The sequence below is a fragment of the Ceratosolen solmsi genome, unplaced genomic scaffold, assembly GCF_000503995.2.
Source record: "Ceratosolen solmsi marchali unplaced genomic scaffold, CerSol_1.0 scaffold35, whole genome shotgun sequence".
Lineage (NCBI taxonomy): Eukaryota > Metazoa > Arthropoda > Insecta > Hymenoptera > Agaonidae > Ceratosolen > Ceratosolen solmsi.
In genome coordinates this window covers 484,038-545,052 of record NW_011948423.1, presented here as the reverse complement: position 1 = coordinate 545,052, position 61,015 = coordinate 484,038, and the positions used below count along the sequence as shown (strand labels likewise).

General features: G+C 31.3%; 2 protein-coding genes across 10 annotated transcripts; one reads left to right on the top strand and one right to left on the bottom strand.

Moving 5' to 3' along the window:
- The first annotated feature begins 310 nt into the window (after positions 1–310).
- Positions 311–11,505, top strand: Gapvd1 (GTPase activating protein and VPS9 domains 1). Of its 8 annotated transcripts, none has more exons than XM_011499442.1 (18): positions 311–755; positions 1,550–1,692; positions 2,312–2,977; positions 3,390–3,710; positions 4,019–4,403; positions 4,899–5,080; positions 5,296–5,449; positions 5,546–5,719; positions 5,801–5,962; positions 6,265–6,526; positions 6,654–6,784; positions 7,179–7,588; positions 7,738–8,302; positions 8,472–8,701; positions 8,779–9,053; positions 9,331–9,542; positions 10,247–10,626; positions 11,243–11,505. In XM_011499442.1, exons 2-18 carry the CDS (start codon positions 1,561–1,563, stop codon positions 11,372–11,374), a joined length of 4,773 nt encoding a protein of 1,590 aa, XP_011497744.1. In that variant the 5' UTR covers positions 311–755; positions 1,550–1,560; the 3' UTR covers positions 11,375–11,505. The 8 variants fall into 8 exon arrangements, with proteins under 8 accessions (XP_011497744.1, XP_011497750.1, XP_011497746.1 ...); XM_011499448.1 differs by having other exon boundaries at positions 311–1,096; positions 4,902–5,080; positions 8,797–9,053; XM_011499444.1 differs by having other exon boundaries at positions 311–1,096; positions 4,902–5,080.
- Positions 11,506–17,173: 5,668 nt separating this feature from the next.
- Positions 17,174–36,130, bottom strand: LOC105362097 (calmodulin). 2 transcript variants are annotated; one of them, XM_011499438.1, is made up of 4 exons: positions 35,489–36,130; positions 20,008–20,182; positions 17,798–18,040; positions 17,174–17,702 (listed from the first exon to the last, which is right to left on the bottom strand). In XM_011499438.1, exons 1-4 carry the CDS (start codon positions 35,489–35,491, stop codon positions 17,674–17,676), a joined length of 450 nt encoding a protein of 149 aa, XP_011497740.1. In that variant the 5' UTR covers positions 35,492–36,130; the 3' UTR covers positions 17,174–17,673. The 2 variants fall into 2 exon arrangements, with proteins under 2 accessions (XP_011497740.1, XP_011497741.1); XM_011499439.1 differs by lacking the exon at positions 35,489–36,130 and adding an exon at positions 31,648–32,033.
- Between the last annotated feature and the right edge of the window lie 24,885 nt (positions 36,131–61,015).

Genomic DNA, 61,015 nt, shown 5'->3' with positions numbered 1-61,015 from the left:
GTGTGAAAATAATATAGAGTGTTATCTCTCTCTCTCTCTCTCTCTCTCTCTCTCTCTCTCTCTCTCTCTCTCTCTCTCTCCCTTTCTGTTTTTGCCCAAGAGAAATGTGGTTAGGAAGGAAATCTGCTTTATCTACGATTGAGAAGACTTACCGATCGACCAATGTTATCGTACGGATTCATAGATAATAATATAATTCTTGAAATAGTTTCAACGATTCGTGGTAATTGGAAGAAATTGGCAATGGGATTAGCCAGAGTACGATCGGTTTATCGAGATATATAAATCCAATGGATTTTCATGTAATAATGAAGTGAGGCAAGGATGAAAGTGGCGAACAGTCGTTTAATGCATTATTGGATCTTCATATTTATTAATTGAATTATTAATCGAAGTAAGAAAAATCTCGGACATCTGACGACGATTGACGGAGGAGTGATAAAGATACAGTGTATGACTCGGTACTTTGATCATCTCCCGTCTAGTTAGCGCTCGAATCCAGCGTCTATTGTTGCGTGCTCCACGATCTTTCAATTCATCTTCTTTCGAGGGGTGTTGCTGTAGTTTTTTTCCACTAATGGTGATCAGCAAGATTAAAGCAGCAACATGTTGTAATAGAATGGCAATTAGATCAGGCCAGCCAGAGGCATTATTCGTCATTTCGTCCACAACGTGTCATCGTAAATGGTGATTAATCCGTTAAGTTGAGGGAGTGCTGCTTAAACCTGCAGGAGCGCGCTATTGCGCAAATCCTGGTAATATCATAGACGATCGGTTAACCAGCTGACTAAACTCTCCCTTTTATCACCTTGCGAAAATCTTGAATTCCTCGCAAATTCCTCGAAATTCGCGGCCGTGTACGATGAGATACGAGAGGGTCGAGCGCCCGCAATTGTTCACCGACTGCAACGAAGGACTCGCTAATGTGTTGTGAATGTATAGTCATTGAGGGGATTGATAGATTGGTCCAGAGTTTGAGACAAGGATAAAAGTTAAGTCAGTCAATGGTATTATTGGTAGTTCATGGGCAGTAGTCATGAGTAGCATTTCAGTTAAAGAACTTTGATCAAGGTATAGAGCATGGAATTGCATTTTGGTGAGTTTCTGTTGGTTTGTATCGTCGCTATCGAATAGAATCTTCAATTTTGGTGAAAGAATATTTGAAGAAGGTACTTAATTAAGAAGTAGATTGGCAAATTCAAGGCTTTGAATTTTGTATAAATGAGAATATTTTAATTACCGGTGAACCATAAATACATTGTCTATGATTAACGAGTGAGTTTCATTTGATTATTCGCTTTTAAAGTAAGAAGTAAAGAATTTGATGTTCGTAGCACTTATGATGGAGCTTAAGTTTGGTAGTAATTTTTGCTTGAATACTTAAGGACAATTATATTATTACTTATAATTATTTCATTATAGCATATTATTATATTAAGAATTGTCTTATTCAAATTATAATGATATTGCATAATTAAACGTGAGAGCGCTTATTTATGTTGTAAACATATTTTATTATCGATAAACATTTGCTTTTCTATACTTTCAGATATATAAACAATGTCTTCGATAAACAGTGTTGAGTCATTAGGAACCCTTCAATGGGATATGATAGAGTTAGCTGGACACTTGCGTCAAGAGCGACTGTTTGTTAATTCCGAGCAACAGAATTTACAAACCTTAAATGAAAAAGTAAGTAAAAATAGAAAATTTCTTTGAAAATTCACATTGTAAATGGCAAAAAGAAGAATACATCTTGTATTCACAATAAAAATTTCTTTTTTTTTAACACATGAGAATTCTTGGAGAGCCAAGAAAAAACTGATAATATATATTTTTTCTTAATATTTGCTATTAGTTTTCTCAGTGAGCGAATAAACGTTTTTGCTGCATTAAGCAAACATAATTATAAGCAATAGTATAAAAAATAATAAACTAAAAAGTGAGGTTAGATTAGTAGATTACATTATAAATAATACTTGCGAGACAAATTTTAAAAGAGTCTTTGAACTAACCTTTATTATATAAAACCATTTAAATTTTAGAATGGACGAGTTTCGATTTTAATACAATTTAAACATCTAATTCAAATAATGTGTATTCAAATGATATGTAATTAAGGATATATCCTTGAGCTAAAGACCTAATTTTTTATCAGTTCATTATGCAACAATCGCATGTAGCTTTACACTTATAATAATAATTATGTACAATAGTAGACCATTACACTTACAATAATAATAATTCTAAAATGTTTATTAGATTATAATTTTGCCGAAATGGGAGCTAAACTTATATGGAAATGTTGCAGGTATTATGTTTATCGGCAAATTTAGCTCAGCAAGCATGGATAACAGCCCAACAAAGAGTAAATTTAAATCGATTGATCGTATCCAGACCCGATTGTACACCAGCGTCCTGCTGCCAAAGAGCAAATATTTTAGAAAACTCTCGCTTCATCGATGCATTTAAGCAACTACATCACCAACCATGCATCGCGTACGGAGAATTTCTTTCATCGTTGCGCACATCGGTTAAGCTTCTCGCTTCCTGTTTAGTCGAAGGGGACAAAATTGTGCCAGAGATGATGCAAGGCATCATTCAGTCTCTCGCCAGTGGACTTTACGGTAGCTGCTTATTGCCAGAAGACAAAATCTTGGTATTAAAACTATTGAGACATCTAATGCTTCTGCAAATTGTCCCATCCGACAATCCAAGAAGACTACTACGACACGGAACTTGTGCATTTTCAAGATTTTATTCCGTTTTTCACGAAAGCCTCTTTTCCGCCAAGTTATTTTTAACCGCTGCTTTGAACGGACCAATTATGCAACTCTTAATGGAAGACGAAATGTTTCTTGATATCGATCCGGATAAAGCAACGGTACGATTTCACCCCAATGAAAAGTTGAAAAAATTTGGCAAGGAAGGCACCGTTGAGTATCAAACGAAATTACAACGCTATAGACACTGGACGGTAGGTTATCGTTTACGAGCAAGAATCCCAAGTTTTTGTAAATTCTTTCGACTTTCGCTCCCTACTACGTCTCGATTTCAAAATAATATTCACAATTGTTATTATTACCTGGAAATAAAGTTTCACGTACTCGCGTATGTAACACGCGTAGGTATGCATAATCACAATGATGACAATACAACGGCACTAAAAGCATACTCCCGTGTAAAATGCCAAAAGTTGTATTCTATACGGGGCAACTTAAATCTGCCGATAAAAATTGATAAAATACGGCTTTGAAAAGTAATCGCCATTATAATAGAATCAAACATAAAATACCATTGTTAAGAAAGCCGTCGTGTTATAAATGCGTAAATGCACCGATGCTTTTGTTGGGCAGAAAATTGAATAATAATATTTGCCTTCATCGCAGGTCAACTCCTTGGTGCGCATAACTCAAAGATTTATTGTCAGTATAAAGGAGAACATGCACTGCTTCCCGACGTGCGTGTACTGGTTAGTACGGCAGATGGCTGGCTTATTAAATAAAACGGGCAATGTCGATCCGAAGGAGATCCACGCAATGTGTACCGACCTTGTATTTACGTACTTTATCTGCCCTGCGATCGTCAATCCCGAGCCTTACGGCATCACCGACGCACCCATAAGCTACGTCGCACGATTCAATCTCATGCAAGTCGGACAGATACTGCAAATGCTCTCGCTCATTAAGTATCAGAGTATCGACTCCAAGGTAATCGATCGATCGCTTTTTAATCCGATAAGAACAGCTTCCATCTAACTAAGAGATCTTAAAGCCAATGATAAATCATATAACGTATGTCACTAACGCACATTTACATACAGTGGATACTAGCTAACCTATTTTGCATTATTTATGCGCATTACGATCGTTTCACAAGACATTTCCATGTGAAAGTTATGAAATAATAATAATCCATAATAATGAAAATTAAAAAATAATTGACACTTTGGAGTCCACTCCAAACGCCCGGCCCTCTTATAATGAATAATCATTAAGCCACGAGTTTGACCTTCCAGGTAATGGATCTTTATCGGAGATTCGAGAAGGACTCGGTGTCGTCGATATTGGACGCGATGCTGGACGGGGCGATGGAGGAATTAGAGGAGGAGCCGAGCATCATCGACGCTAATAAATTGCAGGGGCTGGCAAGATCCGCTGCCTTGTTTACGGAAAGCGAGTTGAACAATTTGGTCGCGTTCTTGCAGTCGATTAACGATGCCGCGACGGCTAATCGAGACGACGCAGACAGCGTATTCGTCCCTCCTGTGGCCAATGGCTTTGATTATAAGCAACTTAACGACATGCTGTCGCAACTGCCTTCGTCCGTTGTCAGTGCCACCAAGACAACCAATAATACGTCCCCGGATTCGCCCAATAAGAAAAGTAGCATTTTAGGCAAAGGTGATGATTTTGTATTAATAAACACTTTGGCGATTAAAATGGCAGCCGACGAAATGACGCGCGAATTGCTCGATCAATTTTTCCAAATAAATCAATAACAATTTGTCTCATTTGTAATTACCATTGTATTTAAATAGCACTCCTCTTAATTATTAAAATGTCCCTTAATTAATAAAATGAGCAATTTTCAATTTTTTTTGCCTGTCGTGTGCTGTTGTACTTTATTTACTTATCAAATATCAAATTAATGAGCGAGCCATATTGCCATTTATTGGGAATTTTGATTTTAAATTCCAAATGAAATGTTTGTTTAACAATTGACGTTAATTTCATCCCGAAGAATCGCCCGCCACGACGAGCACGAGAGCAAATAGCCTTTCCTCAATTGAAATACAATGGAAATTTGCAATAAACCCAATGTCACCATTTTACAGTCACATTTTCATATTAATTATCTCACCTAAAGTATCATTTTTAATGAATTGCATGTTCTAGCAGTAGGTAGAAGTCGAGGATCGCGCGTTACCGGCAACAATGCATTATCAGACATCGGAGATGATACGAATAGTGCATCAGGTCCAGAGGACGATTCCTCCGATAAAACTCCATTGGGAGTTTTGATAATACCTTTCGGACTGACTGTGGGAGAATCCGTAGGGCTTTTGAGCGAGCAAAAGGTAAGCTCCTCGAATGCTATCTCAACGCCACTACACTTCCCATTAAATATCTCTAGATCGCCATCGAGATTCGCACGTTTATGCGAATTATTAATTGCAAATTTTTTACTAAAAAGACTCCCCACCCCCACCCCTCAAAATAAACATAATAAACGTAATAAAAATCGTTCGAAAAATTTTTATGAATAATTGCGATGCTTCGTTTATGCATTCAGGTTTTGTGTATGCAAAGAAACATGGATTCGGAAGCAATGACAATAAATCTGTCGGAGGAGCTTACCAATGGACATAATTGTAATCGAGAAACAAACGGCGACAGAATCGAAACTCAAGAGAAACGTACTCGCTTCTCATTATCTCACGATGAAGGTAAATCCCGTATTATCGACGACTAATTAATAAACACTCGCCGGCCTTTACGTATGCCGATAAATTAATTATTAATATCAATTCTATTGTTATTAGTTCTATTCGAAGGTTCTATCGGCAATACTTCGGATAATTTGGAGGCCGTATCCGAAGCAGCCTCGAATCACAGCGTCGCCTCATCCTTGGAACTCGAAACCGAGGATCAAAACGATAATTTATCAGACATGATATCCGCCAATGTGTCGGGAAGAGGGACGCCCAATATTTCTGGTAAATTTGACAATTTTGGCTATATAATTTGAATACGCGTCAAGGCTCGCATGCGATTGTAACGATCGTGTGAATGTTCAGGTCGGGACACGCCGTCGTCTCAGATTACCGAGGGTGACGATGGTCGAGGTACGGGTGATAATCGTCGACTCGACCTGGCCCCGCCAACTATATCCACCAAACAAAGCCGATCGGAGATTGACGATAAATTTTGCAAGTTTGAGATTAAGAAATTGATGGAGGGTATGTTAATTCAATTAATCTTAACATTACAGTGTTTTACCTTACTTTACATTATCTTACCTTAGTTTACCTTACGTTACATTATATTTATCAACATTCCAATATAATGTGCGCTTTCCAACGGATTGGCACAGGGATTCACTTTATCGGATTAATGTTCTTTCGATTAGAGATACCTTATCACGCGTAATGGTAAATTAACTGCAGCGTTGTTCGATTAATGCCTAGTCGTAATCGAATACGTAACGAGAAGCCAGAATTCATGAAGGTGTGTGTACAAATGTTATGCACTTTATTGCCAGGAGACGAAACAATTTCCTTGATTTCCGACACATGGTCGACCGATGTCCTGGCGTCCGACAGCGAATTAGTGGAGCAGCAGGATCGCTTTCATTTCCTGCCACCAACGGAGCAACCACCGCCACCTCCACTCACTTCGGAACCCATAACGGTGAATCTCGATATAAGCGAAACGGCCTCCGAGGCTTGGAGTACCGATGTATTAGCAAGCGACTCGGAGCGGATGACGGAAATCGATACCGATGATACCGCTAGTGTCGCAAGGTACTTCTCGTTCGCTTTAAGCCTCCAATCAAGCTCCTAATAATTAGAGAGCCATAGCTCGTATTAACTAATGGATAAATTTAACAAAGACAACATATAAACATAATGGCTTTTGTGTCGTTCTTAGATCGGACGATACAGCGAGATCGGAGATCGAAAGTCGCGGCGAGCCAGAAGGCGGAGAAGATACACCACCACCGGTAAATCAATGTAAGAGTCTCCTCGTATCGAACCTCAATGTTATCCGTACTGTTATTAGTAAGTGAAAATATGTAGCACCACTTTACGCGCCACCGGGCATCTTAAATCCCATCTCCGAGCACACATCGTCCATACGTTGTTTTGCATTATGTGATTTGTCGATTAGACGTTGAGCTCTATTGCTGCAAGTTCGTTTTGTTCGCGCGTAAATGCCAAATTTAAGAAATCGCTCGTTTGGCCGATTGAACAGTCCTCGACATTGCTCAAACATTGTTCAAGCATTGAGTACTCAATGAATAAAGTAAACAATGGACGTAACTATGAAATGTACTTGTGACTCGCAAAAGCAAGCCACGACGTCCACGTATTAGCCACATATCGCCCACGTATCGTCGTCGCCTCCCCCCCCCCTCAACGCCACCAAAAACAAAAACGTACATTAAATCCGTAGTGATGGAGAACGCCGGCACGTTCTTCCGACCCATCCGTGACGACGCGCACTCGACAATAAGGATGCCGTCGTCGCCGCCGACGCCTCTCTCGCCCTCGTCCTCGAACGCCCCTGTCCGGGCGAGCATCAAAGTCGAGCCCAGAACCAACAACGTCGCCTACATCGACAACAACGCCAACAGTATTAACGGCGCGTTATACGGCAAGTCGAACGCCGAGGACAGGCTCGCTCACCTCATCGACAAGCTTCAGATCGACGGACCAAAGGTCGCCGGTGAGACGGCCCAGGAGTCCACCGCGGGCAATCACATTGGGGCAGCAGCCGTAGCACCCGCTCTCCTCCTCGCCAATCACCTCAATGCCCCGACGATGGCTCTGAATCGGAAGCTACCCAACGGCGATGCCAAAACGGTAAAAGCACCGGCTTACCTACGACTCTCCAAAGAGATGATGTATTGTTGATGGAGGGTGGGTGGGGGCCACATATAGAATAATTGCAGCGACAGACTCGACTGACCGTCTCGTTAGTTCCTAATACGATGATTGTCGCGTGAGCGCAGGGTCACGGCGAGCTTATGTCGGCCAATGGCGACGTCGTGGTGAGACTGAGCACGGCGAGCCTCACCTCGAGTAGCAGCTCCGGATCGGACTCGCGGCTCCCAAAGGTCAGCGGACAGCTGGGCGAGGGCCCGAGTCAGGGGTCTGTTAATGCTATGGTGTTGGCGTCGGCCTCGACAGCGGCGAGCAGTGTCGGCGCAGGTGGCAGCAGCTGCAGCAGCAGCAACGACGTGACCGATGGCGCGCGAGAGCCAAACTGCGCGAAGACATCGAACGCGACGGGCGCCATACCCAAGAGCATCAGCTTCGACATGACGGCCGAGCGCGGCGACAAGGAGCTGCTCGACGACGAGCAGAAGGCCAAGCGCGGCTTCTTCGGCAAGCTGAAGATGTCGCTGAGGAACCGAAGGGGCAAATCCCTAAGGGGCCCGGACGAGCTCAGCAGGTGCTACGAGCGCGGACTCTCCGAGTCGGGTAACGACGGCGGTCTGGTGAGCGGCGACGCCAGGCACAGGCTACGCAGGATCATGTCCGACGACGCCACGTCCACCTGCAGTGTAAATAGCGGTAAGCGATTAATGGTACCTGGAGATATTTCGAGGTCGGTCTCTATGGCCGAATCTATTGGCCATTCGCTTAATCGGTGCTCGAGCCGCGGCTGACGTAACACATAACCCTAAGAATAATAATAATCGTACATACATAATAATCGTGAAAATGAAAATTAACATTACAGATACAACGGACGATATATTAGCAAAGTATAGGAGAAAGCCGAGTGCCAATAGCGACACGGCGTCGGTCGAGAGTACGCAATCGAGGACGAAGGAGGTGGAAGACGAGAGGCTTTTCATCGATCCCAACAACGTCGAATTGTCGTTCGCCTTCGCCGACGCCAAACGAAAGCTGAGAATGGTTCTCAGCACCGCGGACCTGCAGCACGTCCCGTGGACCAACGTCTCAGAAGTAAGAATCACGATCGATCGAGCCTTACCCATTTACGAATTTGATATATTAAGAGGCTTTCATAATCCTTAAGTTAGATAATATATTTGAAACAGAGACACTCGTGGATACAAAAGGAGAACGAATTGGTTGCTTTCCTCCAGCTTCAATTGGCCGAAGCCATAAATTTGCAGGATCGAGCGTTGATCGCTCATCTACACGAGACTCTACGATGCGTAAGATTATTCAACGAGGATGGTTGTAGGAAATTGTTCAAGTCTCTTGGTGACGATTATCAAAAGCGATCGCCTTACATTGCTTATTTAATTAGATGCCGGCAGGGTTTGTTATCGACGATGGCGCATTTAGATCGGTAAGTATTTATAAAGGTGATGCCTTTTAAGGATTGAGCGTTGAAGAGTTGAAATTGAAAGCAAGCGTTACGACAACTTCAATCAATGACAATTTGTTATTTCGGGAATGTCGACAATATAGACGATTTTGACGACGATGACGATTCGTATCAATCATTAACAAGTGCTTCTATTTATTTCATTGCCCCGAGGCAAATCGCAGCCTCTCGATGCGATAAAATACGATAATATACGATTGAACTAGCACTCGTTCCTCATTATATTTTCAAATTCTAGATTGGGAGAACGTGTAAAGTGTGATCGCGATGCTGTAAATAGTCACTTAGTGTCGGTGTGCGTAAGAGTATTCTTAGAAAAGCGGGACTTGCACCTTCAGAGGTTCTGCGAGGAATTCAAGAAGTTGACGGTGGCCGACGAGAAGCAAGATCTAGTGGACAGCTTCTTAAACAGATTGCACACCGAAATGGAAAACGATCCGATATGGCAAGGTACGGCATATTCACCCAAGCGGCACGATTTGTTTAATTAACATAGAGCGGTTGATCGATTCATGCTTTCACATAATTTACGTACTCTTAAAATTTAAGTAATTTGCCTTTTAATTGATAAATGGATTGGTTCTCTAAACGAAACGTTTCGCGACGATGTAGTGTGTCGACGGGTAAGTGAACACATGAGCTCGGTGTTGCCACAGAGGCCTTCAAGTACATTTTCCCCGATGTTTCTTTGACATTAAAAGAAAGGCCTTCGGCAATCCGTTTCGCGCGCACTCCATTCAACCGAGGTGAAAAGATTTTCATCTCAAAGTCACTCAGCGTTCAAAGTCGATTAAACATCCGCGATTTTCTTTATGGATGTCGTGCAGAGTTCTAAACTTCCATCTACGGGCGACTGCTTTTTATTATTGTAAAAAAAAAAAAAAAAAAAAAAAAAATTGGAAAATTTAGCCACATTCGATTGCACGGTTTCCATCCATATAATAAACATCGGCTAATTACTATTTAATTAAAACAAATAGCTCGACTTGGTTAAATTCGAGCGTTAAAAGCACCATCTCCAATATCCATATAACCTTGAATTTCGATATTAAAATTAAAATTTCGATATTCGATAATAAATTCGACGTTAAAAGCTCAGCCTGTATCAGCGAATTAACTACCCCGTCTATAATTTAATTTGAAATCCCGTTCAGCCGCCAGCTGCAGTCAACTGGAGCTCGCGAGAACGGTGGTGGAGCGGACGCTCATGGCCACTGTTTATCAGAATGCCCTCTACCCGAATGGGGATGGGGACGTGCACCGCGACCACGTCTTTCACGATCACATCAAGAAGATCGCCAAACTCGTGACGCCGAACCACAAGGACCTGCGCATTCCCAAGATCTACCATTATGAGTGCCCCTGGCCCTGGGCCCAGGCCGAGCTCGCCGTCATATCGGCTTACAAAACGCCCTGCGATAAGATGCAATGCGTCTTCCGCGATACCATCATGAAGTGGTGGTCGATGCCTGCGGAGCGCGGGATGCCTGCGGCGGACGATCTCATTCCAGTCCTCGTCTATGTTATTATAAAGGTGATTTTATAAAGCCGAGGCGGCTGAAACTCTCGCTCTTAACGAGCAAATTTTATTTCAACTTTTATTCGAATTTGTTAATCGGGATTAATCGGGATTAATCGGGATTAATCGGGAGTTTTTGTAAGAATCGCATTCATTGCCATCGAGAAGTGGTCTGCCTTCATTCGTGTTAACTTCTTGTTCGCTGCAAATTAAGTGCTACATTACGAGTTGAAGATGAATACATCAAGAATATATAAAACGACATTGAAATCAAAATGAACAATGATAAAGTAGATATTAATTTAGACAGATCGTTAAATTATGTTACTGATTAAATCTGAATCTGATTAAAAACGTCTATTACGAATGATTATAGAGCGCCAAGCAAACGAATTTTTATCTATAGTTAACTATTTAACTATTCTGAGACATTTTACTACATTTTTTCTCTCATTATTTTCACCTTCTTTCTCTCTCTCTCTCTCTCTCTCTCTCTCTCTCTCTCTCAAAAAAAAAAATATATATATATATATATAATTTAAAGTTTCAATGAAAGATGCGTGAAATAAGCAATATGAAAATCAGAAATGTCTAATCGTTGTTTCTCAAAAGCTACTTGTTTCTCTTTCAGACAAATCCACCGTCATTACTTTCAACGATACAGTACGTCAATAGCTTTTTTGGAAATCGAATGGAAGGCGAAGAACAATATTGGTGGACACAGTTTTGCTCGGCTGTAGAATTCATAAAAACCATGGATTAATATTTTTTAATATAATTGCAGTTACAATTAAAATGAATATTATTAATAATAGTTATTCGTATTATGTAAAGAGATCTAAATATTAGTGTTTTGAGCAGAACGAACGAGTACGTTTTTTTTCTCTTTTTTTTTCTTCTTCATTTTAAACAATTGAAACAATGTTTTATAAAAATGCATTTAGAGCATACTTTATATTTTTTTGAAAATCATGAGATTAATTTAGACAATGGCTTGAATGGAAAATATTTTAATTTTTATTTCATTATACATTAAGTATACGGTTAAAATATTTATTGAGATTTATTATCTATTAAGGGTAACACACAACACTTAATAATTTTATGTATCGGAAATCCATGCAGAAGTGCTGTAAATTTTCTAATTATATAGGAAAATAAACAAATAACAAAAACGTAAATTTAAGAGACAATGATAGATAAAAAGAACAATGGGCTACGACGAATTTATGTAATTAAACAATAGTATAGAAACAATTAAACTAATTTAATATTATTAACATGCAATAAATAAAGCTCGTTCAATAATCAACTGATAAAAAAACTGATTAAAAAAAAAATAATAAATAAAAAAATTAATTTACAACAAAAAAAAAAAGATTTTATTATAGAATTGTTATAACACTAATGTTTCTCCGCAACTAACGACGTAAATTGACATTACTAATTACTTGTACATTGTTTTGTAAGCACATTCTATCACATTAGTAACAGTAAAACGTTAAATATCATCTTTTCAACACGTAAATAAATTACTTCAATATTTTCAAGTTATTTATTTTTATATTCTAGATTAATTTAGGTAAATATTATTGGAGAATCTCTAAATATTTTACTAGTGGAGTTCTGATTTATGCACTTGCAAAATAGTCGAATAAATCCAAGTAATTATATATCCGTCATCCATTGTTTATTTATTTGAAAAATCTCAAAATTTGATTAAGAAATTATATAATGTTGTTTTCTTTCTTTTCATTTAATATTATATTGAAAATTAATTGATAACTTCAAAAGCTCGAGACCATTAGAATTATGTAATAATTATTTTTTTGATAATTTGAAAAGTTTATAAAAGCATGAAGCATTATTATAAGTGTGTTTAATTAATTGTGTTTAGCCAAGGTTAAGTTCGGCAAAGATGTAATATAATCTTGTGCCAAACGTGACGAATGTTTACCAATATTTCAAAGCAGCGCATTATTCGGTAAACAAAGCTTAACATTTAATAATCTATATGAAATAATGGCTATAATTATAATTTAATATTTGTAGATCGGTTAAAATTATATTTTTAATGACGAAATAAACCCAAACTATTTATGCAATTAAAAAATTACCAATAATAAATCAATTTTGTATAATTTCATAATTTATTTATTATTGTGGTTTTAGGATTATTTACCCAACCTATCATTCTTCAAAGTTAATCAAAATTCTCCGAGCTCGATATATACAATTACATGTATATCACTTGTGGCGATAAAAGTTATATCTATTCAAATGAAACACGAATATGATTTGATTATATATATATATATATATATATATATATATATATATATATATATATATATATATATATATGATTTAACACAAATTGATATTACGATATTTAAGAAATATGGTGGGTCAATTAATTATAAAAACAACTTTTGTTTTCTCAAAATGATGAAAAACTAATAATATTTAGAAGTCACATAATGCGTAATAGATATGTGATAAGATTTTCAAACAGCTCTTCTTTAAAATACAATTTCATTAAAAAAAAATCAAAATTTCAATTTAGTATTCACAAAATTGCAAGTCTAAACTACAAGAGAAAAGTGTTACTAAAACATTTATTTATAATCGATCACTTAATTAAGATTCGACATTTTGTACACTTTACAACATATCACAATCGATAATTAATTCCAGCGTCCGACTTTATACTTCGTAAATTTTAAATAAAAGTAATCTCACACTTGAACATTTAACACATCGTCTTGCCCTAAAATTATATATACTCTCTACCTGTGCAAAACGATTAATAACTTCTTTTTCTTTTTTTTTTTTAAACAAAATGGTATTTATACAATTATCCTTGACTTAAATCAAGGATGCAAGGTAAATTATTTATCATACTTCATGCGACCCTCGCTTAAAAATAAATATAAATATAAAATAAAACAATTAATTATCTCGGCGTACGTACAAGACAAGAAAGTAAAAGTTTCATCCGTTTAAAACTACATTAACTTTTATCGCCTTCGTATGACATTCCCAATGTTAAAAGCGTACAAAATTAAATAATATCATTTATTTAGATTAGATTATAGTCTTGAAAACCAGTAGCTGTGGAAACGATGCCATTTTCCAAATAAACAAAATTTTGGTGTACGAATTATAAAATCACACGCGCAAAATGTCGAATTTTCTTTATATTTTTCAATTGTCTTGCCATCCTTCGATAACAATGAAAATATACTTATTTTAAAAACACTTTCTTTTAACCCTTATCGTGTCTTAACGGATTTTAACTAACGTAACTGCAATAATATCTATTTATTTTAGCAGCAGAGAATTGCAAAGAAAGGTAATCGCCTTCTCTTAATTTCTGCAAATGACGTAACAGCAACAGCAACAGCAGCAGCAGATCCGTAGTTCATCTTATTTATTCTCTTTCTCCAATTAGAAAAACAAACATAACAACTCTTTCAATAAATTAAAAGTATTTTTCACACATAGTATATAATAAGACATGATTCAATTATCGTTTTTTGCGTATTTACCAAGAATAATTAAATGAACGAGACAACAAAAATATCTTGTCTATATTATATTTGAAATAAATATTGCGTGTGAAAAATATCGAGAGAGAAAAGAATAGTAAAATGCTAATAGAGGCTTCACCTCCTATTATACAAGTATAAACAATAAAATAACAAACATACATTTTTTGTTTTTGTTTTTTTTCTTTTTTTTCTTTTCTTATAATTAGAAACTTAAAATGGATTATTATCGTACAGAGGTACAGAAATTGGTAAGATTATCGTATATTTTTTGCCTTTCATAGCATGAAACGCATGATTAATTTAATTTCCTTATCTACAACAAATTTTAAGTTCAAATATTGTAGATGTATTTGAGGGTGTAAGAAATGCACAACTTAATGTTGACTGTACGTAACATTTCTGTCAGCTCTTCATGTTAATATTTTATATCTAGTGTGTCATGTGCTTTATTGAAAGATTCATCATTCGCCATACATAATAATTATTGATAGTCGTCGAAATAGATTAATATTAGTGTATAAAGGAGCATTCACCAAGGAAAGAAACAACATATCTTGTGACCTAAAAATGACGATACATTTATTTTGTTCTCTTCTTTTTTAATGATCAATGCAATCTAGGTCACCAGAAATACAATTATGTTTTCATCATTTTTTATTGTTTTTAGCATCATCATCATTATCACCTTATCATGATCACCGTCAGCATATCATCTCATAATCATCACCATTAACTTTTCACGTTTTAAATAATAATCGTAATAATTACTAAATTAATAATAATAATAATAATAATAATAATAATAATAATAATTAATGATAATGATTAATAATAATTAATAATAATTAATAATAATAATAATTAATAATTAATAATTCATAATAATAATAATAATAATAAAGGACTATGGAGGAATTCCTGTTCATTTCATTAAATTTAATTATATATAATATATATTACATATATATTATGACTGAATCACCGACACATGTAATTTTTTTATTATTATTCGGTACTTTACTTTGCATTCATTGAAACGTTCTCTCCCCCTCCCGCACCTCCCCCTTTTTTGTTTTTAAGTAAACGACGCGTTTCAGCCCTCCTGCCCTCCCGGCTTAAAAGGGGTGGGGAGCGTTAAATCGCACGCATGTCTGGCATCCCTAGGAAGTGCACCAACCAATTTTAATTATTTCTTTTTCTCTTAAATCTCCTACTCACTCACACTTCATTATTTTCACACTACCTCACACTTTCATACTCTTACACGCAGTCTTTCCATTTCACTTTAACAATCCGTTCCGTGATTTTACGAAAAGTGGTGTCGACGTTATTACTTATCCATTATTTTCTGCTGTTACTCCGTTTTTCCATTTATTTATTATTTTTTTTAATACACACGATCTTGTTTTAAATATTCTTATACACTCTCTCTCTTTCTCTCTCTCTCTCGCTCTCTTCCTCTCTCTCTCATCTCGAAGAAAAAACAACGACGCGAAGGAAGCGAACATGCGCGATAGTCGCATGTCCCTCATTACTTATTTATTTGTTTATTTAGAATATTCGAGAAAAACCTTCAATATAGGAATGACGAGGGTTCGATCTAGATATCATTTTTTCCCGTTAACTTTATATACGAAATTACCGCTATCTAAGTTTCGATCGAAGAAGTGAAAGAAACGATTTTTATAACAGATACGTAAAGGCAACCGACAGACAAGATTTGTGAGCCGAGTGCTTTTGCCTTTCTTTTATTTTTCTTTCTTTCATTGTTTTAATTCGAATGAATTCGATGGAACTTTGACGAGAAAACACTTTTTTTTACAAAGTCGAAATCTAAAATGAAAAGGTAAATGAACTTCGACTTTTAGATGTTTTCAAGCTTGTCTTTAATTTATATGTTTGAAAATGCATTGCTTTTTAGCACAAAAGTTCACATATAAATTGCAGCTCTATCAAACTTTTCAGGCTTTGCACTGCTCCTCTTCACCTTAGAACTTTGCAATAGTTCGTCGATACGATATTTTATTTATATATATATATATACATATATATATATATATATATATACACATATACATACATATTTTTTTTACATTTCTCAGCGTGTTTTACTTATATAAATTAAATTACCAGACACTACACACTTTAGTTTAGGATATCGTTATGAAATATCGAGCGAATCCGTTTTGCGAAAGGTTATTTTATTTTAATATTCACCTTTAAAAATTATCCAAGTCCTGCCTAATGATCATTACATTGTGGTATATATATACACACACATCTATATATAAATATATTCAAACAAGTAAATTGAATGAGAAAAAAGACATTTATAAAAACTTAAAAATTTATTCTAATTGACTGCGGAACCAATGGATAACAAGTTTAACTAAAAATTGTGTACGTGCGTTCCACGTTAATCAATAATTTCGTTAACTGGTTAAATATTGTTGTCGCAAATACATTTTTTGTTTTTTTTTTGTTTTTGTGTTTTTTTTAATGTTTGTTTACAAGCGTGAAGTGTAAAAGAGAAAATAGGTTTCGGAAAGCTCGATATGTATAGCAATAATAACAGTAAAGGGAGGACTTAATCCTAATTTACTTCAATATGCATTATATTTATTTAAAAAATTACACTGCCTTTGAACAAAATTTGATGAATTATCGCAAATAAGATTTCGTTTTTCCGTTTATACGCAATTCGTGTATTATACTTTTCAATTAATTTTTATCTAAGATTGTTTCACTTTCTTCTTATACATGAATGACTCATGGGTCGACCTTCGACTGAGAAAACGCATCAAACTTTATTCAAAGAAACGTGAAGGAAAAATCTACTATACTATATTCACTTTTTTGTTTGTTTAATTTACGATTTCACTTGACGCGCCCAAAATTCTTTTTGCCATTTCTTTTCCATTAAATACGATATTTCGTTAAAAAGGAGAAATTGAGGAAAGAAAGAGGCTTAGAAATCGGGTGTGTAAATTCGGAAAGGAAAGCGGAAATGCAAAGTTTTCGTTTTAATTGTTGTAGTTGTAGTTGTTGCGTGCCCTCGTGCGATACACATAGACTCGAATTTTTTTGTTCTTTTATCATTTTAAAAGTTTGTTTTTTGTTTTTTATCGTTTGCAAATAAAAGCATATTGACGACACATTTGTTAACAGGTGTGTGCTTATTGTGTACGCGCACATACTTGTTAAGAAAAATGACCGATTGATAATTACTTTTTTTTTTTTCATTTTTGCTGGTAGACTCTGAATTAAATAATATTAATTTCCCTTATTACTTATCGTAAACGACGACGATTAATACATGTCGAACGGGACATTAACATCTTGTGTTCAAGACTCCTTTGCATCCTGATACAAGACTTTATCCACTTTTTTGGTTGAGACGTTTTTTCATTTATGGTTTTTTGTTTTTATCGCTTGATTCTTCATTTTTTTTTCTTTAGTACGTCAACACCACTCTAAATCGCGAGTTTTCCCAAGCACATTAGTTAATTCACTTTGATGTCATCATTGTGACGAATTCTGCAACAAAACATAAAGTCACATATGAGGGATTATTATTTGTCGCGCGCACTCGTGCTTAACGAGGGAGTTCGCTAGGAATTGGCTCTTCTCACCTTCATAATTAACTTGTCCGTCGCCATCGATGTCCGCTTCCCGAATCATTTCGTCGACCTCTTCGTCGGTGAGCTTCTCGCCGAGATTTGTCATGACGTGTCTCAACTCGGCTGCCGATATGAAGCCATTGCCATCCTTATCGAACACCCTAAAGGCCTCCCTGATTTCTTCCTCGCTGTCCGTGTCCTTCATCTTGCGCGCCATCATTGTTAAGAACTCAGGGAAGTCGATTGTACCATTGCCTGAAAGTAGATACGTAAATTTACATCTCATGGCACTATTATATAATGCAAATATGCAATAATATTCGATTAAAGTTGATTATTATTTAATTATTCAATTATTATTCAATTATTGCAATGAGTAATGAATGTTTTTCTATCTCTATGTTTTGTTTTATTTTGTTTTATTTCGTTTTCTTTCTTCGTTTTCTTCCCGCGAACGAACAAATGATTTCTTTGCATTGGCGAAGCTTGCAAATCATAGACTTATTGTTCCATTGGGTCGTGCGAATGAAAAACTCATCGGTCTATTTACATGATTTTAAATATAACGCTGCAGAAAATGAATCGTTAAAGATTAAATAAACTGCCAAAACTTTAATTACAAAAGGATAGTTAACGCGATTTCAAAACAAACTGCCAACAATTTTCATAATTAAATTTTATCTTCATCGAGTCAACGCAAACACAACGTATTAAATATAATATTATATTAATATGAACAAATTTTAATCTAATCAATATTTCTTTCTCAACGTTATTTTCAGCTTTTGCACCGTATGTAATATTTAAATTAAAAAATATTTTCACACTTATATTATCATGATAATAGAGGCAATTGCCTGAAAATTATTATCTATAATAAATTATTATATAAATCAGATATAAAAAAAAAAAAAAAAAAAAAAAAAAAAAAAAAAAAAAAAAAAAAAAAAAAAATTATAAAAATTGTTATTTTTTTAATTAAAAAAATCGACGTAGTAATAATACATGATAAGCGTCACTTTATTTTTATCAACAAATATAATATTCAATGGAACACATTTCATTAGACAATATTTGCAAGGATACATAATTGATTGTATTCATTACACTGACTCGATTAATTAAAGTTTTCATATTAGAGTTCATTATCTATTGACGCAAAGCTTTTAATTTACGTAACAAGCATTTTCATTAATTACACATTATCATTAGCAGCATTCAATGTTTCTACTAATAGTACAATTTTAATTTTAAATGTGTCAATTATATCTATGTTGAAATCATATAAAATTTGAAGAAGAAAAAAAAGAATTACAAAAAACAAACAAATTGTCAATTCACAAAATTAATAAATAAGAGTATTATTTAATTTTAAACAATCGTAATTTACCGTTTGATCTTTAAAAAATATAAATTTCCTTACCTTAACACAATATTCGTCTATTAACTTTTTTATTTTTTTTTAAACAATGACATCATTCTTCTTTCAACCGTTACGTTATTTATAAATTCTGATAATTTTATAGAAAGTTCGTTCTACTTACTTACAATAGTAAACAAAAACAAAAAACAAAAAAAAATTCGCGCAACCTTCGTATGAATAACTATTTTTTACATTAATCTTTGCCACCTTTGTCAAATAATACAAAAACTATTCTTAAGAATATTACTCAATTTATAGTGCACATATTTAAATACTTAGAACATCGTTCCAAAACAAACCAACTTTATTAATATTATTTTAATTGTCTCATAAAGCAAACCTACGTTTTTATCTACATTTCGAACCTATTCAAACATATTCACATAATCTATTATTACATACGACAAAAGCCATTTTATTACTGACACTGGATTGTATTTTTATAAATTTTATGAATTACATCGATTTGTGAATTAACTGTATAAGCTCGATAATAAATTTTTTTTTTTTAAGTAATGTCAAGAGTATTAATTTTCGGAACCCCAAAATATATGATAGTGGAAGAGGAAATGTCATTTTTCAGAAATAGAAAGTGAGTTAATCGCTAGATTTGAAACAAAGCTCTAGCGCTATTATTTTCTTCATTTTTTACCAATACAACACGAGCATTCCTTCTTCGTTAAGACATTATGATTTCGTAGATAAATTATCGTGGCCTGCTAGTGCAATAAAATCGATCGAGCAAAAATCAGGATAAAAGAAGGATCGAAGGAGTGCCACGAAAGCCACTGCATCTCACCGTCAGCGTCAACCTCGTTGATCATGTCCTGCAATTCGGCCTCTGTGGGATTCTGTCCAAGGGAGCGCATCACAGTGCCCAATTCCTTGGTGGTGATGGTGCCGTCGCCGTCTTTGTCGAACAGCGAGAACGCCTCCTTGAACTCGGCGATTTGCTCCTCTGTAAGTTGGTCAGCCTGCAATTTGCAACAAACCAAGCAATTGCCGTTAATGAAAATGGTGCGCACGGGGTGATAAAAGTTAAGGAGATAAAAAAAAAAGAAGGCGCTAATAAATATTGGCGGCGCTCCCCGCGGGCAATTAGCGTCCGTAGCTATGCAATTCGCAGTGTGGACGAGGACGACGGCGACGACGGCGACGACGCTGTCTACGGTCGATCTGATCGAAGCTCCTTACACGCTGATCTTACGCATAGACTTACGAGCAATTGGCCAACCACGAAAATTACGCGACGCTGAATGACTTTATATGCATTTCCGGGAGCGGCGGCGGGGTTGGAGAGGGGAGGGGAGGAGGTACATCAGCAGCATCCGTCTGTTTCCTTTTTACTTTTTATTTGGCTTCCTGGCACCTTCCTGCGAAGTGCTTTCCTCGACTTTTTTTCTCACAAAAAGGGCAAATTAACTTTGTGCACTGTTAGATGTTCGGGGTACCAAACGAGTACCAAATGAGTACCAAACTAGATCACACTTTAACGTCTTAATTATGAATATTACGATACAATTAATACAATATTTTATTCTGATTGGTGAAGTTCTTAAACAGTCTTCACCACGCAGACTTTTTACAAGTCAGTCTTAAACATCTTTATAGTTAATAAATCTAAATTTAAATCAATCAATTTACTTGCAATAATAATATCGTAATTTTATTTAGTAGATCGTTAAAATACTATGGTAAATATTATTCTTCGACGTTTTTACAAGGCTTTTCTCTCTCTCTTTTTTTCTTCTTTTTATTACATTAGCCATACCAATATAATACAATCAACGTCAAATTAATAAAATATATAAATCTTCGTGAGCGATGATGAAATTATTATTACCTACTGTACTATGTTACGAAGATCCCAATGCACTAAATAAGAATATGTGATACGGTAATTTGATAACTTTATATTGACGGATTTTTATTGATGACGAGCGCATGATAGATACATGCGCATTATAATTAATTGAATGTGAAAATCAATCAGCTCAATTTGAAATGCTATTATCAATTTTAAAGAAGATATTTATGCTGGAAAATAAAATTAAAAAAAAATGTGAAACCAACGTTACTTAGTTGGAGCTACGCCAATAAACCACGGAATAAAGCTAATATCATGAAAATATTAATTTTTTGAGCGCGAGCCGAGTCACTAACATTGCATTTATAATACTACAATAGTACACTACAGAATACACTAAGTTCAAATTATAAATTAAATTTATAGTTTATAAAATAAACTATTACAGTTATATCGAACATTTATACGCAAATACTTTTTAACCAATATACATTTTCACAATCGCTGTCTTATTAATTTTATAAATCATAATTCTTATGACTTTTCACGTTATTCCTCGTAAACATTTAATAAAAATTAAAAATTAAAAATTAACAGAAATTTAACATTTTTCATCTTATTTCTCTATTTCTGAAAATTGTAAAGGAAAATTAACGCGTAAGATAAAACTATTCCATTTAATATTATATTTAACGAACGAAATTTATTTCACAAAGTGCATAAACATGTAATTGCAAACACGCTTTAAGTGCATAACTTAAGTCAAATTATTTTTTATATTACAATGTAAACGTTTTATCTCCGTGGAATTAAATTATATTCGCCTTTAATTATGTTTCCAGCGCATAAAAAGAAAATTTCTCTAAAAATTTTACGTTGCTTTGATCAATCTTACGTAAACTACAAGTAATTTACTTGAAAATAATTATATCTCACATGGGTAAAGAAAAAAAAAAATTACGGGAGATCATATTTTGCAAACAAATACTGAACGAAATTAATTTAAAATGCAGTTTACGTGTAATTTTACAGCGACAATCTATGAAATATAAGTCGCCATTTATCGAAGGAAATGTATTTAGTGTTAATAGCATCGTTCAACTGATTCAATAGACGATGAATACAACAATGCCGTTAAAATCTTGTACAATAGTCGTCATAACCTTTTAAATTGATGGAATTGTTTTCTCCTTTATTATACTTCTAACGAATCTACCGATTTTGATTTTGATTTTGTTACCCTGTGGACCACAATGACGCATGCACTTCACGGTATGCATTATGAATAGCCATCGAGATTCTGCTCGATTAAATATTTGAAGAAAATAAGATGAATGGGCCGAAAGTAGTAACTATGCTCTTATCTCTTTCCTATTTATTTAATTGTCAATATAAAGCTCTTTACGCAAAACGAATACTTTTTAATACGAACATATCTTTCAATTTAGTAGAGACATTTCGGTTAATTGAAAGTCCTTAAAAAATTTCAGCATTTTCAACAAAACTATATATTTTCCAATAATTATTAAGAACGTTTTTCGGTCATTTCATTGTAGATTAGATATTTAATAAATGTGACAACACTTTGATTATTGTCAAATACAGTATCATTCGATTAATATTAATACTTCTTTTTTTTTATTTGTTTATGTTCGTTGTTTTGTTTTATTTTGTTTTTGTTTTCATTTTTATTTTCATGAACGAAAATAATGAAGAATATTGCAATAGTTAAATCTTGACTCTAATCAATGCACAATTAATTAAAAAATGAATGTTTTACATATATGCAATCCGCATTGTTTGAGTCATTAAACAATCTTATGGGCATCGAACTTTATGACCATAAACATATTTATATACAACTCCGATGTCTTCCATTGTCCACATATCGATAAAAACCTGAATAATGCTATCCTTGAAACTAGAAAAATGAAACAATAGCAGAAATAATGCCATTAATTTTTTGGTTTAAAAAATGTAACAATATTTGTTATATTATCGTGTTACTTTCCTATTTATTTGCTGTATCTAAACTCATTAATTTAATTCCTCTCAATATTATTGAATATTATAATATTATTAATAATTTAATAATTCAAATTAATAAAGCATTAATATTAATAAACAACTTTTTCAAATAATTATTCCCGACGTGTTTCCTTAAAATACCAAAATTAACATGAATATTCTTGAATAAGCTAACAAATATTATCTCTTTCAATCCTCGTAAATAACAAAGATTAATAAGCTTTAAAAAGAGCTGAAATTTCTGATGTAAGCAAAATTTTAATTACATTTATAATTTATTTGATTGATAAGTTTTATTTTAAAGTATTGCACAAATAATGAGTAATTTCGAATAAATTTTTTGTTAAATTTATTGATATTTCAGAAAATGTTTAAAATATTTATGAATCAGTTCGTTTTTAAATACGTAATAAACTACATGAGAGGTATTATTTAATGAGCAGTTATAAATCGTATATTTATCTCTACAATAAATCTCTAATACAAAAATTTATTAGATATATATATATATATATATATATATATATATATATTCAAAAACATTTTAAAAAATTTTTTTCGAAGTCTTTCCGCTTTGCTAGTATTACCTTTGTAATGTTCGTATAGATAACAGAAGAATAATTTCTTTTTTTCCCTTTTAATAATAATAAATCCCCTATTATTATAACACAAAAACGGAGAGACACATACCCACCCTTGATATGTCAGTCCTCTGAAAAGTATAGGTGTTTTCAAAATGTATTAATAGCACTGTATTTACAATGAAAGAAAAATATAAATTCTTTATAACAGCACGCTCGTAAGAAAGTAAAATTGAAAATTCTTTTTATAACAAATATTCCTCTAATGTAATATTTAAATCAAGGTTCGATAAAAACGTTTCTTCTTCCAGTTGGCATATACATTATATTCGCCTCTCAAACAAATTGTTCTTTAAAAAAAAAAAGAAAAAAAAAAGAAGGATAAGTCTAAACGACCTAGAAAATCTTGATTGTGTCAGACAAGCTAATATCGATTGCTCCAGTCCACCCAAGTAATATACACGAGTTCCGCACTTCGTATACGACTCACGTAACTGTTCCAAAGGGCGTTCGAATAAATCCACGTGTCGAGAAAAATGAATTACAACAATAAACGACTTGACAATTTGTCACTATATTTCCTCCTCCAATCTTTATACGTATTCTGCACGTACATAGGAATATCTATATTAGTGTGGGCACGTGCAAGACATGCATTATTATTACGATGTCGTGTCCGCGACTCAAGACAACCACCGGTATAATATAGCATTTTCATATAAAAATCTTGATATAGGAAAAAACGGAATGATAGACAGCGGGAGAAAGTGTGAGGGAAATCACGAGGATTAATGAAAAAAATTGTAAAAATCGTCCCTGAGGTTTCATTTGATTCAATTTAATTTAGATGATGTATTAAAAATCAAACGTTATATATATATATATATATATATATATATACATATATTATACATTTAATTAATTTATCAAATCAAAGGCTTACTTACACTATCTAGTATGAACATTCTGCAATATAAATCTCCAATATTCTGCCAAGAAATTTGTAATTCGCAGATTATGAAACCATATTATGATTACGCAATGAATTCCAATTATCATTAGAATACAGTTTGCACCTAATACTTGTTGATGTAATTGTTTAAAATCGAATATATATATATATATATTTTTTCATACTCATCTATATCAATTTTATTGAAAATTTTATATAAATATCATTCTACTACGTGAAAATTCTATAAAAAAAAATATTCATAAATAAATTTATTTATGACATTTCATATTATTCATATGTACTGTCACAATTTCAAGGCTAAAAAATGTATTATCAACAAACTTGGATAAGTTTTAACCTCAGACATACATTAAACAATTCCTACGCATCAAGGTTAACATTTGCGAAAAAAAACTAAACCATTATATTTAGCAATTCGGTCTCTCTATTATTAAGAAACATTTGCTTATGCATAATCCAGTAGCTAAATGATTACGAGATTTGCACGGCTCGTCAAACTCATGAAAATAAGATTAAAAAAAAAGATAAAATAACGTAAACGGAGTTTCTTTACAATTCTTGAAGAGAAACCTGTTATCGAGGCTAAAGCCAAGAAATTTATTTATATAAAATAAAAAGTAAAATAAAAATATGAAGATTTGAATTTTCAATAAAAATTATATAAAAATCTAATAATATCCATTGACATGTAGGTAATGACAAAGTAATCGATAAATGATACAAATGTAAACTTCAAATTTCCTTTATATTGATTACAGTCTATCAGAATAATAAATTAATTAAAGTATATTTACATTCTAAATACCTTATTATTGTATAGGAAAATTTTAATCGAAATTACTTTTAATTTACTTTTAATTTTAAGGCCGATGAAGACAGTCATTTTCAACGATTGTAAAAGTACTAAAATTTTAGTTTTAAAATTGAAATATCATAATTTCGTAATGAAAAATTTAGAAAAAATTGAAAGCCTTTCAATATGTAATAATTCAAATTGAATTGTAATTCAGCATCATCTTTCAATAAATGTCATTTCGTTTGATAAAAAAATTTATTAATGGCACCGTTAAATACAAGGAACAAGAAAAACGTGTACTTTATACTTTTCTAAACGCCAACAAAGTTCCTTAAGTATTGTTTAGACCAATAACCAATACCAAAAAGAAACGTTCGATTAATTTGAACTCGCGACCGTATTAAAATAGAATTCGAGTGCGAAGTTTAACGGAGTTAACCCTTTAACCTATGACGCGAAGAACCTCGCGCTAGCTTATCTCGATTTGTCTCACACATGTGTTTGGCGAGCGCATAGCGCGATTAGGACGTCGAATCGACAAATGTGTAAGGTATACACAATCATTATTCTTAATGACGTTTGAAATTAACGAAATTCGCTACAAAGCTCTATGTAATTTACTCAGAATTCCGAATTTGAGTGGATTGTAATATATAAATTGAATATTAAAACTATCTCATAGAATTATCTATAGTAGTACATTATATATATATATATATATATATATGTGTGTGTGTGTGCGCGCGCGCGCGCGCGCCCGCGCGTGTATATATATATATGTATATTGATGAACAGGAATTATCTGTTTATTTGTCCAAGAGATTAAAAAAAAACTATACAATTAAAAATAATTCTTGTGGTATTATGAATTATTGTCTTAAATAAATATTATTGATTTTTAATTTATTTGCATAACGTGATTAGCAGAATAATAAATTTATAACTCGAGTATATACATTATTATTACCATTTAATAATTATTATAAATATACAGTAATATAAACAAGACACGTACCAAAGAAATTTGCCTTATCAATAAACTGATGGACTTTTATTTTATGTTAATCTTAATTATGAATGCAGAAATTGTTTGAGAAACTGTTTTGACGAATGTCAATACGAATTGGCATTCCAATTAATGAGACGCACATCTTTCATTGAATTATTTAAACAGTCAAGTATCAATGGAAAATACAAGGGAAACTGTTAATTAAAAAATTCAATATTTATTTATTTATATATCATAAAAACCTGATAAATTGCATTAATTGTACAATGTGCTGTACAGTTACTAGTGAAGGCTCGAACAATTATTCGTTTATTTATAGCTAACAGTATATATTTAAATTTCTAATAATTGTATTGAATTATACTTTAAAATGTATATATCAACTTTTATATTCTACATTATTTTAAATTATGAAAACAAATAAATCTCCAATTAGAAATACATACAGTTTGAATTATTAAAAAATAAGTAATCTACCGATAACTGAATTATAATACAAAATATAATTTCAGAGCTTACATAAAATAGTAAATTGCTGATGTTAATTACATGACTTTTCAATGCATAAAATTAATTTCTCGACAATGAAAGTTTAATAATTATTCTGAAAATTTTAATTTACATACCTATAAAATACAAGTTATTACGTAAATTTGTTAGTACTACAAACGAAAAAAAAACATTTATTGATAACGTTTTTTTAATAGGAATAATTGTGACAGAAAACTGTAACAAAATTCATATAAAAATAATTACATAATTTTTATAATATACATAATGTATTACTTTTTGTAATTTACTTTGAATATTAAAAGAAATTCATCATAAGTTAATCATGTGTCATTTTATGTTATTTTATAATTCTGTTTTTTCTCATTTATTTAACTGCTTATCGATGTAATATTTGAGATTTTCGTGTCTTTTGCGGTCTCGCGTGCTGAATGATGAATAATACAATGATCGTTCCAATTTAACTATTTTATTTAAAAAAATCCATGAATACATTGTCTTTTTCTTCAAGATTTTATTTCTAGAATCCGTTTCTATGCATTTTCTACTGGTAAAACACTTTTACATAGGCGATAAAAACAGAGACGAGAAAAATTGTTGGATAACAAACTGCGAGGTTCTGTAATTACTAATCACCTACGTATTTTTCTGAATAATTCCCTTACTATTTCTATTTCAATAAGAATAACTAGAAAAGTAACCGATCGATTAGCCGTTTTGTAATTTGCCAAATGATTTGTTGGTTTATGGAGATTTGTTTTGTTTTCTTTTAATGTTTAACCAACAAGGACGTTTGGTTATTAAAACGTATATAAATAATATTGTTTTATTTATATTTGTATACACTAAAATCCCGGTGTTATTATTAAAAATATTTCCAATATTGTTAGTATAAATATTTCAAATAAGAAATATGGGGATGAAGCGTGTCTTAAAAAGAAAAAAAGAAAACATTAATCATTTATGTGCTATTTATTTATATATATTGTGTATATAGACATTAATTTGATGTGAATATATTTTCAAAAGAATAAAGGAGAAAAGTGTGTTTATGAAAGTTAAGAATTAAATACAACGCATACATTCAGAATTCTACTATTTAGTATTTAATCAATCGACTAGTACTTTATGTATAAAAATAAAAAACTTCATTGAATTATTATTTGCATGTTATCCTAATGTTAAATATATTTATATAACTTGATAAAATAAAAACTGAATTTCAAGTATTAAATAAGCCTTCAACCTGATTTAATTTTTATGATTATTTTGCCTCAAAATTCTTTCCAATTTAAAAATCAATTAGGATTACAAAGCATAATTTAAATGTTAATTTCAACAATGAATTTAAATTAATTCAAAGTCAAATATAAAGTACGAATAATAGGTGAATAAAAACAGAATTTTTACTATCTCCAGGAGTCCATCATCACTCTATCATCATAGTTTTTCTATTCGAGAACACTCCAAATATTCTAATAAAAATGCCCTTCATTTACAAAATATTTTATTCGCGGAATGAGAAATTCACTCAAGCCGGAAAAAATTGTGAAAAATGTCTACATGTTTTTAATTTTCCATCTTTCTCTCTCTCTCTCTCTCTCTCTCTCTCTCTCTCTCTCTCTCTATACCATCAATAAAAAATCTAATGTTGAATAAAAACTGCATAACTCACAATAATTGTGTTAAAAATATTAGGCTTTGTAAATAAAATTTGACTATTCTAATAGCGAACAAATTTAGATGATTAACGTTCAGTTTACTAAAGAGAGCGTATCAATACCAACATCTTTGCTTAATTTGTGTGTCAGGTTTGTTTTCAAACACCTGTAATTGAAAGTATTTCTACACTAAATAATATTTTTGACTACAATATTACTTTATATTTATAAAACTTATCTAATTTTTTTTTAATTTTTCATGAAATATTTTGTTTGGATACTAATTTTGCAACTGATTTTTACGATTGAACATTTACAAGCAAGTTTTATCGTAATATAATAGGAATGTTAAAATAATAAAGTAATATTGGGCTTACATAATATAAACTACAATCTTTATTGGTAGAAACGAAATATTACTTTGGAATTAAAGCTGAAATTTAAATTTGTAGAAGGACTCTAATAAAAAAAAATATTCAAAAAAATTTTAAGAACAAATAGATAATATATTTTATTTATATCAATTATTAAGATGATATTCGTTCATATACTAAAGAATTTGTAATTGTTAATGATTTTAGAACTTCATATTTAACGCACCGCAGCCATTTTTTAATCAATCATCAACCTTTTAAAAATAATTTCATTAATTTTATAAGTTAAATGTTTTAATGCCATTTATTTCCTAATAATAATGGAGCTACAAATAGATTAAAGCATGTTCTACAAATTGATTTGTAGACAGGAAATCGATTTATGGGGCTACATAATATGGTTAATGCTTAATAAATAAAAAAGTAGATAAGTCAGAATTGCAAAAAATTATTAACATTTGCGTATTACGTTATTGAAAAATGATTAGAGCGCGATATATATATTTAATATTGCCAATGTATGCATATCCTTATTTAATAAGTAAAATCTCTGTGAAATTAGCAAATAAGCAAATGGTACTCCTTACTGATAGTTTATGTCGAGCTTTTAAATATACAAATAGAAATATTTTTAGATATTTAAAAAACTTGTAAAATTTTAATTAGCATAGTTTTAAATACTCATTCGGTAGATTTATTGTTGAACTTACAATCAATTTATCTAAAAATAATTTATAATACTCCATAAAGATTTTAAAATAGATTATAAGGTAATGTGATAATATTGTCTCTCAAGTAATTCATTTTACATTGTTAAATAATTTTGTTACACATTCGGATTTTACTAAGTACGTTTATGTGAAAATTTTATTAAGAAAAAAAATTTCAATTTCGTATGTATATATTTATATATATATAATTGATGACATCACGATCTAAACTATTAAGAATTGTAAGCTGTAAAAAATACGACTGAGATTATTTCAATAAAAATTTCGTAATTCAACTATTATATCAGACAATTTTCTCCGGCAATTATTTAATAATGGCAAATAATTCTGATATCACATCAATTCCAATTAAATCAAGAATAATAATGAGTATACCTCGCATCAATTATAACGAGTTTATTATATTTATAAGACTAATGTCCCAAATAATTTATAATTAACCGCATAAAAAGATAACAAATACAAATTGGACTATTGATAAATGTGAGAAAAAGGATACAACAATAACCATAAAAGTGCGATTCGCAAGGGGAAGAGTGATGCCTACGGTACATAATGCCGAAAGAGAGCGAAAAAACTCGACGAGCAGCCGCCACGTAAAGAAAACTCTTGGGGAAAACGCAGCGATAGCGAAAAATCAATACGTGTACGGTCGCGGAGGAGGCCAGAGAGTGAGAGGTTAATAGAGAGGGTAAAAGGAAGCGAGACAGAGGAGAACAGCAAAATACCGCCTGTTTCAAGATTTTGGGCAATAAGCACCCACCCACCATTCGTCTTCCTTGCCCTTTCAAATCCACCCCTTTTCAATATAACGCGGACGCAGCCTTATCCAACGCATTTCCACTCCTGACGGATGCGCATAGATGACGTACATGCGATTCCACTTGGGAATAAAGAAGAAAACAAAAAAAGGGGGGGCTCCTGGCGGAGATGTCGACGTGCAAGTTGCGCACTCCCAGCGAAACGCCAATTGAGGAGGGGATTCGCCCTGTCGTGGTTTCAAGGAGAGGGTGAGAGTGGGTTGGCCGCTCGAGCTAACCCAGGTGTGTTGGTTCGCGAATGCGTGAGTGAGTGAGTGAATGTGGACGCCCTTCCGAGGGGTGGAAAATCCGGACGCAACGCGAGGGAAACGTCGCCGCCACCGCCACCGCCACTGCTGCCACCGCCGCTGCCGTCGTCGCCGTCGCCGTCTCCGCCACCGCCAAACGAAAGTGGGTCAAAACGTCGTCGGAGTACCACCGCAATACCTCCCTTCTTCACCGACCCGTTTCCTTTCGTCCTGTACCCTCCACGGCTTTCCGTAAGCCATTTTCGAGCCGTGAAAAAATTCATTGCTTTTCATCAAGGGGCGCGATTACTGTGAATTTGTTTTCCCTTCTCTTTTTCACAATGTAATAAATAAAAATAGGGTCGCACAACTCTAAGTATGAAGAATATTGATCGTCAAACAAGCGGACTCGGGCATGATGTTGACGGCTCTCTCTCTCTCACACACGCACACACACACACACACACACACACACACACACACACTCTCTCTCTCTCTCTCTCTCTCTCTATTCTACTGTGTTTTCCCGTTCACGATTATATGTTTCCTTTACTTTCGTATTAGCCTCGTTCGCAATCTCCTTCCATAAGAGACTCCGTTGAGTGTAAGCACCCTCCCGAGAAAATTTAGCCGTCTTTGGAAGGGACACGCACGCGCTTAAAGACTGTTTTTTTTTTTTTAAGTTAATACTAAAAATGAATAAGAAAGGTTTGATAAGAAAGTCGAGGGATAATCGTATAAGTGAGCGAGAAAATAATGATGACACACTTCCCTCGGATCCGCATACGCTGGCGCTTATGATATATCGATCGTCTCGTTGCACTGCCACTCTTTCATTAAACCAATAAAAGAAAAAGTAAATAAACACAGCTTCGCATACAGGCGCACACGCACACATTTCACTTCCTCATAATTTACCATGTCGTCCTGCTGTTGTTTCTTCCCTTAGCTCCTGTACCAGATGTCTAGTGAACGTTAGGAAAATGGAGCAACGATGCCCTGGACGAGAGAAAACGCCCCTTTTGTACCCTCTTTAATCCGCCGACCTCGTCAGCCTTCTATCTCTCTTCTTGGGCTCAATCAATCCGTTCTCAAGCCGTGTTTGCGTGCCACCACCACCTTATCCGCTTCCTTCTACTTACCTCACAGCTTTTCCTCCCTTTATTACGACGCGAGTGCACAAGTAGAGTTAATCCGTTCTATTTTATTCGTATATTTACATCGATCGATAAATTGTGCGTTAATTGGTACGTATATAGTATCACGGTGAGAGCGCGACGCGAAAAGATTCGTTTTTTGCAACTGTTAGTTCCGCAATGCTCCGCCAGAAGGCCACATTGGCATACAAGAAGACTGCGTATGTCGTTCGCTCGTCGCTCGTTCGCCCGTTCGCTCTCTCCCTCTTCCCACTACTTTTCTTAAATATGTACAAATGCGCGCGCGCGCGCAAGTCGAAAATGAGAATCGTAAATTCGTATTTATATTTACGCGCGTGTATATACTCTCTGCTCTCTCTCACTCTCTTTCTCTTTACAATGTGAGACCACCAAGTAGAAAAATATGCTCGTCGTGGATTTCAACTTTGCCGACACTAGTTTCGCGCAACTACTCCGAGTATGTGTCCCGGAGAGCACCCAGTCTGACAGATTTCCCCAAGGCTAACGCCATCTCTTTCTCTCTCTTTCCTTCTAACCACTACGTCGACTCGACGCGCCACCGCCTTGGACGTTTCTACCCCGTTGCGATTTTCCGTCTTTCTCTCTGCTTTCACTTGAATTCAATCCCCACTTCGCGTAAACCGACAGTCGAACTCATCCCTTCTTGAATCTCTTTCTCTCTCGCTTTATATTATTAACGATTAAACACAAAAATTATTTATGTAGATCAATTTAGGATTATTATTGTAACACTTTTTAAATATCAATGGTCAGTCGTTTGCATTACGAGATGCGTTGTTCATTCATACATAAAGTTTATTTCTCTACTTCCTATTTTGAGTACACTAGTTCGTTCAGATTTATTTAAAATACATTTTTTTTATACCTGTAATAATGTCGATATAATGAGCGAATAAACAAGCGTGAATCGTGATCTATTGGTATGGTCATTGTAATTGTTAGGAATTTGCACAATCCACTTTCCGTTGTGATGTTCTTGTATTTGTGTATTAATGAAATTGGAAGAATTCATCGTTTATTCCACCGGTTATTCTTATTATCTAAATTTCGATACATTTATGAAATGTTATTTAATTTTTTGTAGGTATATAATGTGAGTCCTTAACGTTCGAAAATTTAAAAGGCACTTCTTTGACGCATCGAACTAAGAGGGTAAGAGTCGATTTAAATCGGGAGAAACAAGTGATTGGTAGGTGGAGTTACTCTTCGATTAAAAGACAATTAACATTTCATTAAAGATTAGTACATAACGATGTATTAATTTACATTCCATAAAATTCGTTATAACGCCGCGGTAACAGTTTATCCACACGCGAGTCTCCAGTCTCGCCATCTATTGGTCGGTAAGTGCTAAAAACGTTACACGTAAATTTAAAAAAGATTCGTTCCAGCAGCTTTGGAAGCCTCTTGTAAACACGAGTAACTAGACCTACATGCGTATGTCAATTTCTTAGGTCGGACAATCAAGTACTACTGTAAAATACATAATCTATTGGTCATCCGTTACAATTAGTTATATGTTCACACATCTAGAGATGCTATTAACACTTGGCGCCATCCATCAATGATGGAATAGCACGCGAATTCTAACTCTCTTCATCCTCCACTTCCACGCACCCCACCCCGCGCCACACGCACACCTAACCGACAAACTCTTATCGTATCGACGGATAATGGGCGAAAATAGCTAGGTAAACATCGCGGGAGCATAATTTTCGTCGCGAACATGACTCCTACTTAATCATTGGCAATTGTGCCTCGATAAAGAGTAATATGGCAAACGAATGAAAAATGCAATAAATATTCGCCGTTTTCATTGAGAAGGAAGTAGATGTGTATGGCCACGGGCGCCGCGATCCTACGCAGCGGCAAACTCGAGAAAACTCGAGTCGATGTAAGAGCGCGCGCGCGCGCGCCTCTCTGTGTCCTATAGATCGTGAACGTGTGCGTGAAAGTGAGACGGAGAGTAAAATCGGAACTGAGCGCGCGAGGCGAAGGATATAACGGCGATAAAGACGATTATAGAAGTCGGAGGGGGAAGCGCTAGAAAAGAATCGAAAAACGCACCTCCGACAGTCACTCGCACGCCAAATTGTTTGCCCAACATCGTTTACGCGCGCGTACAGCCCAGTGAATAAGCAACGGTTGTATAGACTCCTTTTTTGGAAATATTAGCCGGCGATATGCACGGGATGTAGCAATGGAAGAGGTAAGAGAGGAATAGAAGAGAAAGAGAGAGAAAAAAAAGGGATGGGGGGGGGGGGCAGGGTGGAAGAATGGGAGAAAGAGACAGGGGCGCGCACACCGAAATTAGCCGCATTTCTCTCCATCTTTATCTTCCACCCAACTCGGCGCTGTGGTCTATCTCCAAGTCTATCAGCTCTATTATCTCCCCTCGATTTTCCAGCTTTACAACGTTGCTTTTCCACTCCACCCCACCCTGTCCCATACATCGCCATCAATCCCATCGACGCAACGATCCGCATCCCTTCAACGATGCAACATATGATATTCAATTTAATCGTGAAAATTCCATGGCAAACGCGTACGACGCTCGACACTTGGACATGTACGTGTATCGATAATCAGTCAGTATCTAAACACGGCGACACACACAAAAATGGTGTAATCCAAAAAATATTTAAAAACTGTTTTGTATTTAAATATAGGGTGTGTTCAATTCGACTAGGAAAATTAAAATAAAAAAAATTTTACAAGACATTACTCACTCTCGCTCGCTCTATCGCTATCTCTCTCTTTCTACACGCATACACGTACGATGGCACGTATGCGTGCGTGCGTGCGTGCGTGCGTGCGTGCGTGCGCGCACGTTCAAGTATGTGCATCTATGAATGCCTTGTACGCGTACGTATGTTTATACGAAAAATGCATATAATAATAGGAGATAATGGGGGTGGTATTTTCTGATCGGCCGCCTTGTCTATCGTATAATCAACATACTTTGCAGGTTATATTTTAAGTATTTCAGTCGAAATTCTAGTCTCGCAAATGCGTGTGGATTCCGGCGGAAATGGTTCTCGTATTAGCCAATCGCGAAGCTCGGCCACGGCGAGAACGAAATACCAAAGCAGTGGTATATCGATGTGGAGTAAGCCGTAAAAGAGATAGATTGCCTCTCAAGATTGATTCGAACACGTGCATACGTGAATCCCGGCTGGCGCAGCCATCCTCACCAACGTCCCTCCGTAGTTAAAGAGACTCGGCCAGACTCGCAATTATCCATCTATCCATCCATCCACCTATCCATCCGTCCATTCGTTCGTTCGATCGATCGATTTCCGCTCTCCTCGACATTGGGACGAGGCTAAAATTCTTTCGCTTTCTCTTTCTCTCTTTCTCCCACGGCCAACAGCAACGAATTTGTTTTTTGCATTAATGCGTGCGTGTGTGTACGGGCAGACGAACCTCGCGAGACGGCGGCAGCGCGGCGACATATTTGTCGGAGCTTCTTGAGAATCGCGCCCGTTTCCGCGTTGACGCGTATCGCGTAAAGGCTACGGCGACTTTGGCATACGAGGTGCAAACGAAGAGACACAGAAGAAAGTTTATCGCGTACTCACCATTGATGCTTTGTGATTTCTCTTCGAATACGGAAGAGCCGGAAAACTCCTGGGCGCGCGTCGTCCGGCAAACGTACGCTAAAATTTGCGGGAGATTCGCTGCTCTCTCGCTCTCTCTCTCTCTCTCTCTCTCTCTCTCTCTCTCTATCTATCTCTCACACTCCCTCTTCCGCACTGCTATAATCCCTTCTCGCGCTTCTCTGTCTCTCTTTCTCTTACTCCCGCTTCCTCGCTCCTTCACGAGAAAACCAAAAAAAAAGGAAAGACAAGCGAAAGGAAGTGGAAAGTCTTACGCACACACCGTACGCGAGTTGTGTCGCAGCACGACTGAAATTGTACGAAGAAACACGAGGATGAGCCGACGACGGTGCGTACGTCTGTCTCTCTTTAGCTAATGCGAGCGCGTATGGGTGTACACGTACGCGCGAGTGCGCGGCCCACACAACCGTGCGAATAGTTTCGCACTCGTTTCCTTCGCGCCTCTTCTCGTTGCTCGCTCTCCTCGTTTCCTTGGCTACTACGAACTCCTGGTGGAGAGATGAAGCGACGGTTAGCTTGAGCTCCAAAGAACGACGGCGTGCGCGGCGACGTACACAATGTACACGATGGCGACCGAGATCCGAAAAGTCTGTCGACTTTTACCAACTAACCTTCGGAAAGCACCGAAAGACTGCTGATCGTCGCGGCCGCCGTCACCGCCACCGCCACCACCGCCGCCGTCCGAGCCGCCGCAGCTGCCGCCGCAGCCGTCGTCGCCGCCGCTGCCGCTGCCGCTGCTGCTGTTGCTGCTGCTATTCGCGTGGTAAGAGAGAGACAATGATGGAAAGTGCGCGGGAGAGCGAGAGAAAATGGTTCCATGAGCCCGCGCACCGGTACTCGCCGACGAATTGCGCGCGCGCGCGTATGCGCGTGTGTATCAGAACCCCGGAACCCTGGTGGGGGTAGACGAACAAGAGATAGCCTGAACGAGTGCGAACGTGAGCGGTGCTTGCGATTGGCGTTGTGGCATTGCAAGGGAGAGGGGATGCCCGCGCGCGCGCGCGCGCGTGTGTGTGTATGTGTTGATGAGGGGGAGGTCGTCGCAACAGTCGAGCGAGTCTCCCGATTTCTTCTGCTCCACGCCGCCGTCGTCGCGATTTTTCGCAGCACCGCCAATGTTTTGCCGCGACACGGCATTCAAGGGGGTTATACAGAAATGGAGACTATAAGTAAGAGAGAGAGAGAGAGAGAGAGAGAGAGAGAGAACGAGAGAATAACGGAGGGAGAGTACGAAGAATTCTCAGGCAGCTGATCAGCTGTAGATCCTCCGAACCTATCGACAATGCGCGGGCGAGCAAATGTAATATACTGAAGGATTGTATATACGCAACTACGTGTGTGTGTGCATGTGCGCATGGGTAGGTGAGAAGTCGGAGCGGAGAGGTAGGCAGTATCAAGAGTATGATGGAGTTGAATTAACCAACGAATTGGTGTTACTACGCCAGCGATTTGCATGTGCCATTTGCAATACACATGTAGGCAAATACGTCCGAGTATTATTTGCCTTGAACATCTTGCTTTTGTAGTTTGGTAACCTTCGGGCCGAACCACCATGCTAAAAATGATAAAGAATACACTCATAGAACGTGTGTCGAAGTTGAATCTAATCGCTAATCAGCATTCAGAGGATGTTTCAGGGAAGGCACGAGCTCTCCTGTGGTTCAGTGATGGCCTGCGGGCGTCCGTATAGGAGAACTGGTCTGGGATGGAGGGGGTGGGGTTGCGGAGGGGCTGAAGGGGTCAACCTCGTGTACGCATTCAGGAGCGAGAAGAGGAATTTTCGCCTACGCCGCGCCAAAGTAACGCCATGGACTCGCTGTTTTACCGACGCGCCAAGATTAAGCCCAGGCGAGGAGCTTCCTCCATAGGCGCGGCCCACCACCAATGCCTAAAAGGACGAGCCTCCGAGGATGGGAGCAGCGTTGGACCGGCGCAGCCCTCGTTTCCTATCACTCGCGTTCTCTCTCTCTCTCTCGGACACTTCATTATTGCAGGGGCGCGGTCCTTGTTTACGGGAAGACGATCGTGCGCGTGTGTGCGCCGTCATGACTCGAACCCGCCCGGGAACATGAGAGAGTGAGAGAGAGAAAGAGAGAGCGTGAGTGAGCGATGGAGAGGGAGCGAGGACGACGGCACTGGTGATTGGTCGGCGCGCACCTGCAATGCGTCAGCCGGACTGCTTGCATGCCGTCGCGCCGCGGAAGGTGGTGGGGGTACGGATAGCCGCCGCAGTGTGCGACCGTGGGTGTGGAAAAATAGAGTGAGAGAGCTCGAGGGAGGGAGGGTGGAAGGGAGAAGGCGCCGACGGTGACGACGATACTGCCGCCGGCTACCGGGTCACGCGGCTCGTACGAGTCCACCACGACTGGCTCCTTCCTTTTCTCTTGCAGCCGAGCGAGCGACTCCGTGTCACCCAATGCCCCGCTGCGCCGCTCTCGCACCTTCGGGGGCTTTTCCGGGGATATTTTTGGGGTTACCGCTTTTACGGACTTGACGTATCGTATTTATTATGGAAAATGTGGGCACTTTCGGCCGAAGTATGCGGTCACCGTAGCTGTATCCGCAGCCGCCGCCGCCGCCGCCGCCACCACGATTTTCTTATTCGACAGCTGTTTTCTCTTTCTTAGCGAGCTAACGTATTTTTGCAAAGTTATGACCCTCATCTATTAGCTTATGACTCAGCGGATTAAAGAAGTATGAAGGAGCGGTAAGCAATAACGATTTTAGCTCGTTGCGATATTCCCTTAAACTAATATTCGACTACGTTAATGACAATGAAATTTAAGGGCGTGGGAGTACATGAAGGCTTGGAGAATTAAATTCCATCTCGTACCTTGTACCCTTTCACTCGATAAGGGCAATTAAAATGCAGCCTAGTAAGTTGCTTTCTTAGAAAATCAATCGTCCTTAACTATAGATCTACAACTATTAATTACTAAACACGTTTATTTAAATCATTGCTAAATATTACAAATCGATATTTATGCCTACGTATTTATTTGCTTATTTACCGTTAAATAATAAATAATTATGTTATTCGCAATTATTCTATACAAATTAAAATTAATTCGGTATCGTATGAAGTAATTTTTAAGTTGAATTATTATGTGAATTTTAATTAGCCTGACAAAAACAGTTTTCAAATTTTAATCTAAATGAACTACGTTTCTGTAGAAAAAATGTCATAGAAAGTTCGATTATTCAAAATGTAAATCTTTTTAAAAATAATTTGTCCTGATAAATAGGTTATTTTAATGTATATGCATTATAATTAAATAGCTGTAAAAGTCTATTTTCGGTTTTAATGCAAATATATTTCATTTGATACAATGTCAGCTTATAAATTAAATATTTATATATGAGATAAGAGCTTTGGGGAATTAAAGCTTAACATTGTTTTCAATAAAAAATCTTTCTACATTTAAATATTACTTAAAATTACAAAACATTTTTATATGAAAATAGATTCAATTATATTTCGATTAAATTTTAGTATCAATTGAAGTATCTTAGAAGTATAAGAAGAATTTAATTTTGAAATAACGAAATTAGCCTTTAGAATTAGAGACAGAAATTTATTACAATAATAATAAATATTTTAATATCGATTTGAATAACTATTAAAAATATTTATTAATATGGATATGATATTTTCAATTGACTATTTTATTAAGTAAGGTATAGTAGCATAAATTTAAACTAAAAATTAATCTTTATCTTAATGAAAAGCTATTGGAAAATATATATCAATTTTAAATATGTACCAAAATCAAAATCTAAATTTGCAGAATATTTTTTTAACTTTATTGAACCAGTATAAAATGATTACATTTATTTTACAAAAAATTAAATAAATAAAGATATGATACATACGCATTATTCTTTCCTTGTTCTATTATTTAAAATATATATTTAAATATACATGTATATTTACGTATATTTAAATACGCGAGTGTTGTGTTGTGTGTGTGTGTGCGCGCGCGCGTGTGTGGATATGTCATTTATGAAAATAATATAAATATTAAACTGCACGCAAAATTAGAATCTGTTTAATAAAATGATATTTTTGAATAACCTATTGGTTTAATTGAGACTATAAGTAAAAGATATTTGTTTCATTTACGTCTTTTTCATAAAATTTTTTATAATTTTTTATAATCTATACTTACAAAATCATTTTCCACTATGTGAAATTCAATGATTATAAGGTTCACTTTATTAAATTAATAATGTTTCTTTAAAATGTTTAAATTAATGATGTTCATTTAAAGTTTTCATATTAAATGAATTTTAATACATAATATAACACCATCAAAATTAATTATCTTGAAATAATTTACGGTTTTTATATATATGATATAATAACGGCATGATTATTGTTAGAATTATAATTAGAATTGATAAAATTTCCAATTTGATAAATGAATATTAATATATTTATTTCATAATTAATAATTTGTGAAACAAATATTTTTAATTTTTCAAGGACCAATATTTGTTTACAAAAAAAGTGCATTAATACTAATACGCGCTGAAATAATATAACCACCAATTTACAATGTTAATTTAAAAATTTAAAGTTACAATAGCATGACACTTTATACTATATATTTTATCCTGTTTTTTTTATAATTAATTGAGAAAAATATTAAATATAGATTTCTCCAAATTAAAATTATAATATTAAATTTAAACGGCCATTAACTATGATGTAGATGACTTTATTTACCTAATCATTGATATTCTGATGTTGGCTTATGCCAACTGTTCTTAGTTATTAAAAAGAGATTTATTAATAATTCATTTTTTAATTTAATTAGATTAATCGTATTTCATAATTCAAAGTTATTACATTCTATAAATTCAACTGAGTTGAAAACACTTTAAATTCGATATCATTTTATATTCATATTATATTATCATATAGAGACGAGCGCGTACACGCGCGCGTATATTTGCATACATGTGCCTGAATATATATATATATATATATATATATATGAAGTCAGATTAATCGCAGTTGTAACTGTTACTATATAATTAATTATAATTATCATTGTATTTTTGTAACATTTAAAACTTCTGGTATTATAATCGCAATATTTTTCTTATAAATTAGTCTTGAATAATTGTAATATTAATTACTTAATTTATGTACTTTTTGTAGTTCAACGAGATATTAGATTTTATTTAAAAATAAACGGATTTTTTGCTTTGATCAGCTTCTTACAACAATAAAGTATTTTTTTATTTTTTTTGTGTTACATTAATTTCACAAGCATAAAATTAACTTACTTTATGCTCAATACCTTTATAAAAATATTTTAAAAGCTTTTATCAAATACATTAAACCAATTAAACTATTAAACTAAAAAATGATCTATTAAAATAGGGCTAATTAATATATAAATTTAATAATAATAATAATGATGATAATGATGTCGATGGTGACTATACGACGACGACGACGACGATGATGATAATCATCATCATAAAAATTATGCTCATACATAAAATACAATATGCAAATAAAATACATGATTAGTGACGCGCTTATATTTTTTAAACTAATAAAGATTCAAGTGAAATATCGTTATAAGTCAATTTTTTCACATATTCTTTAAATCATTGACTGACTCACTTGCTTTTGCGTCTTTTCTTTTTTTTTGACTTTACGTTGTCTCTTATCCTATGAGACATCTCATTGTTGTTCTATCCTCTTCCATCTTCCATCTTTAGCCTTTTTCAATTTTTCGCATCTACTCGAGTGACCTTTTTATTCTACCCTTTTTCTATTTGATTCCCTAAAGATCTTTTGACCTAGCACTTTTGCTTTTCCTTGGTCTTCAGTTTCGGCCCACTTCTATTACGGTGACTTAACTGGATAATAAAAGCATTATACCACTTTTGCGTAGATACATCTTTCGCAATGCAGAAATGCAAAGTTTAACTGTTTAAAAATTTGTAATGTATGAATTCGTATAGAATTCTGAATGTCTCAAGAATCATACATTTTTTATGACTTTCTCACTTAAATTTGCGGAGTGCTTTATGAATTATTCAGAAAGTCTATTTTTGCAACTGCATATATATTTATGCAATACATTGCATAAACAGCATAAAAGATATTTAATGATATTTTATTTTATATTGTATAAATATACCTTAGAAATAGTCTTCAATGCGATCTTTTGAAGTATTTAAAAATAATTTTATAATCAGTGACAGATTTATACGAACTTTGTGAAAATGACAATGCTTTTACCCGTTAATATTATTACATGTTTCTATTTAAAATTTGAATACGATATTAAGATTTTAACAAAGTCCTTCGAAATATAATTTCTTTCAAATAATACAATTATTCTTTGAAATAATTCTTTTAAAGATATAAATATTTGTAACGTTCTTTAAGTTTATATTTGCTACTCTGACTAACTGAAAGTTTTAATGTATAAAAAACTGCAGTTACTGCTATTCTTTGGAGCTAATGTTGGCATCTCGTAGGTTTTAGCTATGAAGTTGCTTATAAGAAAGTGACGTTGAAAATCGTAAACGCTTTGGTTGCCAATTCAGTATAAGTGAGTGTAAAGGCAAACTGCTAATACTTTTAATTTTTGGGAAATGTTTTCCACTTTCGTTCTCGTTAAAAAATTTCTTTACGGTCTACATTCTTATTACGATTTATTAAATATATTTTCTATTGTAAATTTCTTAAATTTCCGACTGATATTAATGATTAAGCAAGACTTAATATTTTTTGCTTTTCATATCAATCAAATCAAATTGGTATAAAAATTCAATATAAAATCCTGAATGGACACTTTCACCAGTAACAACATAGTAGAATAAAAAATATATAACTTCTTTTAATCCTACTTTTGTATTTTACATTACTATTATCATCTTTATATTTATTAAATAAATTATTGATTAATATACAATGTTAACAATAAATACTAAAGAAATGTTTACCATAGACGATAAAATTTTTACATTGATATCTGAGTCAATTTAAAGTCAACACACGGAGAAAATATTACCATGAAATTACAAAGTAAAAATAGCCATTCTATTATTTTAATGTTGGTTGCATTTAATTCATAGATATCAATAAATGGTACAATAGAAATCCACATAATTTAAATGTAATATAATTAATATAATAAATGTTTGTAATAATCAATAAGTAATACATGAAATTATAAATATATTAATAATTATTAGTGCCAAATGAAAAAAGAAAATAAACACAAAATAATTTATTCTTGCTAAGAAAACTTAATAAATTCAAAAAAAAATCTAACATTGACGATCAATGTAAAATAAATAAACTTAATTTTTGACAAAAAATGAAAAGCAAATGAGAGAAGACTGAATGTGCGTACGTGATGTACATTACATTTTTTATTTTCTAAGTAATGCATAAGACGAAATTGTTCATAAGTTTATATATATTAATACTTTATTGGTCATTATATTAATAGTAATATTAATTATAATTGAAATGAATTCTTTTAAATTTAAGCTAATTTTAGCGTAACATTGTATAATAAATATTTTTTTAAATATTTAAATTTAAAATTAAATAACTTAAAAACTTTTTAAAAAGTTTTATATTTCATACGGAAATATTAAGCTACAAAGATTATTTGACTTTAACTTCAATGATAATAAATTTGAATATCAAAAATGTCAGTCGAAAGTTTTTTAATTAATTCTATATCATTTTATAGTTCAATTTAAATAAAACTTTGTACAAAAAATTAAAATTATATTTTATATTTTCACAAAGATTATTATGAATTTAATTATTAGTAACATATATTAAAACTTATGGAAATCCTTCTACCTTGCATAATTCATACTAAATACGAAACAAAACCATGGTAGTAATGAATCCTCTTTTTATGTACGTTCTCTGTCACGAAAATTGCTCTTAGTTTCCTATGACTTTTCTAAGGATTAAGCAATTTAGCATGTAAGATAAATATCTTTCAAATAACGATTCAATTACAAATAGTTATTTCCAACTCTGTTTTTGTGTTTGTTACGTGAATCAAATACTTAAGTAAAATATTGTATGCTTTTAATAAGAACAATAAATAAATAAATTAAAATATTGCATTTTATATAATGTTATATCTATAAATGCATATAAATTTATATCATTTAATTATACGTGCTAAATACATTAATGTCTATTGTCTTTTGTGATTGAATTTAATGTAGTTAAAACTTTTTAAAAAAGAAAACAATCTATAAAAGTATTTTATATATATTTCTCGAAACATTACTGTGACTACGAATACATTACTATGATAATCGAGTTAGTCAATGTAAGTTAACTTGTCATAATTTATTATCATACGAAATAATATATAATACTACTAAAAAGAAGGGATTATTTGTTTGAAATTATTTATGATTATTTTAACATTTTTTTTATAATCAACAGAAAAAATAGCACACTATTTGTAACGATTATTAAATATATTATAAAAGTAGTTACTAAATACTTAATTTATGAAATTTATTTCTGCAATTTAAAGCTAATGAATTTAATAATTCGATTAACCATTGTTTTTAAAATTAGTTGCTTATGATTTATCTTCATCGAATTATGTTTTTATAAATGGTTTAATCAGGCTTTATCTTAAAATAAAATATCTAAATATTAATAGATACATAAATTTCATCGTATTATTTTTCAAAATATTTGTGCAAAATACATTAGTATTATTAATGCGTATTAATTTCACGGCTAGTATAAAGTATTATTTCTGCATACGTAATTTATTTATTAACAACACAAAATTTAAAATTAATTAAGAATTTTTAAATCAAAGTATATTGTAATTAAATAAGAACAATGAAATCATATAATAAAGATCACAATCTATGAATTAATATAAAAAATTAGCTGGGGATTTCGAGAAAGGCAGGCAATTAATATTTGGTAATTTAGTTGTTTGATTTTTTAAGTAATTAAATTTAGTGTATGCTTATATGCATTTAACTTCTTGTGATATTTAATCATTAAACTGTAATACTAAAATTAAATATAATAATTTAGGAAAATACAGTTATATAGAATCAAAACTGAAAGAAAGGCTAATAAATGTATACATAAACATAAAATTAAGATTAAATTCAAATCGAATTAAGAAAGATTTACAATATAATGAATTAATTATCAATTGAGATATTTATAATTTACGACTTATTAAGTGGTTTTCTGCAGCCTCAAATTATTATAATAACAATAGTATAATGTACTCATAAATATACAAAAATATTGTAAAAAAATACTGAATGCAGATGTTGAATTATATTTAATACAATAATGATTAATTATAGTTTAAGTGTTATTGAAATATTAAAGTATTTAAATTACGTTATATTAATTTCTTCTCAGTACAGCAGAGCAAAATATTTTCTAAACGTTATCTGTTGAGTAATAAATAAATAAAGCTATAGAATAATTTAGTTTACAATTTAGCTAATTCTTATTCTTATTGTAAGCAACAAAAGGATACTTAAAGAATACTTATTATCTGATCAATCTGTTTTTGTTAATCTACCAAACAATTCATGTATTCTTACTGACATAATCAAAGTCTGTTAATTATTTCTTCATTATTGCTGTGATAAACTGTATATTTATACTGAAAATTGTATGTATAAATATATATATATATTGTGCATGTATAAATACATGCTTACATGGTAAATTCCGTTTGAAATTATTGAGAATCTAAACTGTAAATAAATAGTTGAGAATGAGAAGAGTTTAGAAAAAGAAATTCTAGCAATTAGAAATATAACTTATGATATTTGCATCGTTGATAAATCGTGTATATTAACAAATTTTTAAATAACATAATGTGTTTTTTATAACGTTTATTGTGATTAGGATAAGTTAATTTAAATTATTTTGTGAATTTTGTGTGATAATTAATAATGAGAATGCTTAAAATCGGCACATTTTGAAAAAAATATAAATTAATATTAAAGAACTGCCTTATACAGAACAAGCAAATGTTTAAATAATATTTTTTTTTCCATTTTCAATTTTCATTTTATCAATACTATATTATTTACTTTTTAGTACTATTAATAGAGTTTAAAAATATTTCAATAAACTTTATAAATATGTATATTCTTTGAATATCATATAAAGCTCATTTTTTATTTTTTTTAATTCGTTCGTTTCCTTTCTAAAGACACTGCTTTTTGTATTGACTTTATTTATTTCATTCTGTGGTAAGTAATAACTTTTCTTTTTTAAGCGATAAGATACAAATAATACTCTTTTTTTTAATAAGGACGTATTTTTAAAAAATCAATAAAATCGAATTTTAGTACATTTTGCGACTTACAACCATTAAAAAATATAAAAGTTTTTTTAAGTATAGAATTATTCATTATGAAAATTGCTTAACTAATTGAAAAATCTTGTTATTTCATTACTTTAACTAAAATATTAATTAATTATAATAAGTTATAAATACTTTAATAATATTATTTTGTTCTTGTGCCTCAATTTTTATCCATTAAATGTTTTCAAACATTCTTACTGTCCAATTATAAATTTGTTTAATAAAAATACTAAAAATGATAAAACTAAAAGAAGACATCTTTATTGTAAATTTCTGTAATACTATTTCTCTAAATGGTTCAATACTTAAATAATCTTATATAACGAATAATCATGAATTTCATATTTTTTTTACAGATTTCTAATATTTAATTTATTAAATAAAAGTATATTATTAATTTTATAATTTTCAACCGCCTTCAGAATATTTAATATATAAAAGTGTGACTATTTTATTGTTTTACTCTATTATTTTAGTGTTTTTAAAATTCACATAAATAAGTAATGTAATTTTTGTAGTTAAATTGAATTTGACAATGAAATAATTGAAAGGACTCGCGTTTAACTATTTTCTTTCACAAAAGTAATAATTATGATTCAATATTCTCAAATTACTTATTAATAATAGTAAATATACATTAAAATGCATGAATAGGCGCAATGATAATGTTAATGTAATATAAATATTTTATTTGCATAATTTAATTCTATTTTTAATGTTGAATTGATAATTGCGTAATTTAAATTTGCTTAAGTACACGAAAAGTTAACTGTATTGGATATTTATTTCATTTTATAATCAATTATTAAAATCATTATTATATTATAGTTCAATAAAATACAATTAATTAATAAACGTAAATATAAGAGCAATAGTATTATTAGAATTATTGCGAAATAGAAGTTAATTAGAAAGTGTATTTCCATTAATTTATTCTATGAATATTAAATAAAATCCTAAGCAAATTTTTCCGAACTTTTTTAATTGATAAATTAAGATTTTTAAAATGAAACTTACTTCAAAGTATTGCTAATCTCTAAATATCTTCGACAATATTAACTATAAAATATTCTTTAATCTATTATCATTGTAAAAGTAGTTAATAAATAAAAAATTTCATAAATTTCTTTGTTCACGTTTTACGAATTAATTATATCTAATAATTTTCACACAAAATTTTGTGAAAATAGAATATTTACACGCAAACATCTGTTAAAGTATTTTGCTTTAAATTCTGAATTGAAGAAAATTATTATTTATATAATATAATTAGATATTATATATATATATATATATATATATATATATTATAATTATTATTTATATAATCATAATGTAAATAATTGTATTTCTATTACATTTTATCTCATAATAATATCTTGAAAATATTACATTAAATTTTCAGTTTGAGCCGACAAACATTGATAAAGTAGCAAAATCGAAAAGATCACTCTCATTGATTAAACGACAACGAGTGACTGTCGGTGACAAAGCAGTTATTTTATTTTATTTATTTATTTTTTGTGTTATCTAATAGCTTTGTTGTCGATGGTGAACCTTAGTAGGTATACAGTAATTGTTAAATTAATAGTAAGTATTTATTATAGCGGTGTTATTTATTGATTGGAATTTTGGTTATGAATAAATTACAGAATTGATTAATGCAAAATATTTTCAGAAAAAAATACCAATACTAATTGCCAAGAGTTGAATTATGATAAAAATACATGCTTACTTCTTTGCTTAGCATTGATTATTGATTAATTATTATGATGCTAGAATAAATAATATCCAATTAAAAAATTAATTAATTATCAAAGGTGCTATGAAATATTTTGAAAATGAAACAAAAAATTACAGTTAATATGCGAAAGAGATTAATTCATTGTATTCTTACGAATGGGATAACGAAAACCTAACTTAGTAGAAACTTAGTACTTGTAATCTCATTATTAGGCGTTAATCACGAATAGTTTTTATTATTATTAAGTCAGTAATAATTATATATAATACAGCCGCATAGGTGATAGGAATTAAAACAACGATAACAGTTACAATTACAAGATTATTTGTGAGATGATCTCCAAAACCGGCATCGAGTGTTGTAATAATTGTAAAAATAGTCATATATTTGAGTGCCTCTACATTTAATGTAAATTTGAATATATACGAGCATTACTGACTATTTTAAATACAATGTGGGAATAGACTGTGGTCCGAATATCCAAAGATATACCGAGAACCGAAATAAATACGTGTGACGAGTGTGTGTAAAATACGATCGAGGCGGAAAGTACTTCATTGTTACATTGTTAACAAAAAATTGATATTTTGGAAACAATTATTTAATTTGAATGTTTGAAGTACGGGCCCTCGTATACAATAAATAACAATAAACAATTATAATCAATAACAAGTAATCAACTGTATAAATATATAAATTTACGAAAATTTGCGCTTTACTAATACTCGAATATTAATTAAAACTTTCATAAAAATACAACTCTATCATTAAAATAGTGCTTGTTAAGTTATCGAATTGATCGGTTTTCCAAGTTTGTGCGCCTATTTTAAATAAAAAAAAATGTCATTTGATAGTAGAACTTTGTATTATAAACTTTGTATTATAACTTTGATTATAAATAAAAATTTGACGTTTTCTTTCTTTCTTTCTTTATTTCTTTCTTTATTGTTATTATTGTTATCATTATCATTATTATTATTATGAAAATTGTAATGTTAATTATTTTCAACGATCGCTATTTTGTCCTAAATGACGTTTTTCCTAAAAATAATCGATCAAATATGGAATACTTGTTAGTAGATACTGAATTTGTTTTATTTTTTTCTACTTCCTCTTCTTTTTTTTCTTCATCTATTTTAGTTAATCTGTCTTCGGACGCTACTTGGCAGCGCAAAATGCTTATTTTTTTGGACTTACCCGATCGCTCGCAACTACTTGAAATCGTGATATTTCAGCTCTCTAATTTTCATTATTAGACACAAGCCCGAATACATTGCGCTATTTGCGAGAATAATTATAGACGTAAATATAAAACAGCAGGTGGAGAAGAAATGAAGGCTTTTTCTCCGCCTGACAACAGCTAACCCAATAATTTCAAATGACCACACCGTTTTCACCCCATGACTTCTCGTTAACGACGATATTACAACAAGGGAACGAGTTGTGTAAGAACCTTGGTAAATTCATTATAGGATAGGAGTAAAGTTTGATGTAGGTCTATTCTCCCACCCCCACCCCATCTATAAATAAATACGCATTTAATAGGCGTTCAATTAGTTTTCTATTCGTTCATTATGTACAAATTGGGTGATAACTTTTGACGCCACAGCCCAAGGGGACGATAGGCAAATAAATTAGTTGGGCAACTTTGCGCAGCCGCTCCCGTCTCGAAAACGCCCGGAGTCAGCCACGAGCCGGGAAGGAAAAGCCAGTAGTTCAGGGTCGAGGCGGTTGCGCCGTCCGGGCCTCGGCTAATAGGTGCGCTAACTTCCATCTTCCACTAAAGATACGAGGGCGAGAAAAAATCGACGTCGGGGCATTAGGGTGGTGTGCTCGAGCTAACCACGGATACGCCGACGGGGCTGTGCGGCCCTGGGAGCTGACCTACCGATTTTTCCCGGCGTAGAAGGGGCCGCGCCTTCATCGATCTCGTAAAACTACGATTCCCAAATAGGCTCGTTATGTACACGCGCCCAGTCCCATAACCCTCGCACTTCTCTATGGGCTCACAGAAATTGCCTGTATAAGCGCTTTGATGTATGTTTAATGTCGGGCATTAGGGTAATGCACGCATTTTGCAGGGCATCGGGACTAATAGACCGCCTACATCTTTTGTCGTTGGGACGCATATAGACAGCTAGATAGATAGATAGACAGACAGACAGACAGACAGAGAGAGAGAGAGAGAGAGAGAGAGAGAGAGAGAGAGGAGTAAGCATGTCGGTACATCCCTTTTTTAATGGTATTTCAGTGCAGAAGCTGATGGTGGAATTGTTGGATAACCGGAGGAATTTAATGGTGCTTGCAAATGCATTACTAGTTTGCGAGCCAAACTCGTCGTTTCTACGAAGTCGCTTACTTTAAAAGGACAATGTCGCTCGCTCGCATCCACGAGGAAAGATTAGCTTTGATGTTCGTCACAGATACGTTTACGATAATAATGTCAATTATTGAATTTTGAGGTGGAGCTCACTTTAGCTATTTAGATTGTTAAAAGCAGACTGAATATTTCGGTCGAACAACATAATGTTCCTGAAATTTAAATACATTGAGTTATAAAAAAAAACAAACCGAAACAGCTCTTATAGTCAGATATTGAATAGATAGTCGAATACTAGTAATGTCAATTTATTCACTAATAATCTAATTTCTATTAATTTTATAGTTGTAACATTAAAGCAGTATTTTAAGTTTTTAATATCGCCTACTTTGTGTAATAATTATGAAATTAGTAAGGAATAATGTATAAGTAGGCTCTAAATAAATTTCAACGAATTAATCAGAGAATTAATAATATAAAATATCTCTTTTCAAAAATTTGTAAATAATCCATAAAAATGCTTTAATAATTTCACATCGGTGAATGATAAATTCGTAATATCTTTCATATCGATAAATATGTAATAATATATATGTAATTATATTTATTGGTAAAATGTTCAAAACGCTTTTGAAAACGCGGTTAAACGATTGCATCATGATTTTTTAAAAGTAAATTGGCTACGAATCGTTTTTCCATCTTGAATACGCTTAATTTTTATTACCACTAAAAAATAGTATTATTTTATTATTTATTGAACGCTAGAGATGATTCATCAATCATTAAATAATACTGTTAAAACCATGGAAAGTTTATTTCAAAGGTGTTGTATAATATGGAATTATTGGTATCAATTTATAAATTTGTAAATGTAAAATGCATCGCTGAAACAATAAATTATTGATTACTGTATCACTCCTTAATATAAATTATCCACGCATTAATTATGTAGCTTGAATATTTCCAGGGAAGTATTATAGTGTAGGAACTCGATCATTGAAACTTTTAAACTTCGTCTTTTACCTCATTGATTACAATGGCCATAAGATTGATTTTCTTGATAAATTTGTTATTTGTAGAAAATAGAATTTTTTTTCTAAATCATAGTATAATGTAAATATGCAAATCGTTTTCTTAATATATATATATGTTATATATTCCTTATTATAGAAAATTATTTTCTATCTATTAAATATTAAAAGGAGATAGTCTTTTTTTTGTTTATTCAATATTGTTTAAGTAGCATCTCTTATCGAAGCGAATATATAAATAAGTCATTTTATATGCTTTTAAATAGATAAAAATGCTTATTCGACATTTATAATATATTTATAAAAATTAATATTTAAATACGGAATACACACTCTTGATCTATAGTCATAAATATTAAAAATATTTTTAACTAATAGCTATTTCACGTTTATTCCAACATTAATCCTAAAAAGAAAAATTATAACATCGTAGTATATAACATTAATTATGAAATATAATTAGTTCGAATTGCCGTTATAGGTCTACACTGATATTTTGGTAATTTATATTTAATTTATATTTCTAATATGTAATTTACAATTTGAATAATTAAACACTTAAATGATGGAAATTCATATAATCTACAGTTTTATTTTCATAATAAACAACAGTGCAAAATTCTTAATTATTCTCGTTTCTTTCGAACTATAATTACTGCAAGAATAGTCTTAATCTATAGAATGAACTTTTCTATTAAAATTAAATTGTAGATTTATTTTTACGAGTAACAAAGAACTTTCTCTAAAAATATTGTATTGTTACATATTTTAGCCAACATAGTCAGACATACATAAATTTAAATACTTAATAAATCAAATTTCAAAATTTATATCATATATCAGTTTGATGAATATTCTAAGAGATAAAAACTTACGGATACAAGAACCATTTACAATATACCGAATCAAAAAATCATTATTTCTTTTAAAATTATTTTACAAAATAAAAGTTATTTCTCTAGAGGTCAAAAGTCATTCATATGAGATAGTAAATGTTACAAATAGACATTTACTAATGATATAGAGAAGTGTATAGAATAAAATATTTTTCACGAGTAATTCAGTAAATATCAATACTACTAAAGGTGCAACAATCATTTTCTTTTAAATTACTCCGACAGTACTCACGAGCACGAGCGACCTATACGTTATAAAAGTTAAAAAGTAAATCGTTTTCCCAGTATCGTTTGTCGTTCTTGTCATCTATACAATAATGTTTTTCAACATCGCAGAAATAATCAAAACGAACGGGCGCTTGTGTGGGAGAGAGGAGCTGGGGGGTGGGGGGTATAGTAAATAAATGAAATATATAGTAAATACATATATAGTAAATATATACTTAGAAAGTCTTTTTACTTCTTAACTGTCCGCGGGGGTGCTTACGCTCTTATTTGTTCGCGCACGTGCTAAGATACGAAGGAAGGGGCTAAGCAAGGAAACGTACGCGTGTATATACCCAAACGTTTTTAAAAAGACCGAGTCGTATCTCTCTCTCTCTCTCTCTCTCTCTCTCTCTCACTTTCTCTCATTCTCTCTTTCATGCCCTCTCGCACTCTGTAGTACGGAGAGAATGAATAATTCAAAAGATCCTAAAGTCTAAGCGGGCTTTCTCGTATACGCTCTCTAGGAAGCTCACTTTCTACCATTTCGCGCACGAGTGTGTATGTGTATGTTTATACGAGAGTGTAAACCAGGCTAAAATGAGTCAAGGAGCGAACGAAGCTAATATACTTGCGATTTTTTCTTCACGACTTTTAGATTTAAGAAATTTTATTTCAAGTTCCCTAATTCTACTTATTTACAAATTAATGTTTGTCATCCGTAATTTGAAGTTAAGTCCGCAGTTTCTTTCATGGAAATTAAACTTAAAAATTAATTTATTATTAATAAAGATCGTTAATACATAATAAAATTAACCGTTGCAAGTAAATATTTTAATTACATTTTTGATTATCAAAGATTGTATGTTAAAAGTCAATAAAGATCAATTTATATATAATAAAAATATTCATAATATGTTTTATAAGTTATAAAATATTTAACAGAGTGACTCTTGTAATATTAATAAATTTTTAATTTATAATGTAGTTACATAAAGTTGCTTTTCAAAGCCAATAAAATAATACATAATAAAATTTATTCGTATTGCACGTAATATTTTCACTTGATAAAATTAAATAATATTTAATATACTATTTATTATTATTATTATTATTATTATTATTATTATTATTATATATTATACGGAGAGCTTCAAGTCTATTTGCTAAAAAATAAATTATTAATATAGTATTACAAATCAGAATGAGATTATCTTACTTTTATAAATAGGAAAAAGGAATACATTTTCAATTAGAAATCCAATGATTAATGAATATCTACTTTAAAAAAAAAAAATTTATTGACATTTTCATTAATTACAGAATTTTTTTAAGAGTTCTGAATTCTTACAAATTACAAAAATAATGTTTCTTCATGAAATATGAAGGAAATAAGCCTAATTAAATAGTGGTTTTAATTCATATTTTTAAATATTCTATAAAAAGTAGAATTATATATAAAATATTCATAAGCATTTTTAATTATCATCAAGTTAAAATTATGAAAATATTATGTGTATTTTGTGGATTTAGAAAAATTACAGTTCATATACTTTATGTATGTTACCGAAATAAATTATTTACATAAAATAGTTATTTATAAATGAAAAACTTTTTATGAAATAAATTTTTAACTAAAATATTTTTAACCAAAATTTTTAACTATAAACACGAAGCAGCAAATCTAAAGTATAATTTAACATGTTTGTTTTAAATAATTCTAATAATTAAAAAAAATTAGATATCAACCGTAATTTTATTATTTTTAATTAGATTTAATATAATAATTTTAATCATTTCTAAGATTATAAAATTTTTACTTTATTTCTGTTTTTACTTTAACTTGCAAAGAGACCAAACAATTAATTCAATACAAAAAACGTATTCCTAAACTTTTAATTGTATCTTTTTATGTATAATAACGCTAGATTAAAATATAGATCAAGAACATATACAATTCAGACAACATGAAATCTAAATTTTTCATTCATGAGCTTCACATATATTGTTCTTTTCATATATCTTTGCTGTTAAGGTTTTCGATATAATGTTTTAAATTATTCTTAGGGTTATATTCAATATTTATCAAGGTAATCAAATCATTTATTTATTATTTCATAGCATGCGATAATTATAAAGTAATATATTTTAGAACGTAATTCATAATCAATAAATTTTTTAATGAATTTGTGTTAAAAAGTATTGATACACTTAATGAAGCTTATTTTATTAAATAGTTGATAACAAGAAATATTACTGGATATTTTAGGATTTTTTTATTAATAATATATATACATTTATGAATTATAAATCTATTTATAGTGTTTGGTGTAAAGATTCTAATTTTTATATATTTGATATATATCTAATGTATAAAAGAAATTATTATAAAATTTATATGACATTAATTAATTTTTAATGAACATTTATATATTTGGCTTAAAGAATAATCTAGTCATATTATTTTATAAAAATTGAAGAAATATTTGATTATGATATAAAAATATGTTCCATATTGTTAATTAATAATAAATATAAATTAATATCAATACAAATCATTTGAACAAATATATTTAGAGATTTCTAATAAATCCTCCATAAACATAAAGTTTTGTTAAGTTATATTTTTTAATTTAAAGTTAAAATTTTTTAACTAGTTTAAATAGTTTATTCTATTAGTAGAATATTAGATTACTGTTTTTATAAGGATAATTTAATTAATTCAACGACAAAGCAAATCATTTTTTGCAAACTTTTACTTTTAATGATTCTATATAAATTTTTAATTATTTGCACTTAATTTTATAAGCTAACTACAAATAAATGTTATACAAACTATAAAATATTTCTATTATTGAATTATGTGAAAAATTGATCACGTACACTACATAATAATTTTTTAAATATATAACATTAATTGAAATCGACGCTTTTAAAATTAATACGATTAAACGAATTAAATTCAAACAATTCTATTGGGAACATTCAATATTTATTATTTTATTTAGTAATCGGCGACGACGATGTGAACATTGATTTATTCAATTTAATATCGATGTGAACATTTGATATGTCATTAAACTTCTAAAATATGATTTGCTTTTTAGACTTTTACACATAATATTTGGCAAATTAGTCCATGAAATGAAAATAAATAACGACGAATATTTTAATACTTTTCTTATTAATCAAATTTTATAAATATTTTATACGTTCATTTTTAGTATTATTTATTTTTTTTATATTTTATATAATAGTATTTATTTTTAAATATTATATTATATGTTAAACTTTATTTTTACTACTAGAAATCATTTTCTAAGCGTAGAAGTGTATAAGATTCCTTGAAAATTTTCAAGTAGTATAATACTCTATAAATATTAAATAAACTTTCGAAATTTAAAAATGATATACCTTTCTATAATATTAAATTATTAAATAATATAATGAAAGAAATTCTACTTTATTAAACTATATATATTTGACAATAATTTGCATTACAATGTAATATTGTAAAGCAATATGTGATACTCTAAATACTTAAATTAATTTGAACTTGACCACATTTCACATTTCAATAGTAATGTAATAGTTGTCAGGTACTAGTATTAGTAATCTATATTTTGATTTGTTCGTACTGAAAGTGATAAAATACTAAAAGCAAAAAACTGACAAATGGCTTTCCGAAATATATTTCACCGATATTGTCTTTACGACTTCCTTGCTGATACGACGCTTCGTTTATAAGACAGTAAAATTAAAATTACATGTATCACTCCAAAGTTATTTCCGGCATGTAAGAATCCTTTTATCACTGAAATGCTATGAACAAGAAATTTTCAAAGCAGCTAAACTCATACATATGTTACTTTTAAAATCAGTATTTTTATGCTTTCATTATTCTCTCTTTTTTCCATTATACGAGATTTGCCTTTCCATATTTTTTTCTAATCACAAGTCGTATCAACTCTATCGAAGCATATTTTTTTTATATGCCTTACCGCTAACTTGACATAAGCAAGATAATAGGAATTTAAGTTTAGATAAAGAGTCTAACTCTAACTAATCGATATATGGATCAAGCGTACATAGATGTATAGAAAGGTTCGTTCAACTACAATAATACTTGCGTAAAAGTGATATAGAAAATACAAAAAATGAGAACAAGTTATAGATAGGGATGAATTAAGTTTAAAAACTGTCCAAATAAAAGTATGGTAATACAATATATTAGTAAAAAATAACTTTCTCTTACTTTGTACATTTTGTACTTGCAACGATAGTAGTGAAGTTCAATATCACATATTTTTTAACTTTCATTTTCTCTAATGTATATTTTTAAAAGCATTATTATATTATATTTTATTACCGTCTTCCATTTTTTTTCACTTTTCGTAGTAATAATGATAACAACATTATTGTATTAACTTGAAATCTATATTGATTAGTATAATTTAATTTTTCTATCTCAAACTTTTCTATCGATTTTTCCACAGAATGACTGGAATTCTTAAAAGTATAAATATTCATTTATAAGGTTCGAACATTGTACATAATATTTGAAGTGCTATTTGTAAAAGATTAGGGGATGCACTGCATGTATTTTTACTAAATTTATAAAAATATGTTTTGAATAATGCCGTAGTAATTCGTGGTATACACTCTGTGTTAAGAATCTTTGACCATAAAATTGGTATGATTAACAATATGTCGAGAAAATTCATGTTTGTTATAATTTTTCTTGTAAAAACGAGATTGCAAGCTATATAGCATGAGAAACGATTTAGAGTTATTGGAACATATATATTGATATATAAATAGGGTCATACAATATAGGGTTATAGAAAATCATATAGAATTATAAAAATTGTTATTTATTTGAAAAAATTTTAAATCCTACTAAATTTAAATTCATCTTCTATATAACATAGGAATATATCTTTAATATTTAATATTTAATAAAATATATCTTTTACCATTTAGTATACCATTAATGTTTCGAATCATTTTATATTATACATCTGAAATTTATCATAAATATCATACTGAAAAGAAATAAATATCGATTGCTCAAGTGCGTCTAAACCCGTATCTTTTAAAAATTTACATTAACCTGCTTTGTTACCTGCTACTAATATAAAATGTTTTTATAAATACTACTCAATAATTGTAATAAATCTATATTTATTTATAATTTAATAATACTTTCGTTACTTTCTTAAATAAATAATTAAAAATATATTTGTAGAAATGTATTTGTGTAGTATGAAAATCCAAACTTTAATAAGTATTAAAATACTTGCAATAATAGATCGCAATTTAATAACCGTCATATATATTTTAGAATATTATTAAACAATACTAACCAATAAAACTCATAGGTTATAAAGATTCAATAATTATTTTAATAATTCATTAACATTGATATTTAATTATTGATTAAAAGCATAACCAACATTAAAAAGCATACGGGGAACGTCAATGTAATTAATAGAACAATGAAAATCAGTAGTATACAAATTCGAAATTCTAAAGTATATTTCGCTGTGTATAATAAATGAAAAGTAAGCAAACTATGCTTTAATCAATGTGGTTCTATATAAATTATTTACAACAAGTATAGAGAAAATAAGATGAACTACGCTGTAAATTGTATTGTAGGTTTCATAGTAAATATTAGAACTTTCGTAGATCTTCAAAGAGTAATGAAATTATATACTTGATGAAATCATTAGGTAATGAAATAGTTCCGCTCTATTTTTCAGATTTAAATAGCGCATGCACATTAATATTTGAAGATATTATTTAAATTGTATCGTCACAAAATTTATTTCTCAAAGTTACATCAAATTTGTGATTAAATTTCAAAATATTATTGATTTATAATTGTGTCAATAATTATCATGTTTTAAATATATATTTAACTTTCATGTTTTAGGATAGTCTAGTTTATTATTATCTGAAACTATATTAAACCACTAATTACAAAGTATAGTCAATACTTCTGTAAAAAATTGCCGAATAAATTTGAATTTTAAATTTAAATTTTCTTGTTAAAAGTTAGATTCTTAACTTTTAATCAATACAAAATTCGGCCTCACATTTCATGCGATCTTCATTAAATATATTTAGACTTAGAATTATAAGAAATTTAAATTAATTCAGTCTAATTTCTCTGTAGTATTATATATTATCAAGCCAACTAATAATAAAAAAATTTATCATAGTATTATATTTGAATGTCAGTTACTTTTGATTAAAATTATTAAAGAATTTGCTATAATTCATTAAATATTAAATAAGTGTTGATTGAAATAAAAATGATATATATAAAAAATTCTATTATAAAAAATGTTTTTAATAGTATTTAAATTTTCTTTAGAGAAAATAGTAAAATTCATAAAGCATTTTTTTTATATTTTTAAATTAATATTATTGTATGTTTCATTACAAATTCGTATTTACCATTTAAGTTTTTATTATTATTATTTTCCATATGTAATGAACAATTGTTTGGAAAAAATAGTATTATTATTATTACATACTTAATTAGTTCAACTAATTACTAATGTTTAAATTCATTAATGAAATGTGTATAATAAATGTATGTATTTGAAATACAAGATTTATTTAAACTGTGTGTCGGTGGCTTAGATTAACTTAATTCTAGAGGACATTAAATCATAAAATATGTTATATTCCGTGTATTAAATATAAATCAAACGTATAAAATATTTGAATAAATAACAAAGTTATTTCTGTTGAACAAATTTAAGTATTTACACTCAAAGATAGATATTTATTCTCAATGATATCATAACAATAAAATAATAAATTAAAAAAATATTCAAATCTAATAGTAATCTAATACTCATGTAGACTAATATCTAATAGTCTGAATAAAATTAAAGAACGAGAGATTTTTAAAACCCTTTAATGTCAAACGATATTTAAATTTAAATTAGATATCCTATCATAACTTGGAGAATTAATGGCTAAATGGAACTTAAGAAGGATGGAATACCCAAGTCAGATTAACAATAATAGTGTCTAAATGTAGTTTTAAATAATAAAATGATAATAATAGATATGTTGATTCATCCAGAGCATATAATTCAATAAATTAAGTTAGTTAATACTTGACTTAATTATTTTAGTGGACTACACTATCTATTATTGTTTTATATACGTATAAAATAAATTTTACAGGATTATTAATTTTAGATAAGTTCCATATCTTTTATTATTAATCTTTGAAATTGAGTTACTGATTCATAATAGATAAGATTTATTCACTTTATTTATCTTGCTCAATATATAAATTCTAATAGTTTATTGTCATAAAAATGTTATTCGAATAATCTGAAATTTAAAATCGATCCAAGAGGCCTTAAAACTTTATTAGACATTTATTGTCTTAATTTTGTTAAAAGATCGATTGTTAAATACATCGAACAAAAGAAGGGAAGATGGTAGTAAAAGGTTAAAAAAATAATTCTCTAACTTTCTATACAAAAAAAAGTTACTATGAAAATAAAAAAGGGAATGTAACGACGAAATTGAAGTACCTATTTCTTTATTCAAATAAGCTATTCAATGCTGTTTAACGTGTTAAATTAAGTTTTATCCTGGACTTTGCTTCTAAAATAACAGCATGTGGTTGAATTAGAAATGTTATATTAGATGACTGGAGATGAAAACTTTTTAATAGCCTTACTAACCTAATCTAATACAATAGAAATTGATTTGCCATACTGTAAACAATATACTGATAAAATAATTACTAATAATATTTTGTATTTGTGTATTTTTATATACATTATAGTCCTAATTTATTTTTGTTTTTATTACTTCATACGCCAATATATAACGTATTTGTAAAATGTATAAGATATATTTTAATGCGTAGAATCATATTCATATTATTATTCACTAATATTTAATGTTAATTCTTAATAAGCAATTACTTTTTAATAATAGGAAACACCTCATTCGTCTTTCAGTAAATCGATGAAGCTTAATTCTCGAATTATTTACTGCAAACTAAATTATAATAGATTTAAACACCATTGTAATTTTATTAAAAAAAAAAGGAAAGAAAGGAAGCTTACCTTATCCATGAGTTTTTTTTTAGAAATGAGAGACTACGATACCATTAGTTCCTAATTGTATTTCAAATAAGCCATTTATCTTCCTACTGTACATAGAAGCTCGAAAATCTCATCCACTTTTTTTTCATTGTTTGCATTTGATCTATGAAAGACTAGCCTTGGCGAACGATTTTTTGCTGCCAGCTACAAAGGTATCTGGAAACAAATTACAATCCCTTTTGTGTTAAAAGAACTTTAGATCGCCATTTAAAGAGACACACTAACAAGTAATCTTTCTTTATATATCTTCGCCAAAATTTTCGTACTCAAAAAAAAAAAAAAAAGATAAATAAATAAATAAAACGCAAATTCTTGTCTTTGTCAGTGATGTGGACGAATTTTAAATAAATATGTTCATCATATTTCTAAAATTAGAAAGAGTACAAATTTTAAAATGCACAAAAATTAAATTACCTAAGATACCTAATTGGAGTACTTGCTAAATTAAATTTTCACAAAATTAATTAATTGGTAAATTAATAAAGTAATAATAAATTAGTAAAGTATTAGTGATAATGAAATTCTCTTTATTCCGTGAATCAGAAAAAATCAATATCATTAATAATAACAATTTTAATGTTACATATTCATACAAAAAAATATTTCTTTCTTTCATTAAATGTACGAATTTTTCATTTTCAGCAAAAAATTTAAATACTTCATTCTACTGAGTGTAAATATAAAAATTCATGTTAATTCGAATTATATTATATCTTAGTAAATTATACCGAATAAAATATGAAATTATCATTCTCCTTCTT

Coding starts and splice junctions, on each gene's coding strand:
- Gapvd1 (XM_011499442.1), top strand. CDS start 1,561: ATGTCTTCGATAAACAGTGTTGAGTCATTAGGAACCCTTCAATGGGAT. Junction 5,450..5,545: donor CTCATTATCTCACGATGAAG/GTAAATCCCGTA, acceptor TATTGTTATTAG/TTCTATTCGAAGGTTCTATC. Junction 5,720..5,800: donor AGGGACGCCCAATATTTCTG/GTAAATTTGACA, acceptor GTGAATGTTCAG/GTCGGGACACGCCGTCGTCT.
- LOC105362097 (XM_011499438.1), bottom strand. Junction 18,041..20,007: donor CAACGAGGTTGACGCTGACG/GTGAGATGCAGT, acceptor ATCTACTTTCAG/GCAATGGTACAATCGACTTC. Junction 17,703..17,797: donor CGGACAAGTTAATTATGAAG/GTGAGAAGAGCC, acceptor GTTTTGTTGCAG/AATTCGTCACAATGATGACA.